Source organism: Bos grunniens, chromosome 6, assembly GCF_055505025.1.
Source record: "Bos grunniens cultivar Pamir isolate PY7600 chromosome 6, Bosgru_T2T1.0, whole genome shotgun sequence".
Taxonomy (NCBI): domain Eukaryota; kingdom Metazoa; phylum Chordata; class Mammalia; order Artiodactyla; family Bovidae; genus Bos; species Bos grunniens.
This window is the reverse complement of record NC_141170.1, coordinates 31,764,467-31,836,555: the sequence shown is the minus strand read 5'-3', so window position 1 is coordinate 31,836,555 and position 72,089 is coordinate 31,764,467. Positions and strand designations below refer to the sequence as shown.

General features: G+C 39.7%; 2 protein-coding genes and 1 pseudogene across 3 annotated transcripts in view; 2 read left to right on the top strand and 1 right to left on the bottom strand.

Moving 5' to 3' along the window:
• MUC7 (mucin 7, secreted) overlaps positions 1-5,675 on the top strand; it is a 6,972-nt gene extending 1,297 nt beyond the window's left edge. The window contains exon 2 of the mRNA XM_086405494.1: positions 4,956-5,675. Coding sequence (XP_086261620.1) covers positions 4,956-5,675 — 720 coding nt within the window. The remainder of the gene's footprint in view (positions 1-4,955) is intronic.
• Positions 5,676-33,729: 28,054 nt separating this feature from the next.
• Positions 33,730-44,515, bottom strand: LOC147370517 (mitotic checkpoint serine/threonine-protein kinase BUB1 pseudogene; annotated as a pseudogene). Its single transcript, XR_015166015.1, has 2 exons — positions 44,373-44,515; positions 33,730-35,163 (listed from the first exon to the last, which is right to left on the bottom strand). The product of XR_015166015.1 is annotated as a mitotic checkpoint serine/threonine-protein kinase BUB1 pseudogene (transcript).
• Positions 44,516-51,499: 6,984 nt separating this feature from the next.
• On the top strand, positions 51,500-64,020 carry AMTN (amelotin). The gene is made up of 7 exons (XM_086407321.1): positions 51,500-51,586; positions 53,996-54,082; positions 55,061-55,126; positions 56,238-56,327; positions 59,744-59,779; positions 61,445-61,471; positions 63,655-64,020. The coding sequence occupies exons 1-7, from the start codon at positions 51,533-51,535 to the stop codon at positions 64,018-64,020; spliced, it is 726 nt and encodes a 241-aa protein (XP_086263447.1). The 5' UTR covers positions 51,500-51,532.
• Positions 64,021-72,089: the final 8,069 nt, after the last annotated feature.

Here is a 72,089-nt window from a genome sequence, read left to right as displayed (position 1 = left end):
CTGATGCTGGGAAAGATTGAGGGCAGGAGGAGAAGGGGATAACAGAGGATGAGATGGTTGGATGGCATCACTGACTCAATGGACATGGGTTTGGGTGGACTCCAGGAGTTAGTGATGGACAGGGAGGCCTGGCATGCTGCGGTTCATGGGGTCGCAAAGAGTCGGACACGACTGAGCTACTGAACAGAGCTGAACTGATGTGGGCTTAACTCATCATCTGAACATCCAGATGAATCTTGAGCTACAGTCTACCTACAGGGTCCCAAATTTCCCATGTGAAAATAGTGATAATGGTATATACCTCACAAGGCTATTGAAGAATAAGAACACATGCATTTATAAATTGTAAAGCATAGTATAGATGTAAAACTCATGACTGTAAGATTGTTATAATTTCATTTTACAAACTACTTGATAAGGATATAAGGTCTGAATATTCATGGTGATATTAAATTTTTAGTCAGTTCAGTTCAATCGCTCAGTCATGTCCGACCTGGGCCTTAGACATTATGGAAACTACCAGACTATGGCACCAACCCAAAGTCAGAAAAGACCAGACCTGGAGTCCTGGAAACAACCTACTCTGCTTTTGTAGAGCAATTTCTGGGAGCAGATAGTCTGGCCTCTATCTTTCAGATGTTCCCTAAAAAGATTAAGGGGATGTATTCAGGAGCCAGATGATTAGCTCTGTTAAATAAACATTATTTAAATATACTATTTCTTTCCTCTTTGGAAAATGATTCACAGGTTTTCAGGCTAGTAACCAAAAATAAAGACATTCAGCATGCGTCCCAATTTCCAAAAAAGAGCCATTTTGACCTTCACTCTTTTAGTGTTCTTCCTTTCTAGTTCTCTATTTCATGGCCTGTTCTTTCCTCCTGTTCCTACTCTCAAAATTTGCCTTTCCTCTAGTTATTTTAGGAATCTTCTGCTTCTTCCAACCCCTCCTTTCTTGCTCCAGGTGTCTGGTGCCTCTCTGGACTTCACCTTCCCTGACTCCATCCTCTCCCCACACTCACCCATTCCACTCCACTCTCCCCTCCCCCTTCCCTGCCTCCACTCCCCTCTCCCCCTTCCCTGCCTCCACTCCACTCTGCCCTCCCCCTTTCCCTGATTCCCATGCACTCCCTCCTTCCTGTCTCAGCCTGCTCTCTCCTTACTGCTCACTTCTCCCTCTCTTCTCCTCTCATGTGTGGTTTCCATATGGAGACATACTCTCCAAAAAGTTACTTAATCTCTCTGGGACTCAGTTTTTCATCTTTATAAGGAGGATAATAATAGTACCCACCTTATGGGGCTTCCCTAGTGGCTCAGATGGTAAAGAATCTACCTACAGGAGACCCAAGTTCAATCCCTGGGTTGGGACGATCCCCTGGAGAAGGGGATGGCTATTCACTCCAGTATTCTTGTCTGGAGAATCCCAGGACAGAGGAGCCTGGAGGGCTACAGTCCATGGGATTGCAAAGAGTCTGACACAACTGAGTGACTAACACTTTCACTATGGTGTTACCAAGGAATTAATAAATGTATAGTTGTAAACCACTTAGAATAGGGCCTGATACAAAATAAGTGCTATAGGATTTTTTTTTCAAATGTAAATAATAGATATGAACAGCCAAATAAGGCTGTTTTTAATTGGCTCTCCTGGCTTTTCTATATTTATTACACATACTTCCATACTTCAATCATGAGGCTCAAACCCTCAGAGGCATTCAGCTCCTCCCAGTCTCAAGCTTCCCTGAGTCCAATTCCAATCAACAGGTTCTATAACTGCCAGTCATAATTTGTCAATACATTTTAAGTAAACTAGTCAAACTGGTCCTTTACTGCATATTGTAGCATGCCACACTATGTTAAACTAACATTAAAATTAATAGGCTTAAATTAATTTGACTTCATATGAAAATGTCATAGAAATTATTTTGGTCACCTAAATTGAAACTTATTGACACCCTGTGTACTGTGCTCAGACGCTCGGTCATGTCCGACTCTTTGCAGTCCCATGAACTGTAGCCCACCAGGCTCCTCTGTCCATGGAATTTTCCAGGCAAGAATACTGGAGTGGACTGCCATTTCCTCCTCCAGGGGATGTTTCCCAACCTAGGAATCAAACCTGCTTCTGTTACATCTCCTGCCTTGGCAGATGGATTCTTTACCAGTAGCGGCACCTGGGAAGCCCTAATAAATACTCTCTAATGTTAAGATTTCATTCAATGAGAAATCTGTTTCTTTATTATCAATTCCATACATTTGTTCATTCAATAAATGTCTAATGGGTGTCTGCTATGTGCCAAGTGTAGTTGTAGGTATCAGGCATACAAAAATTAACAATAACAAAAAAAATCTTTGTCCTCACAAAGTTTATCATCTGATAAAGGAAATAAATAGTATAATTATTTCAAAGCATAGATGTCGTAAAATTAGACTTTGGGTCTGGTATCTAATCTGAATCACTTCATAAGTGAGTAAACTAAGATGCAGGAAAAGTAAGTGATTTTCCCGAAGTCATTCAGTTATTTAATGGTGGACACTAGACAGATGCAAACTTCCACTGATGGTCTGATGTTGTGTATTTCAAACATGTTCCTCCAAGATCTTGGAATTCTTCACAGCAAGCTGAATGTCCATCTGAAAAGAGGAAGAATGAGCTAGTGGGATGAGAGGCCCCTAATCCTGCTTCAAGCAGAGCACTACTGTGATTATCTGGCTCGCATATTGAATCTGCAGGGAAAGAGTTGCTCGAACAATATGGCCTGCTTATTTTATATTAGAAAACCACTGCCCTCTAATGGACCTCCTGAGATATTTCATTGATTGGAGGTACATCCTGGGTTCACAGTTAAAGATTCTGGAATTCTGTGGCCTTCTGAGAAAGATCTATGCAAAAACATCCAAGTTATGTGGATCAGAAGTCATTATTTTAATTTATGGATAGTCTCAGAATTGAAATGCCCTGGATAATTTTTTAAAACAATTAATGGCTTTTCAAAGTTATTTTGAGGGGCTTCCCAGGTGGCTCAGCAGTAAAGAATCTGCCTGCCAATGCAGGAGATGTGAATTCGATCCCTGGGTCAGGAGGATCTCCTGAAGTAAGGAAATGGCACCCCACTCTAGTATTCTTGTCTGGAAAATTCCATGGGTGGAGGAGCCTGGCAGAGTATGGTCCACGGGGTCACAAAGAGTCAGCCACGACTGAGCAATTGAGTACAAAGTTATTTTTGAGGCAGGGTAAATCAGTCTCTAAGGAAGTTATCATAGCCGAACAACTCTGCTAGTCTCTCAGAGTTGTCACTTTACCTGCTCTACACTCTGTCTCTGAAGACAGCTTTGCCATGTGGGACTGGAATGATTTATCTGTTTGGTGGTCTAAACAGGGTTGATGTAGAAATTATAAAGAGGAAAAATGTAGCATAATTTGATTGGATCTCTAGGCTGAAACCCCTTTGTCCTTATGATAGTCCTTACCTCCAATTTAAATTAACATGATTGACAGTTTAAAATTCTAGTATAAGATAGAGATATAGGGATGTAGAAAAAAGAGGAATATAGATAAATTGTAGTATATTTAGAGATAAGAAACTGAAACAGTGATGGCATTCTAATTTAAATAATGTCAACAATGGCTAAAAGAACTAAGGATGTTAATCTTGCAGAATATAAGACCCAGAAAGCAGGATAGATATTTTCCAATTTTGAAGGGTTCCAGGATCTTCTGTTGTTGTTGTTCAGTCACTCAATTGTGCCCAACTCTTTGCAACACCATGGACTGCAGCAGGCCAGGCTCCCCTGTTCATCACCATCTCCCAGAGTTTGCTCATACTCAAGTCTGTTGATTCAGTGATGTCATCCAACCATCTCATCCTCTGTTATCTTCTGCTGCCCCTTTCTCCTCCTGCCCTCAATCTTTCCCAATATCAGGGTCTTTTGCAATGAGCCAGCTCTTCACATCAGGTAGCCAAAGTACATACTGCCAAGCATAGAATTAGGACAAAATGTAAATCTGAAGAAATAAATCTCTTTTTAGTTAAGAATAGAAATTCCAGAAATGTCATTCTGTAACAGGAAGAACTCTCTACCATCTTGGGAGATAGGATAGTGAGTTCCCAATCAGAAGAGGTTGTCAGGCTGGAAAGTGGCTGAAAAGTCATTCATGAGGTGTATTTGGAAAAATATTAAGTGTCAGATGTACAACTGGACTAAATCTGTGTTATTTTCAGATGTGAACACCTTTAATACATCATGAAGGGTACAGGTTCTCTATCCAGGCAAAATGCAAAATTTTTCTACATCATAGGATTCATGAACCCCTTGAGTTTCTATAATTTTAATTTGTTTAATGATAAAGTTAAAAGGTAACAGCCAAAGTCAATTTAAAAGGCTAGAAACTAAAAAAAATAAAATAAAATAAAAGGCTAGAAACTAGGCTTTCTCTGATATCAATGATATGAAGCTGAGATGGGCATTGGTTTGTTATGTTGGTTGTTTGGGTTTTTGCTGTTGTTTGTTTTGTTTTATATATTGAGGATGATGGATGTGAGGGTTGTGATTCATATAGGACTCCTTGATCTCAGTTGAATGTCTTCGACTGAAGTTTCACTAATAGAGTTCAGCAACCCAGTAGCCTTTGTGCTCAAGTGTTGGGCAGTACTTGACCATGTTCTACCAGAGGAAGACGAGAGAAACTGCAAGCACAAAAGGGCAGATCTAGCTAATCTTCCAGGCTTGAGCCCACAGGAGTAAACATCCTAGTTGTATGGGAAATATACGTTTGACAAAATTTCTAATAGCAAGATATTACTGAGATTTAATGAAATTGCAAGGATAATCACTCAAGTCACTACAGTCTGGCTTCCAATCCCAAAAAGTTACAAATACTGCTCATTCTGCATTCAGCAATAATACCCTAGTTGATAAATAAATTGATGTTTTCAGTTCTTGTACTTCCTTTTCTACAGCTCAGCGAAGGCCACAAAAAGCAACAGGAAACACAGCACAGACAGATTGATCTTCGACCATACATAGGATCACCGTCTCATCCCAAATTACCACCTAACTGGAATCCATTCATTCAAAAGCCATACCCTTTTGATCATCCAAGACACCATAAAATTCCAAATCCAAGGAGAAGAATCTTCCCAAGGCCAAAACCTTCCAGCCCACCAAACTGTCCAGTTAAAAGTAACACTGTTAACAAAAATACCTTGGAGGCTACCACGCAGATCCCATCTGTGACTCCCACATCTATCTCCACCAGTACTAGTATCCCTCCAACGGTGACTACTCTTGCTCCTAAGGCTACCACCACATCTGCAACGGCAAACAGTGGCACCACAGGCTCTCCTGCAACTACATCAGCACAGCCCTCTACAGCTCCACTGCAGACCACAGCTGTCGCACCTACCACTTCCCCAACCACAACAGTACCACTCCCCTCCACAGCTCCAGAGACCACAGCTGCCCCAAACACCACACCTGCTCCTTCTCCAACCACTGTCACCCCCGACACTCCCCAAACTACAGCCGCACCCACAACCCAAACTAGTACTGATGCCACTACTCCAAGTACTACTGTTGAAAAAACAACTTCACCTTCTATAGAAAAAACTCTTCTTCAGTTCTTCTCCAGTATTAACCAGCTGCGGGAGCAAATCTGGAATATTATAAAGAGGTACTAGTACCTCATACATTGTGAAGTATTCTGTCATTAGATATGACTTATGAGTACAGAACTACGTCTTTACTTTTATCACCAATCTCAAAGTGAAATCATAATATTACTCAAATTTAAAGCACTGTCACTAATCTTTGAGTCTAATTATTCACCTCATATGACCTATTAACAATAAAAATCATCTCTATCCCACAAATCAGGTGCCTGAACATGATTTAAGATCACTTTGTGGAACCTACAGAGATAGCCCACTGAGGGACAGAAAACCATTAGATAAAGAGAGAAAATTGAACAAGCAAACATTTACTTTTCCCTTTAAATGTTAGAAACTATAAGGTTACTACATTGTACTCCCAATTCAAAACCCACCTGAATTACCTAATCCTACAAATATAAAGGGATAAATAGGTTTCTCCAAATAAACAAAAATACATAAATATTTATAGATAGACCTAGTCCTGTATTGATTATTATAGATAAAGACTCTTTAAATCACCTTAAAACTTTAAATGAAATTTCATCCTACAACATGTGAGCCAAAAAAGAGGGAAACTGATATCAAGTGAAGATCTGCAGTGACTAAAAATGAAATCTCCCAGTCACTCATAAGGACTCTAGCTTTACACTTTTGAGAGCATGTAAAAATGTTTAGATTTCAGGATTGACGTATATTGTATTACATCTTAAGTTCAGATCTGATGTGCTTGATGCGTGCCTCTATGAACCACCAGAACACTTTTTTGTATGTTCACATGGTGCTCAGAGTATTTTACTATTAATTCAACTTACTACTAAATGATTAATTCACATTAATTCAATTTGAAATGTATTCAACAGTGAATATTTTCTAAAACTTTTATCCATATATTTGAAAGTGTTTAGAAGCAAAGCATGTCAAACTACTGTCCTGATGTCAACTTTGCAAAGTTGTCTCTGAAAATAACTCTGATTCTACTCATAGAAGAATTTAAAACCGTCTACTTAACATACAGAGATGATGTTAATCTGGAATGTGAAGGTGTTTTTGTTTTCTGTCACAAATGCTAAGAATTTTGATGATTGTATTTAGATTTTTTTGCCAACTAATAAATACTGCACAAAGCAATCTGTTTTCATTGTATGTGGATTTGGAAGCCTTTTGTTTCTCTTAGATTCCAGGATGGGTGAAATTTTAGGTCTAAATGAAGCTTTGCATTGTGGTCAGCTCTGCCACTAATTAGCTAGTGATTTGGGTCCAGCACTCTATTTCTCTGAACATCAGTTTTTTTCATCCTTCAAATAAAGTAGCTCATTTACTTAGGTTAACTTAATCTTTACTTAATCATATTTATTAATGTGCTAGTCGTTCAGTCGTGTCCAACTCTATGTGGCTCAGTCAGTTCAGTTCAGTCACTCAGTCGTGTCTGACTCTTTGTGACCCCATGAATCGCAGCACACCAGGCCTCCCTGTCCATCACCAACTCCCGGAGTTCACTCAGACTCACGACCATAGAGTCAGTGATGCCATCCAGCCATCTCATCCTCTGTCGTCCCCTTCTCCTCCTGCCCCCAATCCCTCCCAGCATCAGGGTCTTTTCCAATGAGCCAACTCTTCACATGAGGTGGCCAAAGTACTGGAGTTTAAGCTTTAGCATCTTTCCTTCCAAAGAAATCCCAGGGCTGATCTTCTTCAAAATGGACTGGTTGGATCTCCTAGCAGTCCAAGGGACTCTCAAGAGTCTTCTCCAACACCACAGTTCAAAAGCATCAATTCTTCGGCGCTCAGCTTTCTTTGCAGTCCAACTCTCACATCCATACATGACCACTGGAAAAATCATAGCCTTGACTAGACGGACCTTTGTTGGCAAAGTAATGTCTCTGCTTTTCAACATGCTATCTAGGTTGGTCATAACTTTTCTTCCAAGGAGTAAGCATAGCCTGCTAGGTATGACCTAAATCAAATCCCTTATGATTATACAGTGGAAGTGAAAAATAGATTTAAAGAACTAGATCTGATAGACAGAGTGCCTGATGAACTATGGAATGAGGTTCGTGACATTTACAGGAGACAGGGATCAAGACCATCCCCATGGAAAAGAAATGCAAAAAAGCAAAATGGCTGTCTGAGGAGGCCTTACAAATTGCTGTGAAAAGAAGAGAAGTGAAAAATAAAGGAGAAAAGGAAAGATATAAGCATCTGAATGCAGAGTTCCAAAGAATAGCAAGGAGAGATAAGAAAGCCTTCCTCAGCGATCAATGCAAAGAAATAGAGGAAAGCAACAGAATGGGAAAGACTAGAGATCTCTTCAAGAAAATTAGAGATATTAAGGGAACATTTCATGCAAAGATGGGCTCGATAAAGGACAGAAATGGTATGGACCTAACAGAAGCAGAAGATATTCAGAAGAGGTGGCAAGAATACACAGAAGAACTATGCAAAAAAGAGCTTCACGACCCAGATAATCATGAGGATGTGATCACTGACCTAGAGCCAGACATCCTTGAATGTGAAGTGAACTGGGCCTTAGAAAGCATCACTACGAACAAAGCTAGTGGAGGTGATGGAATTCCAGTTGAGCTATTTCAAATCCTGAAAGATGATGCTGTGAAAGTGCTGCACTCAATATGCCAGCAAATTTGGAAAACTCAGCAGTGGCCACAGGACTGGAAAAGATCAGTTTTCATTCCAATCCCACAGAAAGGCAATGCCAAAGAATGCTCAAACTATCACACAATTGCACTCATCTCACACACTAGTAAAGTAATGCTCAAAATTCTCCAAGCCAGGCTTCAGCAGTATGTGAACTGTGAACTTCCAGATGTTCAAACTGGTTTTAGAAAAGGCAGAGGAACCAGAAATCAAACTGCCAACATCTGATGGATCATATAAAAAGCAAAAGAGTTCCACAAAAACATCTATTTCTGCTTTATTGACTATGTCAAAGCCTTTGACTGTGTGGATCACAATAAACTGTGGAAAATTCTGAAAGAGATGGGAATACCAGACCACCTGATATGCCTCTTGAGAAACCTATATGCAGGTCAGGAAGCAACAGTTAGAACTGGACATGGAATAGCAGACTGGTTCCATATAGGAAAAGGAGTATGTCAAGGCTGTATATTGTCACCCTGCTTATTTAACTTCTATGCAGAGTACATCATGAGAAACGCTGGGCTGGAAGAAGCACAAGCTGGAATCAAGTTTGCCAGGAGAAATATCAATAACCTCAGATATGCAGATGACACCACCCTTATGGCAGAAAGTGAAGAGGAACTCAAAAGCCTCTTGATGAAAGTGAAAGAGGAGAGTGAAAAAGTTGGCTTAAAGCTCAACATTCAGAACTAAGATCATGGCATCTGGTCCCATCACTTCATGGGAAATAGATGGGGAAACAGTGGAAACCGTATCAGACTTTATTTTTGGGGGCTCCAAAATCACTGCAGAGGGTGACTGCAGCCATGAAATTAAAAGACGCTTACTTCTTGGAAGGAAAGTTATGACCAACCTAGACAGCATATTCAAAAGCAGAGACATTACTTTGCCAACAAAGGTCCGTCTAGTCAAGGCTATGGTTTTTCCAGTGGTCATGTATGGATGTGAGAGTTGGACTGTGAAGAGAGCTGAGTGCCAAAGAATTGATGCTTTGAAATGTGGTGTTGGAGAAGACTCTTGAGAGTCCTTTGGACTGCAAGGAGATCCAACCAGTCCATCCTAAAGGAGATTAGTCCTGGGTGTTCATTGGAAGGACTGATGCTGAAGCTGAAATGCCAATATTTTGGCCACCTCATGTGAAGAGTTGACTCATTGGAAAAGACCCTGATGCTGGGAGGGATTGGGTGCAGGAGGAGAATGGGACAACAGAGGATGAGATGGCTGGATGGCATCACCAACTTGATGGACATGAGTTTGAGTGAACTCCGGGAGTTGGTGACGGACAGGGAGGCCTGGCGTGCTGTGATTCATGGGATCACAAAGAGTCGGACATGACTGAGCAAGTGAAATGAACTGAACTGAACTGATATATATATATAATTATCACATTGTACACCTCAAATACCTTACAATTTTATTTGACAACTATACCTCAATAAAACAAACAAAAAAAATGAACAAGGAAATCCTGTATGTTTCACATGAAGAGATTCAAGATACATCATTAAATTTAAAAAAAGCAAGTTGCAGAATAATATATATAGTACATTTTATTTCATATAACAGAGAGGAAAAAAATAAATATACAAATTTTCTTTTATGGAAACTAGGCCTCAGTGTTTACACTTTTGTGAATAGTTTTGTATTTTGAACCATGCAAATGTTATTATTTGTTTTAAAATAAATTTTAATTGGAAAAACTGAAAGTAAATAATAAAATAAACATATTAATCATATGGTATGTTATATAACATATTTTAATAGTTCTCTATTTCCTGTATAAAAATTTATCACAGACTTAGTGGCTAAAGTCATGCAAATTTATTCTTTAGGTTAGAAGTCAGACATGGGTCTCACTGGGCTAAAGTCAAGGTGTTGGCAGGACTGAGGTCCTTTCTGGAGGCTCCAGGGAAGAATCACTTCCTTGCCCCATCTGTCCTCACGAGGCCCCCTTTCTCCATCTTCAAAGCCAGCAATGGTGCACTTTCTATCCTTGCCTTTTTACCACTCATAACTCTCTCTGATTCTTTCCTGTCTTCCTCTTCCATCTTCATTTTTTACAGTTTTATTCTCATTTTAAGGACCTTTGTGATTACATTGGACCTACCAGGTAACCGAGGATAATATCCCTATTTGAAAATAACCTAAATTATCTGCAACTTTAATTCCATTTCTGCTATTTTACATAGCACTTATGGGTTCCAGTGTTCAGAATAAGGACCTCTTTAGAGGCCATTGTTCTGCCTACCTACCATGTTTGTCAAAGGGAGTGAGTGTATACAAAAAAAGAGCAAGGAGAACTGAATAAATGCTAGAGAGAGATGTTGCAATTTTAAATAGAGTGTGAAGACAAGCCTCATTGAGAAAAATGACATTTGAACAAAGACAGGAAGGAAGGTTTCCAGAAGTAGAGTCACAGATGTAGAAAATAAACTTATGATTACCAAGGAGGAAAGGCAGGGAGAGAGGGATAAATCGGGAGACTTGGACTGACAAATACATACTACTATATATAAAATAGATAACCAGTAAGAACTTACTGTACAGTACAGGGAACTGTACTCAGTACTGTGTACTCAATACTCCCATAATGGCCCATATGGGAAAAGAATCTAAAAAAGAATGGATACATGGATATGTGTAACTGATTCACTTTGCTGTACAGCAGAAAGTAACATAACATTATAAGTCAACTATACTCCAAGAAAAATTAATTAAAACAAAAAGAAACATCTACAAGAAGGAAACATCTACCACAGTGGTCTCCTTGTTGTTCTCTAACTTCAGGGTGTATGCACAACTGTTCTCTTTGCCTGGAACTCCCCTACCCAGTAGTTGAATCCTTCCCTTCCTTCATATTTTATGCGAAGACAGTGAAAAAGACATTATGGCATATTTTAGTGTTCAAGCTTAGAAGTGACATACATTTCTTCTGCTTGTGTTCCACTGACCAGAACTAGACACAAGGCCCCTAGATACATGTATGATGAGAAACTACATGTAGTTGTGTTTCCAAAAATGAAAATTGAATTCCCTGGAGATTCAGAAGTTAGGATTCAGCATTTTCACTGCAGGGGCCCAGGTTCAATCCCTGGTCTGGGACCCTAAGATTCCATAAGTCATGTGGCAAAAAAATAAAGAATATTAAAATTAAAAAATAAAAATGAGTTTGATAACCTTCTAGCCAATGTCTTTCATGACTTTTCTGTACAATAGGACAGCACATGGGACAATTCTGTGTGCTTTCAAAAGCTTTCGTAAATATTTGCCAGAGTCCTTGATTGTCTGGAAGGTAAACTAAATTTCATGGGTACAAAGCTACCATAAACAATTGAGTATTTAGTACTTAATGGCAATGAAAATACAATGACTCAAAACATTTACAAAGCTTAATCCCAGGATACAAAATTTACTGCAGAATGTGACTCAAAGAAAAATAGTGCTTCCCAGTAATGAATAGACTTATGAAAAGATCTGTTGCCAAACATCACAACCACCATTTCTCTATGTGAAAAAAATTTATCAATCAAGAAGTAACTTTCCCTTTCAACCAAAGTTTCTCCTGTCTCCAATAAATACCGAAGGCTATGAAAAGTAGTATATCTGTGAAAAAGCTCTCTCACTTGATTCAGCTGCCATCCTGAGAGAGCCGTAAGACAGTAATTGGCTACCATAAAATTTCAAATATTTTGACCCATCGTTGAGAAGCATCTGGCTAGGTTATGAGCATCAAGTAGGTACTGAGAATTTGTATCTTTTGAGTTCTACTTTTACCCAGATCATTTGCATACAAATCTTGAAGCATTATAGTGTATCATTTATTAAAAAAAAAAAAAAAAACTGGAAGCTTTATCCTCAAGAAAACGATTTGAAACAGAAACCTAGTTTTCAATTTTTGTAAAGAGCATTGACATTAAAATGCTTTTTCTTTGCAGGGATACAAAGAATTCTGAGAAGGAGACCTGAAAACTGAAGGGGTTAAGGAAGGACCTAGTCCCTTAGCAGGGTTACATGAACAGGAAAGCCTCTGTCGATGGAAAGAATCTGAGGCTGCCCTAAGACAGGACAGTGATAAACATACCTCTGTTACACCTTCGTGATAAGCATATTTCCTTCTGTTTTCACCATAGACAATCTTACACTTGACTCCTATTTTAGACATGGAGCTTCTCACCACAGAAAACTTGCCTTAGATATTTCTGCATCCCCAACTGTGTCTAGCACAGAGACTGGCTTAGAGGAGTCACATAACAAAAGTCTCTAAAATAATCTAAGAAACTGAGTATGGGACTTGAGCTATCTGCAGTGATCATAATCATATAAGGACCATACAACTTTACATCACTTACACCTCTCAAAATGTTTCCACATTATTAGATCCTTGACTTCCATGCTAAGACCATGAGAAAGGTGTCATTTTTCCCTCCAACAAATAAGGAAACATTTTGATCCTCATGTGACTCCCACCCTGGGGAAGATTGTCCTCCAGTGCTTCCATGGGAAACCACACTCTACCGACTCAAGTAACAGATCCTCTCAGAATGTCCACTTCAGTTAGAAGGACCTGCTACAGCTACAGCACCGGGAAGTATAGTCAGTATCTTGTAATGACCTATAATGGAAAAGAATCTGAAAGAACATATATTGCATAATTGTGTCACTTTGCTATACACCTGAAACTAACACAACATTGTGAATTAACTATACTTTAATAAAAAAGATGGCCAAAAATTATGCTTCAATACAAAGTGGCTATAAAAAATATTGTATATGACCATGACTCCACCAGCCTCGAGTCTTGGAACCATAGTCCATGTCATGGTAAAGATACATAAGTTCATTTTCGATATCTGTGAATCTCTTTCAGTTTTGTAAATTCATTTGTATCATTTTGGGAAGGTCGTATACACATTGCTAGATTCAAAATGAATAACCAACAAGGACGTACTGTATAGCACATGGAACTCTATTCAAGGCTATGTGCCAGCCTGGATGAGAGGAGGATTTGAGAATGAATACATGTATGTGTATGGCTGAGTTCCTTCACTGTTCACCTGAAACTACCACAACATTGTTAATCAGCTATCAGTCAGTTCAGTTCAGTCGCTCAGTCGTGTCTGACTCTTTGCAATCCCATGAATCGCAGCACGCCAGGCCTCCCTGTCCATCACCAACTCCCAGAGTTCACTCAAACTCATGTCCATCGAGTCAGTGATGCCATCCAGCCATCTCATCCTCTGTCGTCCCCTTCTCCTCCTGTCCCCAATCCCTCCCAGCATCAGGGTCTTTTCCAATGAGTCAACTCTTCACATGAGGTGGCCAAAGTACTGGAGTTCCACCTTTAGCATCATTCCTTCCAATGAACACCCAGGACTGATCTCCTTTAGGATGGACTGGTTGGATCTCCTTGCAGGCCAAGGGACTCTCAAGAGTCTTCTCCAACACCTCAGTTCAAAAGCATCAATTCTTTGGTGCTCAGCTTTCTTCACAGTCCAAGTCTCACATCCATACATGACCACTGGAAAAACCATAGCCTTGACTACATGAACCTTTGTTGACAAAGTAATGGCTCTGCTTTTTAATATGCTGTCTAGATTGGTCATAACTTTCCTTCCAAGGAGTAAGCGTCTTTTAATTTCATGGCCGCAGTCACCATCTGCAGTGATTTTGGAGCCCCCCAAAATAAAGTCTGACACTGTTTCCACTGTTTCCCCATCTATTTCCCATGAAGTGATGAGACCAGGTGCCATGATCTTAGTTTTCTGAATGTTGAGCTTTAGGCCAACTTTTTCACTCTCCTCTTTCACTTTCATCAAGAGGCTCTTTAGTTCTTCAGTTTCTGTATAAGGGTGGTGTCATCTGCATATCTGATCAGCTATACCTCAATACAAAATTAAAAGTTTGAAGTTTGAAACAAAAGCCACATCTTAAAGGAATACTTTCAATGAGCCTAATCTTTTCATACATGAAAAAGCACTAAAATCATTAACTCATGATGTCTGTTTTTTGTGGTAAGCAGTTGATCATTTGATGTTTGACTATACTTTCTTTTCAACAAAACCTCCTATATATCCTAGCTTCTCCCTTACTTCTTTAGAACTGTTCCTCAAAGATGAGGCTGTCTTTTGTACTATAATCTTCAGTAAGGTTACCTAATAAATCATAACTCTCAACTTTTAGGTTGTTTTTTTTTCCAGTTCAACATCTCCTTAAAAATTACTTTTTTTATTGAAACATATTTTCCTCCCTTTCACTTCTATTTTTCTTATGTATTTCTTTGCTCATGTGTTCATTACATGTAGTCTTTAATTTCCAATTTTCTTCTGAATTCCAAGAGCTCTTTTTTCAAACTTTGGTTCTGTCCAATCATTTTTTCTGAGTTTTCTATTGATTAATGCAGTTCTTTCATAGCTTCTTTTTTCCTCCAAATTTTAAATTTGTTTTGATGTATGGGAACGAATATTCCATTTATTTTGGGGCATGAATTTCTGGCATGGCTTCCTTACCCATAGGATCATTATTCTGATCATTGCTTTTTTTCTCTATTAAAATCATTTTGAGTGGGTTCTGCCATAATTGTTTTTTATAACTAACTTTGGAGCAAGATAGACTCTCTTGTTCTATAAAGAAGAATGTAAAAAATTATTCATTTCCCATTGGTTCTAGGATTTCCCTGTCTACTGTTATCATGAAATGTTAACAAATTATGGCCTTAAAATTTTCGAACTCTACCTTCTTTTTTTTTTTTTTTTTTCAGTGTTACAGCTCAATTTTATTTACAAGATAGCAGGAGAGAGAGAGAGCGCGCGCGCGCCCATACGCACGCGGGAGAGAGAGTCCGAGAGAAAGCGCTTTGGCTCCTCCTTTTACATGTTTTTTTCCTCCACCTGGGCCTGCCCTATGCAAATTGGGCTTAGCCAGGAGTGCTGTTTGTTCTGTTTGAACTCTACCTTCTTTGCTCTCCTCCCCTCCTTTCATCAGAACATTGACTGCTTGTCTCCTTTCTGCTTAATTTTGATACTACTCCCAACAATTTCTCTTAAGCGTAGAGCTTCTTTGTTCTAGAAGAGAGCTTTGGTTGGTTAATTTACAGAATTCACAAGCCTAGATTTCTCCATTTAAAATAGTTAGAACTTTTCCTGATCCTCTTGGCCTTATCAGAAGATTGGAGACTTTTTATGTCATCAAGATGAAGAGGTCAATTATTTTGTTTTAGTTCCTTCCTTAAACTCTAAAAATGTTACTTTTTTATGAAACTGGATAACATTTATTAATACGTTAGTGCAATATACTAGTGACAGCTTAACTAAAACACTAAAACATTAGTCCCTTGCAGATATGGAAAGCTGACTTCTCAGGTGGTTGTTTGGTAGAAAAAGAAAGCTTTCCAAAATCAAATGATACAACATAACTTTATGAATTTATGACAACACACCTACCATGAGGACTAGATGTTGAGATGTCTGGTGCAAAGGACATGATGTCACTAACCCATTCAGTATTATAAATGGTGGAGACGTTTTTTAGATTCAATACAAATGAACACAAATTGTTCATGAATCTTTACAGAGAGGTCTTTTCAGACTTGAAAACCAGAAAAAAAAAGCTTATATTCAAATTATTGAATCAAAATACTTAAGCAAAGAGGGGCAAAGAAAATAAAAACTCCAACCAAATTATTTTATTTCAAAGAAGATTCAGACTGTGGGTTAGCAGTTCTTTGCTAGTGGCACTTTGGCATAATATAAACATTCGAGAGAACTATGAACAACCTGACATTTTTGTTACACTATATCGTATAGAACTGGATGCAGTTTGATTCTAAGAGAGGAGACATGGCATAGTGTCAAACTGGCATCAAAGCAAGACGACATTTTTTTCTTGAACATTAATATCCTTGCTTCTTGTAGAAAGAGAGTGGTCAGGTATACAGAAATTTTACCCAAACAACAACACTGAATAGTGACAAGTGAATGGTCCAATGTGTGGATATAATTCAATTTTGTTAAGTGTGCTACCAAAAATTCTAGCATTTGGAAAACTAAGAGAATATAAACAAGGTTCAGAATTACCACCATGGATTTGCAAAGATGGTCTGAATAAAATAAAACGGATGAAGATTTCAATTGATGGGACTTACCAAGAAGCTAGCAGTCAGAACCCAAAGCCCCAAAATCAGGGATAGTGTTTTCATCCTTTTCTGCTATGCTCTGAAAATGGTCAGATGGTGACCCTCTTAGCCACATTTATGGGCACATTGACTAGGCTCAAGTTATTTAATTGAATAATGTGTAGTTTACATTTTTATGTGTAATATTCAAGACACAAGGCCTTCTGAATAGTGATGATAAGAAAATGTTCAGGAATATTACATAGAGAAATGGACTATTTTTTAAAAAAGAAAGTAACAAAGCCACCGTACAAATAGTTACTGGCATTATTTCTTTGAAAAACATAATAAGAATTTTAGTAAATTTGTGGTTAGAAATGTTTTATTTCTTAAATAATGCACTTTAATCACAATCTTTCCTAGGAACTTATACATGAATAGAAGAAAATCATTACCCCCCTTTTTAGGGTAATATAAGAACTTTTTAAAAAATTTGTTTAGTCTTTCTTAAAAAATTTTTTCTTAGTCCAAAAGAACCTTACTAATTAAGAATTTTTAAAGCATTTTTATATTCTCCATACCTCCCATAGCTCAGAGGAGAATATCTGTGAAATCCCCTCATCAACAAATCAAACTCCTCACACAAGAATCTATTCCATTGCTTCTATATATTTTTTGTAAAATAATTAGATTGTCTTTTGAGGTTGATATAAGAAAAGAGAAAACTTGAAAAAGATACAGCTCATTAAAAATCATTTTTTGAATTGTGATTTTCAACAGTTTTTAAGTACATATTAAATCCATATGGGGTCTCTGCTAAGTATGATCACAGATGACTCTGTTTATATGATACAAACAAGAGAAAATATATCATCATAAAAAATACAAAGTGGACAATTCTAGGTTCACTTTGGTCACCATAAGTTTCTTTTCTATGTCTGTGAATCTATTTCTGTCTTGTAAATAAATTCACTTGCATCATTTTTTTTTTTTTTAGATTCCACATGTAAGTGACATCATATGATATTTGTCTCTCTCTGACTTACTTCGCTTAATACGATAATCACTAGATTCATCCACGTTGCTGCAAATGGTATTATTTCATTCTTTTCATGGCTCAGTAACACTCAGTTGTGTACATATACCACATTTTCTTTATCTGTTCATGTACTGATGCGCTTTAGGTTGCTTTCATATCTTGGCTGTTGTAAATAGTGCTACTAAGAACATTGGAATGCATGTATCTTTTCAAAATACAATTTTCTATGAAAACTCTATTTTTAGTTTATTAAAGAACTGCCATACTGTTTTCCATTGTGGCTATACCAATTCACATTCCCACCAATGTGTAGGAGGGCTCCTTTTTTTCATACCGTTTCTAGCATTTACTATTTGTGGACTTTTTAATGCTGGCTATTCTTACCAATGTGAAATGATACCTCATTGCAGGTTTAATTGTCATTTTTCTAATAATTAACAATATTGATCATCTTTTCATGTGCCTCAGCCTACACTGTATTTTTAATTGGATTTTCAATTGGTAGTCAACATTTAAACAGTATAAGCATCATTATATTTCATTCATAATAATATCTAAACATTCAGATTTCTGTCTTCATGATAAGATCTGACAACACTGGAGCAACATTCCTACAGGACAGCCTTTAGTTGGCTATCAATAGTATCTCATCTCCTTAAACAAACTGTACCCTCTCTCACCTGCCACAATCACCAGCTAGCTCACCATACTAACATACAATCCATATTCACCTATATCCATGCTCTTAACAAGATCACCAACAGTAGAGAGGGCCACAGATCCTCTCCCATCTCTTTTGCTGATCCAATTATACTAACCCCCTTAGAACTGAACAGAGCTAATATTCACAGGTGAAAATTTCTTTACTATCTATTAATACAATGATTAAATCCAGTGATTTTGTTAAAATAAATTTGGGGGGGGGGGAGGTCATTCAGCAAATTTCCTGATTCTCAGACAAAATTGATAACTTTAAGATTGCTTTCAGTAAAATACATACACATACACACAATTTTTGAAAGTACTTCTTAAAAAGATTAGGTGAAATGGAATGGGACAGAGGCAGTTAGGTATAATGAAAGGGAACCATAGGTCAAAACTATTGATACAATGAGGTCCCACCTAGGGTACACTAAATCGAAGATGACAGAGGAATAGGACAGGGAGACCACTTTCTCCCCCACAAATTCGTCAAAAGATCGTTTGAATGCTGAGCAACTTCCACAAAACAACTTCTGAATGCTGGTGGAGGACACCAAGCACCCAGAAAGGCATCTTATTCTCTTCAAAAGGAGGTAGGGTGAAATATAAAAGACAAGAGAGACGAAGAGTTAGGGACGAATACTCATCCCAGGGAGGGAGTCGTGAAGGAGTAGAAGTTTCCAAACACCAGGAAACCCTCTCGCCAGCAGGTCTGTGGGAGTTTTGGAATCTCAGAGGGCAACATAACTGGGAGGGAAAAAAGAAAAAACCCACAGAATATGCAACTCCCAGCAGGGAGGTAGCCCAGACACTCGCATCAGCCACAGGCGAGCAGGGTGGGGGCGGATGGCGGTGAAGGGCGGCTGAGGAGGGAGGCAGGGTTGCATGCTTAGGGTAAGGACAGGCCTAAATGCCCTGAGGACAATCTGAGGGAACTAACATGAGATAGCAACCCAAACTGTGAGATAGCCAGAGAGAGAAAAAAAAGAGACAGAGAGAGAACTTTCCAATGAAAAGCTCTAACCTACCTGGCCTACTCACAGAACAAAGGATTAGGCAAATACCAAATGGCAACCCACTCCAGTACTCTTGCCTAGAAAATCCCATGGACAGAGGAGCCTGGTAGGCTGCAGTCCATGGGTCGCTAAGAGTTGAACACGACTGAGCGACTTCACTTTTATTTTTCATTTTGATGCATTGGAGAAGGAAATGGCAACCCACTCCAGTGTTCTTGCCTGGAGAATCCCAGGGACAGGGGAGCCTGGTGGGCTGCCATCTATGGGGTCGCACAGAGTCGGACACGACTGAAGTGACTTAGCATCAAAGGAGAGCTAGCCAGCTGCCAACTGGCCCCTCCCCCCACCAGAGGCAGAGAGGCAGGCAGGAGACAGCCAGAGCCGGAAGGCAAGGGGCAATTTTGGCCCCAGAGATGGCATTCTCCACCAGACTGTGAGCAGGCTTCCAGTTGCTAACCAAGTCTTGCTGGGATCCTGGATGGTTGACATCTACCAGGAGGGTCACAGCCAGAGATCAGCTCCCCAGAGGAGACACACAGCACACCTGAGATGGTGCTCTCATGGCGCACCTGGAAACCAAACAGCTGGGACCGGGGAGGAGATTAACATGCACAGCCCACCTAGGACAGTGCCCTTGAAAAGCACCTGGTTGCCTGAGCTGCTGGACTTGGGAAGAGCACAAAATGCATACCCAACTGAGTCTGTGCCTTTGTATAGTACCCGAGAACCTGAACCTGAGCAGCTTAGACCTAGAAAGTGCACGAAATCCAGGGCCCACTTTGGACAGTTCCCTTGCAGAGCAACCTGGAGCCTGAGCAGTGTAGACCAGGAAAGCATATGCGCCGTGAGCTGGGGCAAACCCAATGTGGTCCATACACTGCGAGCACTCCCAACACACGCCAGTGATATTTATTTGCAGTGTTCCTCCCTCCCCACAGCACAACTGAACAAATGAGCCTAAATAAGTGTGACCACCTTCGCCCCCTTGTGTCAAGGCAGAAATTAGACACTGAGGAGATCTGCAAACAGAGGAAGCCAAAATAAACAAGAAGAGGGACTGGCTCTGGAAGTGACAGGTGCAACAGATTAAAACCCTGTAGTTATCATTGACTAAGCATTGGACAGGGCCTACAGAACTTGAGAAGTATAAGCTGGAAAAAGGAACCATCTGAAACAGAACTGACCCCACACTGCCCTCAATAGCTCGGGAGAAAATCCTAGATATATTTTTACTATTATCATTTTTTAATTATTTTTATTTTTAAGTTCTTTATTACTACTTTAATTTTCACTTTTATAACCTACTATTGCCCAAAAAAAGACCCTATTTTTAAAGCAAATTTCATATCTTTTTAATAATTTTTGTGATTGATTTTGTTTTGTATTTTTAATATTGTGTTTTTGAGAGTCTAACCTCTAGTATGTCAAGGCTGTATATTGTCACCGTGCTTATTTAACTTATATGCAGAGTACATCATGAGAAATGCTGGACTGGAATAAGCACAAGCTGGAATCAGGATTGCCAGGAGAAATATCAATAACCTCAGATATGCAGATGACACCACCCTTATGGCAGAAAGTGAAGAGGAACTCAAAAGCCTCTTGATGAAAGTGAAAGAGGAGAGTGAAAAAGTTGGCTTAAAGCTCAACATTCAGGAAACAAAGATCATGGCATCTGGTCCTATCACTTCATGGGAAATAGATGGAGAAACAGTGGAAACAGTGTTAGACTTTATCTTTTTGGGCTCCAAAATCACTGCAGATGGTGACTGCAGCCACGAAATTAAAAGACGCTTACTCCTTGGAAGAAAAGTTATGACCAACCTAGATAGCATATTGAAAAGCAGACCTTTTCCTTTGCCAGCAAAGGTCCATCTAGTCAAGGCTATGATTTTTCCAGTGGTCATGTATGGATGTGAGAGTTGGACTGTGAAGAAGGCTGAGTGCCAAAGAATTGATGCTTTTGAACTGTAGTGTTGGAGAAGACTCTTGAGAGTCCCTTGGACTGCAAGGAGATCCAACCAGTCCATTCTGAAGATCAGCCCTGGGTGTTCTTTGGAAGGAATGATGCTAAAGCTGAAACTCCAGTACTTTGGCCACGTCATGCGAAGTTGACTCATTGGAAAAGATTCTGATGCTGGGAGGGATTGGGGGCAGGAGGAAAAGGGGATGACAGAGGATGAGATGGCTGGATGGCATCACTGACTTGATGGACATGAGTTTGAGTGAACTCCGGGAGTTGGTGATGGACAGGGATGCCTGGTGTGCTACGGTTCATGTGGTCACAAAGAGTCAGGCACAACTGAGTGACTGAACTGAACAGAACCTTTCTCCCAGTCACTTTTCCAGTCACTGAAGATTTTACTTCCTTGCTCACTGACATTTTCTCATCATCACTTGCCTATCATTACTTGTTGTGACTCCAACAATCACATAGGAGATTCATGCAAGACTCTGGCCTCTCATTTCTTTCACTGGATGTCTAACGATCCTTTCCTCCACACCAGATCTCCACTCCTTCCCGTGGTCAGGGCCTAGTAACCAATTATTGGGCCTCTGCCAAATTTCCAAGTTTAAGCTTTCTATCCTGTTAACTACCATCTTCTAGCTTTCTAGCTCTAGTTCTTCCAACTCCAGTTCTTTGCTATATCTGGTCTCTAATTAAATCACTTCCACCACCTCCCTCTTGCCCTCCCTTCCCTTATTACTCTTTTACCAAACTTATATCCCATGACCCATTAATATTACTATATATTTTCATACACTCTGAACTCCTTCTGTTATGTATACACATTTTTTCATAAAAACCCAATCTTTGCACCAACATATGATGAACTTCAATGTAACTGCATACACTCTTCTCTTCCAATTAATAAAATTCTGGGTACATATTCATTATAACCAGTTTGATGAAAAGCTAGCATAAAAGACCTGAAAATTAAAATCTATCAGGTTATTCTAGTGTGTCTATAACTCAAAGCTAGTGTTTACACCAGGGTTATTGCTTAATTTCCTTGAAGGCAACAGGTTCACAAATGTTGCTGTCCCATGGATATCAATCAAAAAATAAGTAGATTTTTTAAAGGAGAATGAGGTGAAGAAAATAGAGCTTGGGATTAATAATTCTGCCTTCTGAGTACATTCTATACTTAGGATGCAAAGAGATTAAAATTTTAACCAAACAAGATCAAAAGTGAAGCAAAATTCAGAAGGAGAATCAAAGCACAAAACAAAGTTGAGAACAAGAGAAATATCAGAGGAAATGAGCAAATCTGAAGTCAAAATTAAGGATGGAGAGGAGGGAAAAAAGAAACCTACAACTTTGAGTTAACCAAATACATGGTGTTTCCCTGACTGATACAAATGCTTACACATGGGAGAGTTTACAAAAATACTTTTAGTATTGATGGTATATCCAAAAGAAAATGTTCACAGGAAGTTGGGGAGCTGAAGTTGGGAAAAGAGTGAAGATTTTAGAAATGAAAATGGAGATTTGATATGTAAAGTTCACCAAACCATGAGGATAAATTAACTTCTTGAACATTATTTACAGAGCAAAAAAGAAATTATTTCTTTTTTCAAGTACTATCTCATAGTACTTGTTATTTCTCCACCAGTACTTGTCATTATTATAAACTTTCTTAATAGAATACAAACGTAGTTTTAAATTTTCTTGTTATCTTTATTTGTTCATGTCGTCTCCTCCACCTGTCTATGATTGCCAAGAGGACAGGAAACATGATTGTTTTGCTCTCTAGAAATACCCCCAGTGACTATATGAAGAGCCTGAATCAGATCAGAATTTCAACAAACTTCTGTGGATGGATGGAAGGGTCGGTGGATGACTTGATACACTGATAGGTAAATGAGCAAAATGAGCTCTGTGGGCAACCATTACCAAAAAAAAAAACGCATTTAAGGTTTAAATTTTGCAACGAAAAATCAGCTATCAAGCAAATAATACCTAATCCTACCATCCCTTTCTCTCACGAGAAAACACTGACATAAGAGGCCCTGGGCCCCAACTAGGAAACAAGGATGTGCACGGTGACTCCTTTACTCCCCTACTCTCGGAGTCACCATCCTCTTTGATTATTTCCACAAATACTACATTTCCCTGCCAAAAGCCCAAACTCTCCTTCTCCAGCTGCTCTATCCTCTCCACAGTTATATCCTCAACCCAGATACCTGGAACCCTCTCCGGTTTGGATACAGTTCCAAAGTAACAGGCCCGCCAGAAATAAGTTAGACAAAAAGCCCAAAGCCTCATATTAACGATCTTCCTATGCGACCTTAGATCAATGGATTTCATAGAATCACAGCATGCCAGGATAAAAGAACATTAATATTTAAGATGACCCAGATTTGTTGTTAACTCTAATAGCCTATGTGATATTCGAATCCACTTTACAATTAAGACACTGTTGTAAAAGCAAGAAGGAAATGATGCACTTAAAGGTTTAAATCAAGAAGGCTTTGTCTTTGACCTTCACCAGCTTATCCCAAAGAAATCTGCCACGGGCAAATAAAACTTCTCTCTCCTTCCTGACACTAAAGCAGACTAGTGTCAGTTGAAAGGTTAACAGACTGAAAAGATTGAAAATCATAAATGAGCCATTTACTATAAAGTACGGGGTGCTTGTCTAACCTTTTATTAACAATCTCACAAACTAAAAATGCTAGCATTGTTTAGTCACTCCACTAGCCCTGCTTTACTGAAGATAAGGATTGGTCTTGCTTTACACATCATGGAAACCAGTATCTGTATATATCTTTTTAGCTTTCAATTTCCATTACAATTTGGAAGGTTTTCTCTATCATATAGTTAAGATACACTAGTGAGTGAAGTCACTCAGTCATGTCCGACTCTTGCGATCCCATGGACTATAGCTTACCAGGTTCCTCCATCCATGGCATTTTACAGGCAAGAGTACTGGAGTGGGTTTCCATTTCCTTCTCCAGCAGATCTTCCTTACCCAGGGATCGAACCTGGGTCTCCCACATAGTAGTCTGATGCTTTACCATCTGAGCCACCAGGGAAGTCCAAGATACACTAAGGGAACATCAAATTACTGTGTAATCTTATCAGATTAGTCACCATAAATCTTACTTGTGTAGGGATTGCCAGCACACCTTCTTAAACTTCTTAATTAAGTTATTTAAAATATGTCTTTAAGTAGAAAAGTTCAAAATTTTTTAAAGGAGCTGTTAAATTAAAAAACTCCTATTTCTAGTAAGGAAGCTTTCCTTCAATCCCCAGTGCTTTAACTGGGTGGAAGAAGTGTGTTAGAAATGAAATCCATTTAATGAAGATGTATGGTGGACCCTGGCCTCAGCTGTGTACCTCTCCCCACTGACAGTCCATGTTAACCCTGGGGAGCAACATGATAGGATTTCACAAAACAATAGACTCTCTAACAGAGCTTTAAACAGCTTTGAGTAGATCATGATTATCATTAAGTGACTGTTTAAACAAACCACAATTAAAATAAGTTGCTTGTACTTTTGATGGTTACTTCTTTCTAGTACTTGGCTTTACATTTTAACCAGCCCAACATATCTCAAACCACTTTGAAATATGTAACAGAAGATTAAGGCCTTTTTGATCCTATAGGTTGAAACTGCCACTAGTTGTTTAATTGCTCTGGACAAATTACTTAATTTCCCTGATCTGGAATTTTAATGGTAGGAAAAGTGGATAAAATGAATGTTTCTATCCTTGAACTGGGGCTTCTCACATGGCTCTAGTGGTAAAGAACCCACCTGCCAGTTCAGGAGACCTAAGAGATGTGGGTTCAGTCTCTGGGTTGGAGAGATCCCCTGGAGGAGGGCATAGCAATGCACTCCAGTATTTTTGTCTGGAAAATCCCAACAACAGAGGAGCCTAGCGGGCTACAGCCAATAGGGTTGCAAATAGTCAGACACGACTGAAACAACTCAGTGCACACACACACACATCCTTGAACCACAATCCAATAAGCTCTAGGTTCTCTTATATTTTTTGTCTATCCTATGCATGAAGCAAGTTTATATGTGCTATGAATTGTCAGTATGTATATTGGATGGTAATAAGGAAAATGGTGAGTAAAATGATGATGATTAAAATCAGGAAATAGCTATAAATATTACCATTTTTACCATTTCACTCTTTTGCTGGGTAAGCTCCTTATTCAATGGACTTTTTATCTACAACTTCTGGATACATCTGGAGATTAATGCTTGTTTTGGTTCAATAGCAAGCAACTTGAAAAATATACTTGGACCAGGTTGTGGAGATCTGAGGAGGAGGATGAATGACTGGGTGAGAAGTTCCCTTATTACTGAGGACCTATGTATCATGTTTTAGCAGTCATACTGAGTACTATATAATGCAGAGTATGATGGTCTATACTTGGTCTGGGTAAGATGGACCCCAACAGTTATCTATGCTGGTTTCATGGAGGATGAGTTTAATATTATGAATATGGACATAAATCCAGATCTAGAGAAACAGGATTAAGCTTCCAAAGGTTGATATGATTCTCACTCACCAATATACAATCTTCTGCACATTTTACTCCAGTTATGAGGCTCCAGATGGTATAAATACATGTAAAAGAGTTATGAGCTTAAAATTTTTTAAATGTGATTCATTAAAAATACGAGACTTTCAAGCTTTCAAAGCAAAAAGTGATCAATAGTTGAAAAACTCTAAAACCAAGAATCCTAAGATGTGTCTGAGTGTTAGTTACTTAGTCCTTTCCAACTCTTTGCAACCCCATGGACAGTAGCCCATCAGGCTTCTCTGTCCATGGAATTCCCCAAGCAAGAATACTGGAGTGGGTTGCCATTCATTCTCCAGAGGATCTTCCTGACCCAGGGATCAAACCCAGGTCTCCTGCATTGCGGGCAGATTCTTCATAGTCGGAACCACCTGAGTAACCCATTCTCATAATTTTCAAGTAAGTTGTCTAGTTTAGGCTTTTAGGGCTATGGTTGTCCACTACTGGGACTAAAAATAGTAGAATAATGCATTTAAAATAATAAAGTAAATTTCTAATCAAGGGATTCTAGAAATTTTAATTTGGAGTCAGAAATATTACAGAATATTGGTTTTTAAATGACCAAAGTATATCTTTAAAAGCTATTGTTCTTCAGCATCATTTCTAAGTATGTTGTCCTTTCACTTTTTAAATGAATTTTAATTCTGACTATTGACAGGAAGGGAACAGGTGTTTGTGTCTTTAGCAAAACTATTCACATAAATCTCACAGCCTGGCTTTAACAGCTGCACCCTCTGGTGGCAGCTTTCCTCAAGTGCAGGTTCTGGTGTCGGTGTGGGTTTTGTTTGCTTGCTTGTTTGCTCACTGACTTTGTTTACTTGTTTCTGTAGGGGATAACTAGGTCTCTTTAAAAGGTACAGTCTAAAAATCTGGAAGTTAAAAAGTGACAGTAAACGGCACACTGCATCATGTTTTAAGTAACTGTAATGCAGGATGGATCTGAGAGTTGGACTATGAAGAAAGTTGAGTGCTGAAGAATTGATGCTTTTGAACTGTGGTGCTGGAGAAGACTCTTGAGAGTCCTTTGGACTGCAAGGAGATCCAACCAGTCCATCCTAAATGAAATCAGTCCTGGATGTTCACTGGAAGGACTGATGTTGAAGCTGAATCTCCAATACTTTGGCTACCTGATGCGAAGAACTGATTCATTTGAAAAGACCCCAATGCTGGGAAAGATTGAGGGCAGGAGGAGAAGGGGACGACAGAGGATGAGATGGTTGGGTGGCATCACCGACTCAATGGACATGAGTTTGGGTGAACTCCGGGAGTTGGTGATGGACAGGGAGGCCTGGCATGCTGCAGTCCATGGGTTCGAAAAGAGTCGGACACGACTGAGCGACTGAACAGAACTGAACTGAATGCAGGATGTAATTTAATCTCAATCTTTAATTTGCTAACTATATTACTTATACTCAGCAGCATATACAAAGGATATAAGAATGTGGATATACTTGTAAAAAGTGTGGAAATCATCAGCAAGAGGTTTCAACAAAGACCCATTATCCGGACTTGGTTTCTGAAGATCAACTACCTTAGAAGCAAGGTTCTCTTCTCTAAAGTGAAACCAGTGGGTTGCAGAACACTGTCTTCCAAAACGAGCAGATCTGCCTAGAAGCCACCTAGAGGTATATGGTCCTTTACCTCACTGCACTGAGCAAGGACAGCAAGAAGCATTCTCACGTAGTCCCCCCGAACAAACACCACAGCTCTGTCAGATAATTTCTAAAATAATCCTCAAAGAACACTTAGATATTTTACTGGGTTCCTTCTTGTTTTCTCCACTCTATGTCAGTGTTGGGCATATTTTAGGAACAGTATTCATTAGTAATCTATTAACTTTATTTCTCCACTGAGTTGCAAATGTAGAAGGGGAAAGATATGTTACTTTTAGGACTGTCTGAAGTTTGAGTCTTAGAGAAAGTAGCATTCCTTTTAGAGACAAAACTGTTCCTCCTTTTAACTTTTTTTAATTTGCAAAGATAGAATTGAGGACTACAAGAGTGGAATGTGGGCTTTCCAGGTGGCTCAGTGGTAAAGAATCTGCCTACAGAAGCTGCAGGACATGGGTACAATCCCTGGGTTGGAAAGATCCCCTGAAGGAGTAAATGGCAACCCACTCCAGTATTCTTGCTCCCATGGACAGAGGTGTCTAGTGGGCTACAGTCCATGGGGTCACAGAGTCAGACATGACTGAACATACACACAGCTGGATGTAAGCAAAGAGAGGACAAAATAGTTCTGAATATTAATATGTCAGAAGCATGGGAATATTCTGCTAGTAGTCTGAAAGTGACAGAGGGTAAGATCTTAGAACCAGGTTATCTAAACTGCTCCCTGTAACTCTTATAATCAGTGGATGCTCTCTAGTGAACATCTGTGTGTGTGTTTGTTGCTGAGTTGTGTCTGACTCTTTGCGACCCCCATGGATTATAGCCACCAGACTCCTCTGTCCATGGGATTCTCCAGACAAGAATATGGGAGTGGGTTGCCATTTCCTTCTTCATAGGATCTTCCCAACCCAAGGATCAAACCCTGTCTTTTAGGTCTCCTGCGCTGGCAAAGTTCTTTACTGTTAGTGCCACCTAGGAAGTGAATATCTGAGCCTCAGGCAACAAGAGCATCCTCAGAAAAATTGATCCCCAGTGATACTGACAGTCCATATCCGACACGTGCTTAGAAAACACACACCTCTTATCAAGAAGAGAACCAGCAGTGATGGTGAATGGGGAGAGAGAAGCCCCTCACCTTTTATGAAGAGGTCATCTGTTATTGCTTAAAGCCAGAAGCAAAGGGACTCAACAAACACGTCCTTCCCACCATTACCAATCTGCTGTCAATTTAAATCTTGGCTCTCAGATTCCAAATGAAAATAAATATAAGTATCTACTACCCAGCATACTGCCAGATGTTCATAGCAACAAAAACCTTCAATTCTATAAGGCGAGGACAAAAACTCCTATTTTATAAATGAAGATTTAAAGATTAGCAATATTATTTAATTTGCCTAAGGATACCCAGGCTTCCCTGATGGCTCAGTCAGTAAAGAACCCACCTGCAATGTGGGAGACCTGCATTCGATCCCTGCATTGGGAAGATCCCCTGGAGGAGAGCATGGCAACTCACTCCAGTATTCTTGCCTGGAGAATCCCCATGGACAGAGTAGCCTGGCAGGCTGCAGTCCATGCAGTCGCAAAGAGTCGGACACAACTGAGTGACTAAGCATATACCCAGCCAGTAAATAACAAAGACAGGAGGAGAACAAGATGGCAATGGAGCAGGTGGATGTGGAGTACATCTCTCTCCATGGATACATCAGAAATACACCTTCAGACACAGAAGTGTATGCAGAACACCAGCTGAGAGTGGACAGGAGTACCTGACCAGTGGAAAAGAATATATAGAATCACCCAAAACTCAGTAGGACAAAGGAACTAGGGGGAAAACAGGAGTGTTAGTAGAACTGGACCTGCGGGGGGAACTGAAGCAGGGGTTCGATCCCACATTGGGACAATTGTCTGAGTTAGAGGAGAAACATTTAAGGCTGAGAGTGAAACAGCTGATCTGAGGCAGCCTAAATGGAGTGAGAATCAGTCCTTACCTCAGCCATACATACCCTGGACAGGGACACAGATCCCCTGGAAGGCGCAGCAGATGGGAGCTGAAGTTTAGGGATTGTGGAGCAATCCCATGGCAAAGGCTGCTGTTGACTATGAGGAGATGGATTGAGGGGATGTGAGGGAAGAGATAGTGGTGGGAAATGCCTGTGGTGGAAAGCTGGGCAGCCATGGAAGCAAGGCTATACTGCTGAGTCACACATAGTGGGGGAGCCATCACCATAGCCTCTCTTTCCCCACACGCCAGCAGGGGCAGCTAAACAATAGAGAGTCTGGCCCATCGAACACCTGACTCACTGAACTACAGAGTAGGACTCCACCCAGGGTGCTTCTTTAAGTGCCTAATGTGCTGATCTACAGAGTAGGACCCCAGCCAGGGGGGCCCCCTCTATGTGCCTGACACATTGAACAACAGAGAAGGATCCTAGGCAAGGGAGTCCTCTAAGTGCCTGAATAGGCAAAGCTACAGAGAAAGGCTAACCAAAGAGGCCTTCTGATCGCCACCTACAAGAGGCCCAAAGAAAGACTCTAATAGGGCCATAACTCCTGCAGTGGAGGCAGTCCGTGTCCCTGCACACTTTGTGCCACCAGGGTCCCTGCAAACCAAGCAGCTGTGCCACCTTCACACTCAACTCTCACTGGGGCAGAGCTGCCACAGGCAAAAAAAATCTTGTGTGTATGCACACAGGGTTGCTTTGGTCATGTCCAACTCTTTGCAGCCCTGTAAACTGTGGCCTGCCAGGCTTCTCTGCCAGGGCAGTTCTCCAGGCAAAAGTACTGGAGTGTATTGGCCAATACTGGTTGCCATACCCTTCTAGAGCACTGTATTTCCTGCTGCCCTAGCCACCAACTCCCCTGAGTACCTGGTGCTGCCAGAACTCCTGCGACCCAAGCAGCCGCACCACCTGCAAATCTGGCCCTCACAAGGGCAAACCCAAGTCCTCCAAGGAAGCCTCAGGAGCAAACACCAGTGGGTGATCCACATGCAGAGGTGGAAATAAAACCACAGTTGAAACCCAATGGCAGTGTGGCTAAGGAAGAAGACACAAAATCTTCCCACCAGCTGTATAAACTGCAGATTAAATCCACAATCAAATAGGCAGACTCTGTGTCTATGGACTATATAAAAGGACATTCAGAGCTCCCACAAAAGAAAATGCACTAGTTCTGATAGCAGGGGACATTGGAGGCAAGAACACACAGGAATAGGACCAGATTAGAATCTGAGCTGCCCCCACAACAGATCCAGAGATCAGCACATGCTGGGGGGTATCCTAGGGAAAGATCAACCCCTGAGCCTTTGGAGTAGGAACACTGACTCCAAGACCCTAGACTACCAGAGAACTAACCCTAGGAAGTATCATATATTGAGAACTCACACAAAGGAAGCCATTTGAATACAAGACCCAGCATCACCCAACCACCAGGAGCAACCTGTGCAGAACAACTCATCTAAACAACAAACAAAACAAAAATACACACCCAATCAGCAGCAGACAGGATTACCACCTCACTTAGCCTTGCTGATCAGAGGAAAAACAAACAAACAAACAAAAACTCGGACAAATCTCACCCTATACAAAGCTTACACAAACAATTGGACCAGCCTTAGGATGGCAGAAACCAAAAGGAAGAAAGAATTCAACCTTGAAGCCTGGGAAAAGGAGACTTCAAACACAATAAGTTAAAAAAGAAAAGTAAGAATGAAAGGCAGAGAAATACTACACAAATGAAGGAACAAATTAGAAACACAGAAGTCCAAATAAATGAAGAGGAAATAGGCAAACTACCTGAAAAAAATTCAGAATAATGATAGTAAAGATGATCAAAAACCTTGAAAACAAAATGGAGAAAATGCAAGAATCAATTAACAAAGACCTAGAAAAATTAAAGAATAAACATACAGAGACAAACAACACAATTACTGAAATTTAAATTATTCTGGAAGGAATCAATAGCAGAATATCTGAAGCAGAAGAACAAATTAGTGAGCTGGAAGGTAGAATGGTGGAAATAACTTCTGAAGAGCACAATAAAGTAAAAAGAATGAAAAGAACTGAGGATAGTCTCAGACACCTCTGGGACAATATCAAATGCACCAATTTAAATTATAGGGGTCCCAGAAGAAAAAGAGAAAAAGAAAGGAAATGAGAAAATGTTTGAAACTGATTATAGTTGAAAATTTCCCCAACATGGAAAAGGAAATAATCAATCAAGTTCAAGAGGCACAAAGAGTCTCATACAGGATAAACCCAAGGAGAAACATGCCAAGACACATGTTAATCCAACTGACAAAGACTAAACACAAAGAAAGAATATTAAAAGCACCAAGGGAGAAGCAACAAGTAACATACAAGGGAAACCCCATATTATTCACAGCTGATCTTTCAGCAGAAACTCTGCAGGACAGAAGGAAATGTTAGGATATATTTAAAATACTGAATGGGAAAAATCTACAACCAAGATTACTGTACCAGGCAAGGATCTCATTCAAAATTGATGGAGAAATAAAAAGCTTTTCAGACAAGCAAAAGTTAAGAGAATTCAATACCACCAAACCAGCTTTACAAAAAAATGTTAAAGGGATTTATATAGCCAAGAAATACAAAAGAAGGAAAAAGATCTACAAAATCAATCCCAAACAATTAAGAAAATGGCAATAGGAACATCAGTTGAGTTCAGTAGCTCAGTCATGTCCAACTTTTTGCAACTGCATGGACTGCAGCATGCCAGGATTCCCTGTCCATCACCAACTCCCAGAGCCTACTCAAACTCATGTCCATTGAGTCAGTGATGCCATCCAACCATTTCATCCTCTGTTGTCCCCTTCTCCTCACATCTTCAATCTTTCCCAGCATCAGGGTCTCTTCAAATGACTCAGTACTTCACATCAGGTGGCCAAAGTATTGGAGTTTCAGCTTCACCATCAGTCCTTCCAATGAATAGTCAGGATTGATCTCCTTTACGATGGACTGGTTGGATCTCCTTGCAGTCCAAGGGAATCTCAAGAGTCTTCTCCAACACCATAGTTGAAAAGCATCAATTTTTCGGTGCTCAGCTTTCTTTATAGTCCACCTCTCACACCCATACATGACTACTGGAAAAAACCATAGCTTTAAGTAGATGGACTTTTGCTGGCAAAGTAATGTCTCTGCTTTTTAATATGCTGTCTAGGTTGGTCATCACTTTTCTTCCAAGAAGCAAGTGTCTTTTAATTTCATGGCTGCAGTCACCATCTGCAGTGATTTTGGAGCCCAGAAAATTAAAGTCCGACACTGTTTCCATTGTTTCCCCATCTATCTGCCATGAAATGATGGGACCAGATGCCATGATCTTAGTTTTCTGAATGTTGAGCTTTAAGCTAACTTTTTCACTCTCCTCTTTCACTTTCATCAAGAGGCTTTTTAGTTCTTCTTCACTTTCTGCCATAAGGGTGGTCGTTTGCATATCTGAAGTTATTGATATTTCTCCTAGCAATCTTGATTCCAGTTTGTGCTTCATCCAGCCCAGCGTTTCTCATGATGTACTCTGCATATAAGTTCAATAAACAGGGTGACAATATACAGCCTTGATGTACTCCTTTCCCTATTTGGAACCAGTCTATTGTTCCATGTCCAGTTCTAACTATTGCTTCCTGACCTGCATACAGGTTTCTCAAGAGGCAGGTCAGGTGGTATGGTATTCCCATCTCTTTAGGAATTTTCCACAATTTGTTGGGATCCACACAGTCCAAGTCTTTGGCATAGCCAAGAAAGCATAAGTAGATGTTTTTCTGGAACTCTTTTCCTTTTTCCATGATCCAATGGATGTTGGCAATTTGATCTCTGGTTCCTCTGCCTTTTCTAAATCTGGCTTGAATAACTGGAAGTTCATGGTTCATGTACTGGTGAAGCCTAGCTTAGAGAATTTTAAGCATTGCTTTGCTAGTGTGAGAATTGAGTGCAATTGTGTGGGAGTTTGAGCATTCTTTGGCATTGCCTTTCTTTGGGATTGGAATGAAAACTGACCTTTTCCAGCCCTGTGGCCACTGCTGAGTTTTCCAAATTTGCTGGCATACTGAGGGCAGCACTTTCACAGTATCATCTTTTAGGATTTAAAATAGCTCAACTGGAATTCTATCACCTCCACTAGCTTTGTTCGTAGAGATACTTCTTAAGGCCCACTTGACTTCACATTCCAGGGTGTCTGGCTCTAGGTAAGTGATCACACCATCGTTGTTATCTGAGTCATGAAGATCTTTTTTATATAGTGCTTCTGTGTATTCTTGCCACCTCTTCTTAATAACTTCTGCTTCTGTTGGGTCCATACCATTTCTGTCCTTTACTGTGCCCAACTTTGCATGAAATGTTCCCTTGGTATCTCTAATTTTCTTGAAGAGATCTCTAGTCTTTCCCATTCTACTGTTTTCCTCTATTTTGTGCAATGATCACTGAGGAAGACTTTCTTATCTCTCCTTGATATTCTTTGGAACTCTGCATTCAAATGGATATATCTTTCCTTTTCTCCTTTGCCTTTAGTTTCTCTTCTTTTCACAGCTATTTGTAAGGCCTCCAATTACTCTAAAATGTAAATGGATTAAATTCTCCAACCAAAAGACACAGACTGGTTGAATGGATACAAAAAGAAAGTGAAAGTGAAATCACTCAGTCATGTCTGACTCTTAGCGACCCCATGGACTGCAGCCTACCAGGCTCCTCTGCCCATGGAATTTTCCAGGCAAGAGTACTGGAGTGGGGTGCCATTGCCTTCTCCAAGAAGAGGACTACACCAGCTCAAACTACCTGGATGCCCAAACTCACCTCAAGACTGCGGTGAATGTAATACAGGAAACGTTTCAGATCTCTCTAGTTCTCTACCTGGTAGTTCCATGGCTTGTTACTGAGCATCTCAATACACTGGAACCCAGAAGTTTCACACTTTCCTGTAAATGCAGTTCCTTTAGGAAAAAGTTTCATGTCTATACTCTGACCCAGGTCAGTCAAGACCAAGCTGGCAGATAAGTCATCATCTTTGTTGTCTTGTTCCAAAAATCTGTTTCTGAGTATGAAATTGTCTGGCTTGATGTCTCCGTGGATGATTTTGCAGTCATGGACTTGCTGGATCATGCAGAGCATTCTGATAGCAAAAGCGAGGACTAGTGCCTGAGGCATCACTTTTTCAGGGATATTTTTATAGAGATTAATGGCATTTAATAATGTGCCATAACTGTAGAGGTCTCCTACTAGCATGCTGCCATTCTGGAACAGGTGGGCCAAATAAAATTTGATAAACATGTGTTGCATACTTGGCTTCAGTCTTTCCATAAGCTGGGTCCCAATGTAGAATTCCCAGAGGTTGGGAGCCTTCTGGACCTTCAAAGCAAATTCTCCTTATTTTTGCTGTTGTTCACATCTCCATGGGTAACTTCATAGACTTGGGTGAAAGCCGCTTCTCCAATAAAGTGATCAATGTAGACCAGCAAAGAACCTAATTGGAATTCAGTCTTGGGCTTGATGGCTGGAAGCTTACATGCCCATTCATAAGTATTTGGATAGGAACTCACTGGTTTAGAAAGCCCGGATAAAAGTTTGAGAATCAACTCCTCATCCCAGGGGTTCTCAACAGTGAAGTTTGGAGCGTCGACATTCCCAAGCAAGCCAGCCTGCATCAGTTCAGCCTGGAGCCCAGCGCTGGCTTCTCCCAGATCCTCTGCAGTGGCAAAGTCGGGGTCTGTGACTTTACAGGCCTTGAGACCCTGCTCTGCCTCGCTTGTCAGCACAGCTGCAGCAGGCTGGCCCAGACAGAGCAAAGATGGCCCAAAGGGCCATCTGCGGGGCACACTGGGTCTGGGCTTGTCTCTTCAACTAGACTGAACTTTCTCTCTTTCAAGGGTTCCACCTTGTTTCTTTCACAAGAATCCAAAGCCACATGGGTGTGCTGGTTTGCTACCATATTTTCTTGCACCCACTGGAAGATAAAGAAAATATGCACCCACTGGATACAAAAAGAAGACCCATATATATGCTGTCTACAGGAAACCCACTTCAGACCTAAAGACACATACAGATGTAAGTGGATGGAAAAATATATTCCATGCAAATGGGAAGCAAAAGAAATCTGGAGTAGCAATCCTCATATCAGATAAAATAGACCTTAAATAAAGAAGATTACAAGAGGTAAGGAAGGATGCTGCTGCTGCTGCTAAGTCCCTTCAGTCGTGTCCAAAGTAAAGTCTTGGAGTCTTGTCCGAGTCTTAGCGACCCCATGGACTGCGGCCTACCAGGCTCCTCCGTCTATAGGATTTTCCAGGCAAGAGTGCTGGAGTGGGGTGCCATTGCCTTCTCCAGTAAGGAAGGATACTACATAATGATCAGGGATCAACCCAAGAGGAAGACATAGCAACTGTAAATATCTATGCACCCAACATAGAAGCACCTCAATACATAAGACAAACACTAACAGACATAAAAGGAGAAACTAACAGTAACACAATAGTAATAGGAGACTTAAACAACCCACTCACACCAATGGACAGATCATCAAAACAGAAAATTAATAAGGAAACACAAGTCTTAAATAACACATTAGATGAGATGGACCTCATTGCTATCTTCAGGACATTCCATCCAGATGCAGAAGAATACACCTTCTTCTCAAGTGCACATGGAACATTCTCCAGGATATACCACATCTTGGGTCACAAATCAAACCTCAGTAAATTTAAGAAAATTGAAAATTGTATCAAGCATCTTCTCTGAACACAGCACTATGAGACTAGATATCAATTATAAGAAAAAAAACTGTAAGAAATACAAACACATGGAGATTAAACAATAGGTTTCTAAGTAACCAACAGGTTACTGAAGAAATCAAAAGGGAAATCAAAAAATTTCTAGAAACAAATGACAAAGAAAACATGACAATGCAAAACCTATGGGATGCAGCAAAAGCAGTTCTAAGAGGGAAGTTTATAGCAATACAGTCCTACCTCAAGAAACAAAGACAGTATTCAGATGCAAACAAGTCTGATTTTAACATGCCACTGCTCTCTCCACTATTACAAATTGCATCATTCATTTGTCTAATAAATATTTATCAAGTGTTTATTATGTACCCAGCTGCAAGGTCTCTATAGAAAAGACAATGTCCTCACTTCCGTGAAACTCACTTTCTAGACAGGAGAACACACAACGTGCAAGTAAATAGTACATAAGCAAGGTCACTGGAAGTGGCAGTTGGAACTGAGAAGAAAGCATGCAGTGTGATGTGGTGAAAAGTGATGGAAAGCACTTCCTTGGCACTAGAGCATTCCAGAAAAGTTCTCTCTGAAAATAAAACATTTAAGTCAAGTCTTAAAGATGGAAAAGAAACCACTGAGGCAAACATCTAGGGACCAAGGATTTCAGATGGATGGAAAAGCAAAAACAAAGCCTCGGACATGTTTGAGGAGAATAGGAAGGAATCCGAAGTGCAGGAACTGGTACCAGATGAGATGAACAGAAACCAATTATTTTACGGTTTTTTCAAATTTATAATGTAACAAGTTTTTAAGAAGATTTTGTAGACCATGGTAATAAGTTTGTATTTTACTCAAGATTCAATGAAAAGTCAGTAAGGATGCTAAATAGACCAGGACATTATCTGAATTACATAGAAAATGATCTAGAAAATGAGCTGAAGGAGAATCAGCATGGAAGCAGGGGATTAATGAAAAAGCCATCACAGCCATCGATGTCATGGTACCCAGGACCAGGAAGCAGAGGGTAAGAGGCAAGAGATTAGTTTGGAGTTTACTGCAGCAATTCATGCTAGAGATCATCCTGTCCTAGACTAGGTCAGTGGTTCTTCAGATCAGATCAGATCAGATCAGATCAGTCGCTCAGTCGTGTCCGACTCTTTGAGACCCCATGAATCGCAACACGCCAGGCCTCCCTGTCCATCACCAACTCCCGGAGTTCATAGAGACTCACGTTCATCGAGTCAGTGATGTCATCCAGCCATCTCATCCTCTGTCGTCCCCTTCTCCTCCTGCCCCCAATTCCTCCCAGCATCAGAGTCTTTTCCAATGAGTCAACTCTTCGCATGAGGTGGCCAAAGTACGGGACTTTCAGCTTTAGCATCATTCCTTCCAAAGAAATGCCAGGGCTGATCTCCTTCAGAATGGACTGGTTGGATTTCCTTGCAGACCAAGGGACTCTCAAAAGTCTTCTCCAACACCACAGTTCAAAAGCATCAATTCTTCAGCGCTCAGCCTTCTTCACAGTCCAACTCTTACATCCATACATGACCACAGGAAAAACCATAGCCTTGACTAGAGGAAACTTTCTTGGCAAAGTAATGTCTCTGCTTTTGAATATGCTCTCTAGGTTGGTCATAACCTTCCTTCCAAGGAGTAAGCGTCTTTTAATTTCATGGCTGCAGTCACCATCTGCAGTGATTTTGGAGCCCAGAAAAATAAAGTCTGACAGTGTTTCCACTGTTTCCCCATCTATTTCCCATCAAGTGGTGGGACCGGATGCCATGATCTTCGTTTTCTGAATGTTGAGCTTTAAGCCAACTTTTTCACTCTCCACTTTCACTTTCATCAAGAGGCTTCTGAGTTCCTCTTCACTTTCTGCCATAAGGGTGGTGTCATCTGCATATCTGAGGTTATTGATATTTCTCCCAGCAATCTTGATTCCAGCTTGTGTTTCTTCCAGTCCAGCGTTTCTCATGATGTACTCTGCATATAAGTTAAATAAACAGGGTGACAATATACAGCCTTGATGAACTCCTTTTCCTATTTGGAACCAGTCTGTTGTTCCATGTCCAGTTCTAACTGTTGCTTCCTGACCTGCATACAAATTTCTCAAGAGGCAGATCAGGTGGTCTGGTATTCCCATCTCTTGAAGAATTTTCCACAGTTTATTGTGATCCACACAGTCAAAGGCTTTGGCATAGTCAATAAAGCAGAAATAAATGCTTTTCTGGAACTCTCTTGCTTTTTCGATGATCCAGTGGATGTTGGCAATTTGATCTCTGGTTCCTCTGCCTTTTCTAAAACCAGCTTGAACATCAGGAAGTTCACGGTTCACATATTGCTGAAGCCTGGCTTGGAGAATTTTGAGCATTACTTTACTAGCATGTGAGATGAGTGCAATTGTGCGGTAGTCTGAGCATTCTTTGGCATTGCCTTTCTTTGGGATTGGAATGAAAACGGACCTTTTCCAGTCCTGTGGCCACTGCTGAGTTTTCCAAATTTGCTGGCATATTGAGTGCAGCACTTTCACAGCATCATCTTTCAGGATTTGGAATAGTTCGACTGGAATTCCATCACCTCCACTAGCTTTGTTCATAGTGATGCTTTCTAAGGCCCACTTGACTTCACATTCCAGGATGTCTGGCTCTGGGTCAGTGATCACACCATGGTGATTATCTGGGTCGTAAAGATCTTTTTTGTACAGTTCTTCTGTGTATTCTTGCCATCTCTTCTTAATATCTTCTGCTTCTGTTAGGTCCATACCATTTCTGTCCTTTATTGAGTCCATCTTTGCATGAAATGTTCCTTTGGTATCTCTGATTTTCTTGAAGAGATCTCTAGTCTTTCCCATTCTGTTGTTTTCCTCTATTTCTTTGCATTGATCGCTGAGGAAGGCTTTCTTATCTCTTCTTGCTATTCTTTGGAACTCTGCATTCAGATGCTTATATCTTTCCTTTTCTCCTTTGCTTTTCGCTTCTCTTCTTTTCACAGCTATTTGTAAGGCCTCCCCAGGCAGCCATTTTGCTTTTTTGCATTTCTTTTCTATGGGAATGGTCTTGATCCCTGTCTCCTGTACAATGTCACGAACTTCATTCCATAGTTCATCAGGCACTCTATCTATCAGATCTAGGCCCTCAAATCTATTTCTCACTTCCACTGTATAATCATAATGGATTTGATCTAGGTCATACCTGAATGGTCTAGTGGTTTTCCCTACTTTCTTCAATTTCAGTCTGAATTTGGCAATAAGGAGTTCATGGTCTGAGCCACAGTCAGCTCCTGGTCTTGTTTTTGCTGACTGTATACAGCTTCTCCATCTTTGGCTGCAAAGAATATAATCAATCTGATTTCAGTGTTGACCATCTGGTGATGTTCATGTATAGAGTCTTCTCTTGTGTTGTTGGAAGAGGGTGTTTGTTATGACCAGTGCATTTTCTTGGCAAAACTCTATTAGTCTTTGACTACTTCATTCCATATTCCAAGGCCAAATTTGCCTGTTACTCCAGGTGTTTCTTGACTTCCTACTTTTGCATTCCAGTCCCCTATAATGAAAAGGACATCTTTTTTGGGTGTTCGTTCTAAAAGGTCTTGTAGGTCATAGAACCATTCAACTTCAGCTTCTTCAGCGTTACTGGTTGGGGCATAGACTTGGATTACTGTGATATTGAATGGTTTGCCTTGGAAACGAACAGAGATTATTCTGTCACTTTGAGATTGCATCCAAGTACTGCATTTCGAACTCTTTTGTTGACCATGATGGCCACTCCATTTCTTCTGAGGGATTCCTGCCCACAGTAGTAGATATAATGGTTATCTGAGTTAAATTCACCCATTCCAGTCCATTTCAGTTCACTGATTCCTAGAATGTCAACATTCACTCTTGCCATCTCTTGTTTGACTACTTCCAATTTGCCTTGATTCATGGACCTGACATTCCAGGTTCCTATGCAATATTGCTCGGACCTTGCTTCTATTACCAGTCACATCCACAGCTGGGTATTGTTTTTGCTTTGGCTCCATCCCTTCATTCTTTCTGGAGTTATTTCTCCACTGATCTCCAGTAGCATATTGGGCACCTACTGACCTGGGGAGTTTCTCTTTCAGTATCCTATCATTTTGCCTTTTCATACTGTTCATGGGGTTCTCAAGGCAAGAATACTGAAGTGGGCGCAGGCGGGCCCAGAGGAGCTATCCCACGTTGAAGGTCAGGAAGGGCGGCGGTAAGGAGATACCCCTCGTCCAAGGTAAGGAGCAATGGCTGCGCTTTGCTGGAACAGCCGTGAAGAGATACCCCATGTCCAAGGTAAGAGAAACCCAAGTAAGACGGTAGGTGTTGCAAGAGGGCATCAGAGGACAAACACACTGAAACCATACTCACAGAAAACTAGTCAGTCTAATCACACTAGGACCACAGCCTTGTCTAACTCTGAAACTAAGCCATGCCCGTGGGGCAACCCAAGACGGGCGGGTCATGGTGGAGAGATTTGACAGAACGTGGTCCACTGGAGAAGGGAATGGCAAACCACTTCAGTATTCTTGCCTTGAGAACCCCATGAACAGTGGTTCTTCACTGGGTACAAAGTTGCATCCATCAGGAGACATGGAGCACATCTGGAGACATTTTTTTTTTTTTTTGTCAAAACTGGAGAGACAATACTGACATCTAGTGGGCAGAGACCAAGGATGCTGCTAGACATGCTACAATACAGAAGATTGTGTCACTGAAAAAAATAGACATCTGGTCCATAATGTCAATGGTACCAAGGCTAAAAGACCCACAAAATTGGAGGAAAATAACAAAATTGGAGAAAGAGAAGTTTGAGATATATTTTAGTAAGTATAGACAGGATGCACCAAAAAGGGTTAAATAAAGTATAAAATCTCAATGTTTGATCTGTATAACTGGGAGGGCAAAGGTGCCAATTACCAAGATAATGAAGACCTGAGGAAAAATGAGATTGAGAGGAGTTTAATCAAGTATTCAGTTTGAAGTACACTGTGCTCAAGATGACTATTATTCAGACTGAGACCCCAAGTAGTTAAATTGATATAGAGGTTGAACTCTATAGGAAAACTCTGGACAAAAATACAAATATGAGAGTTACAAGCATTTGAAATTTTACTTAAAGACATGGAATTGAATGAGCTCATATAGGGAGATAGGTGGGAAAGGAGCTGAAAAGGGAAGGGAAGAGAATGAACGAGAAGGCAAGGGAAGAAAGCTCAGGTTTACACCTGAGGCACTCTCACTTTTCTAAAGACAGTTCAGAAAACTAGAAGGAACAATCAGGGAGGTAACAGCAAAACCAGGAGAGTGGTACCATGGAAGCTAGGAGGGGAAAGAAAAGTATTTCAAGAAGGAGGCCATGGTTTATGGTATAAATGCCACCAAAAGGCTGAATAGAATGGAAACCAAATAGTATCCCTTAGCTCTGGCATCTTGGAGATCATTGCTGTTCAGTTGTTAAGTCATATATGACTCTTTTGCAATCTCAAGGACTGTAGCTCTCTATCCATGGGATTTCCGCAGCAAGAATACTGAAATGAGCTGCCATTTCTTCCTCCAGGGGATCTTCCTGACCCAAGGATCGAACTCAAGTCTCTTGCATTGGCAAGTGGATTCTTTACCACTGAGCCACCAGAGTGTTTTTAATGGAGTCATGGGAATGGAAGCTGCTGTGAAATGAGGGAGGTGAAAAAATAGAGAAAATGCAAACAATTCCTATTTTGGGAATTGGAGTCAAAAATAAGGCAGACTGTAGAGTCAAGAGAGTTTGGTTTTGTATTTCTTAATGTGGAGACTGCTGATAGAAATGAACCAAGGAAAATGAGATGGGAAGGGAACTGAAAAGGTGAAGTTCTTAAGAAAGTAGAAAAGAATGGGATCCAGAACAAAAGTAGAAAGTAAGTGAAAGTTCCTGAGTTGTCTGACTCTTTGCAACCCCATGGGCTGTAGCTCATCAGGCTCCTCTATCCATAGGATTCTCCAGGCAATTTCCTTATGGAAAAGTTGCCATTTCCTTCTCCAGGGGTTCTTCCTGACCCAGGGATCAAACCCAGGTCTCCTGCATTGCAGGTGGATTCTTTGCCATCTGAGCAGAGGAGTTGTCCATCAGTAGGAGTAAGGATACTTCTTCCCCTGTAATAAGAAAGATAAGCCCAGATGCAGGTAGGTTGAGAAGATAAGAGAGTTTCCCTATAATGGCTTTTATTTTCTCCATGTTGTTTCAGTTAAAGAAGGAAAAGTGAATGGCTGAAAAGAGCAGGGAGGAGGAAGAGATTTGAAGAGGGATAATCCCAAGTGAGGATCCTTGGTTAGATCCATCCTTGCCCTGAAGTTTTGACTATCCTCAGCACCATGGCTAAGTGTCCATAATAATAAAGACTTCTCACTGAAAACACAGCTATCTGAACCCACACCACTTAACCAAGTCGTTGAGGATTATTGGAAATGATCTCACAGCAGAACAACTGGAATTACTGGACACGCTTGCCCCACACCACCAGTCTCTAGTCAGCATGTTCACTCACACTTCAAAGTATTGTCAAACCCAAGTCCATGTGCTGGATGGACAGTGAATCCAAACAAGCAAAAACTTCAAAGTCTGGAGCAAAGAAAGGTTTAGTAGTCAAGGAGGCACCAACCCCGAAGATGGGAGATGTCGACTGTCTCAAAAGCACCCTGTTTCCTGGCCAGGTTGCAAGGTTTATAAAGGCAAAAATGATAAAGGGGAGTGGGCAGGATTCTTCATGATTTTAGCTTCCTGATAAGACGCAGATGCAGATTTCCTGGAACTGCTTTTATTGCTTGATGTGTCACTGTGGCGATTGTGATTGAACTATGTGTTTCTGTAAAGCAAACTATTAAATCGTGGTCTTGTGATCCCTTAACTTCTTTCCAGGAGAGAGAAAAAGGCGATGGTTGTGGCATTTTATAATTGACTTAGAGCCTTGGTGATGGTTCGGGAGTTTCAGTTCTTAATTGGCCCTCCCTGTGTCATCAATTTTAAGTCGGTTTGGGGCCAGCCGGTTGAAGCCACAGGACATTATCTCAACAGTGTCGGGTCATAAATCAAGGCATTGGTTTAAGCTAACAGTCATGGAAGAGATTATGTTGGGCTTGCTTTTCCCTTGTTTTTGCATTCTCTCACTTTCCCAGGTAGTAACTTTGAATCTGCTTTTTGGAAGTCAGGGAAGGTCTAGGAGATTAAAGCCTTTTTCTATAAACAAAAAATGGGAGACACAGAAAGGCTTCTGACCCTGGGGGAACTCCACAGGGCCCAGTTCAGTTTTAAAAGGATTATGTTATATATTCTTCAGCCTAAAATCTCAGTCTATCGCTCTTCTCCCTCAGCTCTTAGTAAATGAACTTACCTAATATTTAACAATTCCCTCAATGTATTGCCACTACATCTACAAATCTGCCTGCAATTGTTTCCATCTTGCTGCTGCTGCTGCTGCTGCTAAGTCGCCTCAGTCGTGTCCGACTCTGTGCGACCCCAGAGACAGCAGCCCACCAGGCTCTGCCATCCCTGGGATTCTCCAGGCAAGAACACTGGAGTGGGTTGCCATTTCCTTCTCCAATGCATGAAAGTGAAAAGTGAAAGGGAAGTTGCTCAGTCGTGTCCGACTCTTAGCAATCCCATGGACTGCAGCCCACCAGACTTCTCTATCCATGGGATTTTCCAGGCAAGAGTACTGGAGTGGGGAGCCATTGCCTTCTCCGGTTTCCATCTTACTTGTCTTTATTCCTGTTACAGTGGCCCAGCCAAAGATCAAATCCTCTATTTGTGCTCTAGATACAAAATACCCTGCCTTCCCAGCGCCTTTACTCCTTTATTTCTTCACCAAGTCACAGCTAAAGTCTTCAAAAGGCCAAGTTATCTACAGATATCCTATCATCCGGTGTTCACATCTTTACCTTTCACTCACCTCTCAATGTCCTCTGATTCAGCTTTCATCCCAGGATTCCAATTTCTCAGTTCACCAATGATTTCATTGCTGTTGTTCAGTCGCTCAGTCGTGTCCGACTCTTTGTGAACCCCTGGACTGTAGCCCACCAGGCTCCTCTGTTCATGGGATTTCCCAGGCAAGAATACTGGAGTGGGTTGCCATTGCCTTCTCTAGGGGATCTTCTGCACCCAGGGACTAAACCTACATCTCCTGCACTGGCAGGTGGATTCTTTACCACTGAGCCACCAAAGAAGCCCTCACCAATGATTTACTTGCTGCTAATTTAAATGGACTTATTTCAGTAGCTATTACACTTGATCTCTTATCAACTCCCCACACTTTGATCACTTTGTCATTCTTCAAAAATTCTCTTACTTTGCCCTAAAACTGTCCCCTCCAAGTTTTACTCCTGTGGTGCTGCTCCTTTGCAATCTCTTGTACAGACTTCTCCACCTCCATCCAAACTTCAAGATGTTGGCCTTGGGCACGACTGTATATTTGGTGTTGTCTATTCTCATTTTCGGAGATGGCAATGGCACCCCACTCTAGTACTCTTGCCTGAAAAATCCCATGGATGGAGGAGCCTGGTAGGCTGCAGTCCATGGGGTCGCTAGGAGTCAGACACGACTGAGCGACTTCACTTTCACTTTTCACTTTCATGCATTGGAGAAGGAAATGGCAACCCACTCCAGTGTTCTTGCCTGGAGAATCCCAGGGACAGGGGAGCCTGGTGGGCTGCTGTCTTTGGGATCGCACAGAGTCGGACACGACTGAAGCAACTTAGCAGCAGCAGCAGCAGCAGCATTCTCATTTTACATCAAAGACAACAAATTGGCAACCTTCCAGCTCATCACCACTGTATGAAAAATAGTAAATATCCAACAGCTATGTGTTTGAATAATTAGTTATAAGACCAGAACTCAGTTGGGTTTAGGGTAAAGGGAAGAGGACACAATGTAAAACTAGCCACTAAAGTGAGCCTCAAGACAAGAAATTCCTCCCCACCCCAAATCAACAGTTTCTCCTAATAGTTAACATAAATTACCTAGACTAATTGATAACAATTGTCCAACAATAGACACTTAAGGATATCCTTGACATCTGGTGATTTTAAAATATGATCAGGAGGTTGTCTGGAGTATTTAGCCTGGGGTCTACAATCGAGAAAATCATACAGCTTAACTATACAGCCAAATAAAAGCTATATTAGAACGCCCAGTAAAATGAGTGTCAAATAAAGACACTACCACCAATTTACTCGCTTATTTCTCTTCTAAGATACAGTGATCGTTTTTTTGTTTACCTCTCTGATGTGAAGAGCTGACTCATTTGAAAAGACCCTGATGCTGGGAAAGATTGAGGGCAGGAGGAGAAGGGGACAACAGAGGATGAGATGGTTGGATGGAATCACTGACTTAATGGACATGAGTTTGGATAAACTCTGGGAGTTGGTGATGGACAGGGAGGCCTAGCGTGCTGCAGTTCTTGGGGTCACAGAGTCGGACATGACTGAGCGACTGAACTGAATTGAACTGATCAATCTCGTAAGTCAGCAAAGGAAAAGTAGAACCAAGGAAAGAGCACAGTCTGATTCACCTGCTTTCAGGCCAGCTTCATCTCAGTAAATCTCTGATAAAATTCAACTTGTTCTAAAACCAATCTTTAAAAAAAAAAAAAAAAGTCCCAATCTAAACTCATCCAGAAATAACTGGTCAGCCAAGAGTTGGCTTTAAACAAATTCACTGGAGACCAGCTAATCAACAAAGTTTACCATTCACAAACTCATCCCCAAATGTTTATTCAAGTTTATATGAAATCAACTTATCAGAAAAGAGCTTCCTCATCCAAAGCTTATCAAAAGGCAGCTGTTTAACCAGGACCTGGTTCTACACAAATTCACCCAAGACAAGCTGATCTGCAGAGAATTCTTTTGTCCAAAGAAGTTGTTCAGCAATGAGCTACCCCAAACAGACTCACCCAAAACAAGTCAATACTCATCCAAAACAGCTGCCTCTAAACAAACTCTCCAAAAACTATAAAAAACATCAAAAAAGTGTTTCCCTTTCCACAGCTGGTTGGAAAACAGAGATCATCTAAGACCTGTATGTACAAAAAACACTACTCAAGAATAACTAATAAGCAAAGAACCAACCCATCTAAAATGCACCCCAAAATGGCTGTTTAATTAGGTGTTGTCTTACCATACAGTCATCCAAGAGTGGTTTGTTAGGCAAAGAACTGTCCTGACCAAAGCACTTCCTAAAAAAGCTATTCAGTCAGGCACTTGCTCTCCAAAAATTCATATCAAACTCTATAGTCAATCAAACTCTGAGCTCTCAAAGCATTTTCTAAAATCTGGTATTCATGAAACACTTTAAAACCTTAACCTTGCTGAAAGCCACCTCAAAACTGACTATACCAAAAAAAAAAAATCTGATCACACCAAATTTTATCCAAGTGCACAAATCAACAAAAGACCTGGACAAACTCAATCTCATCAAAATGAAATATCTCCTCACCTGCTCCTCTATCAAAACCCACATCCAGATCTAACATTTTCATTTTCAAGCTCTCACCCTCAAACACAAACCTGTACTACCCACAGAAAATTAGGATATATGCCCAAAAACCTTCTGTAGAGCCACTTTTCTATGGAGTGCTTTGATGAATGAATGCCAGAAGGACAGCCTTCTGTGTATCTAAAATTCTACTTCCCAGGTAGCACTAGTGGTAAAGAACATCTCCTGCCATGCAAGAGAAGTGAGTTTGATCCCTGGGTTGGGAAGATCCCCTGGAGTAAGAAAAGGCAATCCACTTCAGTATTCTTGTCTAGAAAATTCCATGGGCAGAGGAGCCTGGTGGGCTACAATCCATGAGTGAGTGACTAAACACAAAAAATTTTATTAGGAAAAAAACTATATAGGTTTATTACTAATCTCATGACGTTTTTTTAGATTGGGTATTGGGAAAATATGTCCAGAATTCTTGGCAGAGTGGTTTGGCCATTGGTTACAGGTGATAAAGTTGGCAAGAAAATCTTAACTTCTTTTTGGAAGTAAACTAATTACCACTTTGAACAGACATAATCTAAGGCATCTCTTTTTCTCTTAATTTCCACCCTGTTGCTCTGCCAAAAATAATCGAAATTCTACCACAGTAGAGTGGATGCTTCCAGGGTGGCTCAGTGGTGAAGAACCACCATCCCCCACCCCGGTCAATATAGGAGATGCAGGTTTGATTCCTGGATCGGGAAGATCCCCTGGAGAAGGAAATGGCAACCCACTCCAGTTTTCCTGCCTAGGAAATCCCATGGACAGATGGGAGCTGGGTGGGCTACAGTCCCGAGGTCACAAAGAGTCAGACACAACTGAGCGACTGAACACAACAAAAGTTCAGTTGTGCACAGTGGGGCTCTCAGGAGATCCATGAAACCCCTGAAGTTGGTGGATACACATTGTGTTCATGGGCATCTGTGCATTTTCCCTGAGGAGACAGTGTCCATAAATCAAAGAAACGTACACTAAAGCCAATAAGAAATACCAAGAAATGTCTAGAACTACAGGGCTAGGTGTTGCCTGTAGTTCACAAAATACTGTGATGAACCCTGATAGCCTAAGCCATTTAAGAAAAATAAATTACCTCTCTGTTTTTGCTGATGTCTCTCAGTTTTCAAAAGATTTAGGAATTTTCCCCTTTTATATTACCTATTTCTTGACTCCCACCTCCATAATTATATTATTGCAAGTATCAGCTTTCAAAGCTAAAATTCCTTGTCTAAGAAAGTACTTTGCTTTCTTTATTTCCCACATTTATTTTGGTCAAAACCTATGGACTGCTCAGTTTACCTCTCTGTTTTTACTGATGTCTCTCAGTTTTCGAAAGATTTAGTAATTTTCTCCTTTTATATTACATATTTCTTGACTCCCACCTCCATAATTATATTATTGCAAGTTATCAGCTTTCGAAGTTAAAATTCCTTATCTAAGAAAGTACTCCACTTTCTTTATTTCCCACGTTTATTTTGGCCAAAAACTAAGAACTGCTCATTTCCAAGCTAGGGCATGTCCCATTATAGCCTGGGGTTGGAGACATGTCTACATCAGGCATCTGATGCACTGTCAGTTCCCTGAATCACCTGATGTCCAGACAGTCACACAGTAATTCAACTGAATCGGCTAACCACTGGCACCAAACTCTAGGCTGGCAACAGAACCCAAGTCTCCTCACCTAAACCCAGGAACAACAGTGGCATAAAATTCAACTCTACTTCTTCCAAAAAGAAAACAAAATTAAGGAAGCCCCTTCCCCTACACATTCGTTGAAAATAATGCTCAGGAAAAAGGATTCCCCAGTGTCATAGCCTCTCTCCCACTCAGTGAGGCTCAAATATTTAATGTCCGCCCACAAAAGGTACGGAGAAGGCAATGGCATCCCACTCCAGTACTCTTGCTTGGAAAATCCCATGGACGGAGGAGCCTGTTAGGCTGCAATCCATGGGGTCGCTAAGAGTTGGACACGACTGAGCGACTTCACTGTCACTTTTCACTTGCATGCATTGGAGAAGGAAATGGCAACCCACTCCAGTGTTCTTGCCTGGAGAATCCCAGGGACGGGGGAGCCTGGTGGGCTGCCGTCTATGGGGTCGCACAGAGTCGAACACGACTGAAGTGACTTAGCATAGCATAGCACAAAAGGCAAGCTCCTTAAGGGCAGGGATTTTTGCCCCTGTTTTATTCCCAGAAACTGAAACAATTTGAGCAGAACATAGAGTGAATGTATGCTAGTTGATGGGTTAGAAGAACAAACTGACAGAATAAAAGAATGAATAAATGTGCCTATGAAAGCCTGTGAGAACATACTGTTTCTTCCCTTGTACATCCCTCAGCCCTTATGTGTCAGTGCCCCTCTTAATATTACCCCATTTACCATGCTCTTCACTGTCCCATCAATTGTATCTATCCTTCAAATCCACTTAAAGCCCCGTCTCTTCTCTGAACTCCACCTCACTCCAGCGCCCTACAGTATGAAAGTGAAAGTGAAGTCGCTCAGTTGAGTCCGACTCTTTGCAACTCCATGGACTGTAACCTAGCAGGCTCTTCTGTCAAAGGGATTTTCCAGGCAGTAGTACTGGAGTAGATAGCCATTTCAGTCTCCAGGGGAATCTTCCCAACCCAGGGATCCAACCCAGGTCTCCCGCATTGTAGACAGACGCTTTACCACCTGAGCCACCAGGGAAGTCCAATCAGACAATATATACCTCTGCAATTTATCCATCAACATGCAGTGACCCATGTGGTGCTCTGCAAAGACATTAACATAGAAGACACTGAAGGATCACAAGACACGGCTCAGGAACTTTCCATCTAGTTCAAGAGAAACATACAATCAGGAAATAATGAAGGAGCTCTGTCTGATTGAGATGAAGGAGACAATGTCGATGGAGAGCCAAAAGAAGTAATATTAAAAGAAACAGACAAAAAAAAAAGAGAGAGAGAGAAACAGACAAACAAAAATACTACAGGTGATTAAAATTAGGTATCTCTCCAACTCTGTCTTTCACCGCTGCCCTCACCTCATTTTGTTCCTGTGATAAGGAGCAATAACATTTGTCCTCCATCTATAAAACTTGTTCTGCCTGGATGCTCTCCTTGCATTCACAATGAATGAATCCTTTTTATTCTTCAAAACCAGCTCAGAAGTCACCTCCTCTAGTAAGCCCTCTCTGCCCTCCTGCCCCCAACAAATTAACCAGGCTCCCCTCCATACCTGTGAATACACTCCTAGGATTACACTTACTGCTTCTCGGGTGGTGCAGTGGTAAAGAATCCATCTGCCAATGCCCAGAGACCCAAGAAAAGCAAGTTTGATCCCTGGGTCGGGAAGATCCCTTGGAGTAAGAAATGACAACCCATTCTAGTATTCATACTTGAAAAAGTCCATGGACAGAGAAACCTGGCGGGCTACAGTCCATGGGGTCACAAAAAGTGTCAGACGCAAGTGAGCACACACACATACATTATTACACTTACCAAGGGTATACTGGTTAACCTTTGTGTGTCCCCTATTCTTACCTGACTGTAATGAAAGTTGACTGTGCAATGAATAGTTATAGAAAAGCTTTGGGAAACAACTCATTGTCTCAGACATTCTATAGTTTGTGAGCATGTGTGCTAAGTCGCTTCAGTCATATCCAACTCTGCGACCCGATGGTCTGAGGCCTGCCAGGCTCCTCTGTCCATGGGATTCTTCAGGCAAGAATATTGGAGTGGGTCGTTTTCATACCCTCCTCCAAGGGATCTTCCCAACCCAGCGATCAAACCCACATCTCCTATGTCTCCTGCATTGGCAAGCACTTTACCAATGTGCTTTACCTCTTTACCACTAGTGCCACCTGGGAAGCCCATTCTATACCCTAAAACTAGCCAACTCTAAGATGGCCTTCCAAGTGAAACCCTAGCATGACACAGATTTACTTTTGATTTGGACTAAGAATTTGCATACCTCCCTCCTTACACATAAGGCTAAAGAAAACTCCCAGTAAAGCCCAGGGCCCTGAAAGCCTATGGTGAGCATTTCATTGTTCTGTTTGTGAAAGAAACCTCAGTGGACCCCTGCATTTTGCCTAGATTACTGTAGCTTTTCCCCCATTTAAAATAAAGTACACCATTCAATGCTTCTGGAGGCAATCTGGCCATTTCCCCCATTATTGAAATTTTAAACATACATATCCTTTAGTACAGTACTTATAAGAAAAATATTTACAAAAAATACTCCCACTTGTGTGAAAAAAAATTTATAAGGATGCTGACTGTGCCACTTTTATAATTACAAACTAAAATGAAAATGGATTAACTGGGCACCAAAAGGAAATGGAATATAATACAGCCATTAAATAAATGAAATAAATCTACACCTACTGACAAATAGGTTGCTGATTATTTATAAAGCAAAACAAAGTAAATTGCAGAGAAATATACATAATAGTTCTCATTTTTTAACATAGGCAGCTATATTTTGATGTTTGATTTATGTGCCCATGTACACATGATAAAACAGGTACTCTGGGAAGTCATTTGGGAAGGAGATGGAAGTGAAGAAAGACTGTAACTTTTTATTGTCTGCACTTTTAATTATACAAGGCATGTCTTCCTGAAATACCCTCTATTCAAATGGCAGACATTGGGTAATATGATGTCTGCAGCTAATAACACACCTAATGAAGTGTTGGGAAATGAAAGAAACCAAATGACTTCACAGACAGCTAAGTCCTGATTGGCCCCTCAGTTGCCAGCCTCCTGGAGTCAAATTTAAATTCTTCCTACACACTCATAGCTCACCTAAGGGTAAAAATTTTCAGCATACAGACTAGAGAAATCACCTCACCTGTATATTTTGCCTAGTGAAGAGAAAGGTAACAGAACTGACCACGTTTCAAAGAGACCACTCATTTTTTTCACGTACCACTTTGTCTCAAAAAAGAAAAAAACGGAGTGAAAGAATAACATTGCTTTGTTGATTCAGGTAGCAATTTGAACATGAAGGCTGCGATTCTACTGTTTTGTCTTCTAGGATCAACGCTGTCATTACCGGTAAGTACACCCTGTTTATTTTATGCACCACCCAACCTTAACTGCATCTCTAACGGTAGACCTCTCTCTCCCTCTCTGCCAAAACTTCTCTGTTTGTGACCCATTCCCTTAGTTTCCTGTTTTTATTTCCCAAGCTGAAAGATGATAAGCTAATGAAGTATTAGTGTATATTCCAACGTACTTACATTGTATCCACTTTATCATGGTAGAATTTTGATTATTTTTGACAGAGCAATAGGGCAGAAATTAAGAGAAAAAGGGACGCGGTGGATTATGTCTGCTCAAATGGCTAATTATTTTACTTCCAAAAAGAAGTTAAGATTTTCTTGCCAACTAATTATTTTTTCATGATTAAAGATGTAAACTACATTTTCTGAGTTTTCTAATTGGAAACACAAAACATCTAAATTATAAAAACTCTAAAAAGTCTACCAAATTGTGCAATAACAAGAGGATATTAGAAGGCAAATAATATTTTTTACTTAGAACATTTCATCACAAAATAAGTTCACATATAACAGGCTTAACAAAAAGAGAACCTAGTATTCAAACGTGTATTCCACTATCCTCCAATATTTTATAGACATAATATGAGTGGTTTGGATTGCTACATAAATTTCCTTTTGTTTGAGATGCTTCAGTGTGGACAATGAGAAAAAAAATTAAGGATATTTACTATGAATTAGCAGAACAAAAATAACATTCTCAATTAGGCTTCAAGCTCACTTAATACTTGCTTACTCATCCATGCAATCAACAAATATTTATTGAAAACTCTCTATATACCAAATAATGTGCTAGTTGTTAAAGATAGAATGGTGAGAGAAAAAAAAAGACATAATCCTTCATGGTGTTTATGAGGACTATTTTTAATGATAAATTATAAATTGTAACCATGATTAGTTCTATGAAGGAGATGAACAGGGTGATCTTCATGGAGGGGATGGAACAAACATAAAAAACAAACCTCCTTCTTATTTCATTCCAAACACACATTGGTCATTCTTTAAAGAAGTCTCCTGTAAAAATTTAATCTTTAAACAAGGTAAATTAGGAAGTTAATTTTTTTAATGTGGATTTTTGCACTTCACTGAATAAATTTGCCAAAAGCTTGTTCTAAGTTGGGTATCTCTTGTGAATTTAAATTACCATATAGTTTGTGAAAACTCAAGACAAAACTTTCTAGAAGCATAGCTATCATTCAAGGTGGACCAAGGAGTAGTGTACAGATTCATGCAGACTGGGACAGCAGCAAGAATCAGAGGTGTAGGAAGTGTGAGAAGTAACATTAAAATGCCTATTAGGTATCATAGTAGGATTTATCAAATAAAAACTCAGGACACACGGGCAAGGTTTTTTTTCAATTACTTGTAAATGAATTTGTTGAATTATCATAAAGGTATATGAAATGAATAGATTTGCAAATGTGAACACTTAATGTAGCCTAGCAATTGTTTCAGTAGATCAAAAGTTTGGGAATATGAGCGTACATTGGAGCTGGGACACTTGGATGTTTGGGAGAGTGGTCAGGGTAAGCCTCAAAAAGAAGGTGAACTCAAGCAGGTGAGGGAGTGAGCCAATGTCTGGGGAAAGAGCGTTCCAGGCAGAGGGAACAGGTGGCAGTGAGGTTCTGAGGTAGCATGGGCCCTACTCACCCTCTGTCCCTCCCCACAGCACCCTTCCTGGTCTGGCACTTTCCTTTTCTACAGCTGCCTCTCCTGTCATGCACAAAATGTTCCAGGGAGTTAAAACTGTTTCAAAACACACAGGGGCTAAAGGCAGATTTTTGCATTTTGGGTAAACTTATTACCTCCTGGAAATAAATGGATACAAGACCTCAAACCATTTTTAAGTTGAAATTATACCTCTACAATATTCATTAAATTTTTTTTTCCTTGCTCCTACCCCTAGGTGGGGGTGAAATATTCTATAAGAGGTTTAAATTTAGTTTTCCTTTAAGATTCAACCTTGGCATGACTTTCAGTCAGGAATGGGTAAAGCTGAAAGTTATATTGTTTCTGTCTTAAAACAGGTCATCCAGGAGAAGAGAATTTTTAAAGTCTCCTTGTTCATTCTCTTTCTAAACCTTAGTCTTCTTTCAGTTTTTTACAGATCACCTGACATAAGTTTCTTTACTCTGAGGTCTGGTGTCTCAAGCCTGAGCTGGAGGAATGCTCCCTACTGGATAACTTCATCCTACCAAATAATTTAATAATTCTTTGTCTTGTTCCCAGTCAATATGGGGGAGGGACAGCTGGGTCATGACAGGTCCAGTGTGTGTATATAAGGTCTCTTCATTTGGTATTCTGCTAGCTTTCTTTAAGTTCAGACTCAAGGCCAACTCAAAAAGACTTGTGAACACACATGAAAAATGGTAGATGCTGCTTCTTCAAATATTTGTTATCACAGATGCAGCTCAACCCTGCTTTGGTGCTTCCTCCTACCAAGCTTGTTCCAGATCAGGCAACACTGCTAAACCCACAGCAGCCAAATCAGGTAAGAGTCCTACAATGCTGAACATACAGAGACCAGCAAAGCGAACATGCTAAGGCTGGTGGATTTAAAGTCAAGATTCACCCAAAGTTTCATGACTGAGCAAGAGAGAGAAAAGCCCTATTTGAGGGGAAATAAAAATAAGAAGCATACCTTTTTTATTAATATTTCTTATTTCATTCTTATTATTTCAACACATATTCATTCCTATTCCTTTTGTCTGAGTAATAATTTGGTTCAGCAACCAAATCTAGTCAATTCTGAAAAGCAATAGCTACACCTATTGAAAAAGCTTGGTCATCTATGCCTTTGAAGAACTGTGAATTAAGCAAATACGGTACTTGCCAGAACCTACAGGGATTAAGAGGTAATCCATAAAAACAGTTGCAGATTTCCTAGTGGTTTTAACTATTATTGTTGATGAACTGATGTGTTACTGTAAAATCTGTCATTGAAGCATATTTAAATACTTTTGAAAACTGAACGGTCTCCTAGCTACCCTCCCCCTTCTTCCCATCCTCCCTCTGTTCAAAAAGACCTCTTCTTACCTACATCTAGACTTTGTGAAAATGGTACAGTAACACTAGAATAAAGTTTTCATTTTGGTCTATGGACATTAGACAATACTCAAGTCACTAGCCAACCTTCTGTCTTAAGGAACTTGAAGCTAGGAGGACTTTCCTTAAAAAAGAATACAAAACTAGATATGCAAAATTAGTTACTAAAGTGAAAAATTCACAATGAGATAATAAATGAGTAAATTACATATTTTTAAGCTGATAAATACCTTAAACTTGACACATTGCTTGGGTACCTCCAAGGGCCATGGAAGGGGCAATGCTGGTGAGAGGCCCTGAAGCTTTAGCTTCATGGTAAATCCACCTGTGATAGAAGTATATGTTACTTGAGGATATAAACCACTGATGGCATTGTAAAACCAGACAACTTTTTGTCTCACATATTAATTTCAATGCCCTGCAGGTCTTCTCTTCTTTAAGTCTAATTCCTTTGACACATATGCTCACACTGGGGTCAAACTTGCAACTGGTAAGTACCTTTTATATCATTTTAATGTCCATTTTTAAATAAAAATAATACCTCATGTTGAGTATATATATGGGGTGGGTATCCACAGATGTACACATACATACATTTCACTGTAGATAAACGGAAAGAGAGGTGACAGAAAAAGTCAAAGAGAGATGAATACTATTCAGTACAACATTAAAATTTTTCTTATCTTTAAGATTATCTCTAAAGGAATTAATCTAATTCTCAAGTCTTTACTTCTTTAGTTCTCACCTCCTCTCTTAGCTCCCCTTCTCATTCCTCCAACATATCTTCCTCACGGGGCTTTCCTGGTGGCTCAGACAGAATCTACCTGCAATGCAGGAGACCTAGGTTTGATTCCTGAGGAAGATCCTCTGGAGAAGGGAACGGATACCCACTGCAGTATTCTTGTCTGGAGAATCCCATGGACATAGGTGCCTGGCAGGCCACAGTCCATGGGATCACAAAGAGTCAGACACAACTGAGTGACTAACACTTTCACTTTTTCACATCTTCCTCACAGCCTATACGACATCCAAACACTATGACTGCTATTATCACCCCAACAACAAGAGCAAATGAGAAGGGATGGGAAAAGCTACATTCTTCTCATAGAATGTCTGTATAGTTTAAGGATAAAATAATTAATAAATTTCTTCCCTGCTTAAAGTGGGTTTTTTCCCCAGTGGTCAGATTTAAATGTAGTAGTAGATCATATTCAAGCTACTTTATTTGGACCCTCACAATTTTCATGGGGATATCTATGAAGGAACTCATTTTCTTCATAAGAAAGCTATCAGGAAAATTCCCAGAACTATTGCTGTCATAGCCAAAAGGGGAAGGCAAGTATGAGATCATCTAAGTAATCCTCAGGAGAATGGGTTAAATGCCAAAGGAAACCTGAGTGTGAGAAAAGTTAGTCCTGGACTTCACGTGTGTACTAGCAGACTAAACAGGTCTCTGAACTTCATTTGTATACTTAATTCCAAATGCAATGTCATCTACTATAGATTTGCAAAGCAAATCCTCCCTTTTACATCTAGTAAATACAGTTTCATATCCTGGATGTTCAAATTGAAACAACACAATCTTCCTCATTGCCCTACAGCTAAATCCTGCAGCAGGGATGCCATCGGGTACACAGACCCTCCCACTGGCCCTGGGGGGACTGAAGGTACAGCAGCAGCTGCAACCACAAGTAAGTTCAAAGCCTTACTCAGTTTAACACTGGCGTTTCCCCTCAGGTGAAAGCCTAAAGGAGGGGAAAGAATATTTTCAAGGTTCTTGAAAATTTTACCCAGACACTTTGCAGAGGGAGGTCCTATTAAACTTATGACCATCTTTGGCAATTTGGTTCTTGCTGAAACTCCATGAAAACACACTCAGAAAACTGAGCATGCTGCCTCATCGCCTCTCAAGAGTACACTTGTAACAGGTAACAGGAAGCGTGAAGAGCTAGGGAAGATTGAGAAGTAAAGAATAAAGCTGGGAATTGAGAGGTATCAGGATTCTTCTCCAGCTTGCTCTGTTTCTATGAAAGACTTTCTGAGTGACCAGAATCATTCCAAAGAAAAGATAAGGGATGGACAAAGCTTATTTCCAGAAAATCTAATCTCCTTTTTGTGCCCCTTTTCCATGCCTCCTTTCAAGTTCCCAAGAATCCTCTAGTTCCTTTTCTTCTCCCGTAATTATTTGCTTTTAGGAAAAAACCCCCCAAAACCTTCTCACACAAAGATTTAAATGACATACTTAGGACACGGCCTCTTTTAGAAATGCTTGCATTTTAACTGCAAAGCCCAAACTTTTCTTCTTGGAATTTCTCTAAATAGTTTAATGACTCTGGAGAAAAATACAGTGATCCTTTATGACTAATTGGTTATTGTTAACTTATTCTCCCTAACACATACCCTCAGTCCCTATCATTCCCACATAGTCTGATTTTTTGTAGAAGCTTTCTTGATTATTACATACATGCTATATGTTAATTACAGAGAATTTAGAAAAAAAGATAAGAAAAGGAAAAACTAAAATTCACTCATAAGCCTACCAGTCAGAATTAAACCCTGTCAGCATTCTAGAGCATGACCTTTCAGTCTTTTTTCTGTGCATATAAGTATAGTTTTTAAAGAAAATATGTTCTTACTATATTTAATGTTCTATAATCTAACTTTTTCACATGATACATTTTGAAAAGACTTTCCTATATTTTGAATATTCACTTATAATATTGTGAATAGCATAATATTGTTTTCAATGACTGCTTAGTATTCCACCATATTGCAAAAATTTGTGTTTTTTCCAAAATTTTTACTTCCATAAATAATACCACAGTGAACATCCTTTAACTAAGTCTTTGACCATATTGGTGATTCTTTCCTTAAGACTAGGAATAGAATTTGTGAGTCCAAAGACATTAAAAAAAGTAAGACTTTTAATATACATTCCCAAAAAGTGAAGCATGACTATATCCTATCTTCCTACCACTATGGACACCCGACTTACAGTAGCAAGCTTGCATTAATTAGTAATTATAATCAAAGCTGAGTTTAATTGACAAAATTACTTTAAGCTGCTCAATTTAAATTCTACATAGTATTCAACCAATGCTTTTCCCTGTACCTTCTTTTGTCCAAGATAACAACACAAAGGACTATACTGCTTAATTTACTCATATTTGTAAAATTCTGTAATGTAACTAACTGTTACGTTTCTTTTTTAATACTGATGTATATATTCGTAGATCAGTCAGTACTTATTTCTTACAGATATATTAGAGCCTTCACTCCAAGTGTTTCCTGTTATTTATATCTTAATAATAAGAGTGATCCTCTGAAAAAGACTAGAGGGAGTTGTTTACTGTGTGACCTTGGTATAGTCCACCTGCCAGCTGCCCCCAGTTTCAGTTTCAATTGCTGCCCTGTTCTAACCTCAAAGTCAGACTTGGTACATCTTCATATTCCCCAAAGAGTATATCCAGTGGAGTCCAGGGCAGTAGTGGGCACTGCAGATGGTCTTAAAGATTCGGTAGAGACATTTGACATGCATGGCCCCTTCATCCCATAATATAATTCAGTCCTCATGCTCTGCGGGGCTTCTTCACAGTCTCTAGGTGATACCACCACCAAGGGTCCTCAGACATGCCTTCTCCTGAGCGGGTGCAGTGGCTCTGACCGTGTCTCTCCCTATGCAGAGTACCTTATATCCCCTGCCGGAAACCTGGGCACATGTCCACAGCTCTCATTAGTGAAGCAAGTCCAGTGCGGCTAAGAATGAACTCTAGAACCACACAACTTCTGGCCAAATCCTGGCTCTCCACTTACTCCCTATGTGGCTAAGTTACTTAACCCTCTGTGACTCATTTTCTTCATCATTTAAAATAGGAATTAATTAGAACTTTACCACTAGAGCTGTTAGAAGGATTAAGTGAGTAAATCTACATAAAACACTTAGAACAGTACCTATCACATGGTAATCATTCAATACATTTAGCTATTATTTCAAACAAATTCTGTACGAAAAACTAACAACTTCTCTCCTTACTGTTACATCGGTATTACATTAGTTAATTATCTTTCATTATAGTTTTTAGACATCTGTGGTTTCCTCTTTGTATCTTTTTGTTCCTTCTAATTTGCCTTTAAAGAAGAACTTCCCATTTTGTTTTCTCCCAAATCCTTTGTCCCTTTCCTTTGATCCATTTTTTCATTGCCACCCTGAAGACTATTTATGGTCAGTAGCCAAGGATCTGACTGAGAGTAAGGCTTTTTCCTAAATGTTTGTAGTTTTTATCTTTGGGCATTATGGGTATTACTGTACAAACTTCTTGAGAAATAATAAAGGTCTTTTTATAAGACTTTCAAATCTTTTAGGTTGGGTTGTATTAAAAGTCCCATTTTGATAAGTTTTATGACACTGGATTTCTATAGAAATAAAAATAAACCTTAAAACCCTAATTCTTTCTAACAAACCTTAAAGTTAGATCTTAGGGTGCTAGAGCATACCAACACCTCACCCAGAGCTTTCCAGCTACAAATTCACTCCATTCACATAGTCATCAGTGACCATTAGAGTGTTTCTCACTTAGTGCTAAGAACTCTGTTAGGACCAGGGATGTTGAACAATATCATCCATAATTTCCTGCTTGTGCCTCTTTTAATAGCAAAATATCCAGGCAACCATTGTGAGACTAACTATATATGCTTTAAGAAATCTTGATTATTTTAAAATATCCACTACATGTTTTCATGTATCTTCTGAGATGCCATGTAAAAGAAACATGCATTTTATCATCATGATTACTTGGAATAATTTTAAGTTTTCAGATACCTTGAGAACAAAATTATTTTCATCCAATTTACTAACTTCTGCCTTTTAAATGTGCCGCCTTAAGCTGGTTTCTAAATCTCTCTGGGCCTAATCTTCTTTTCACAAACTGAATCAGTTCCAATTGCCATCTTTCTCATGAGTCAATATCTATGATTTTAGATGATACATTAAATGGAATATCTATTTAATAAATATTGTGTACTTATTTTGAAAGTTTCAATATTTACTTCATCTGCCAGAATTTAACTTTTAGTATATTTTTACTAAATTTTTCTCTTTTTTTTTCAGATGTTACCAGTTATTGTAGCACACTTTGGAGCCCAGGTAAGATTATTTTATAATATGATTTTATTTTATATCATCTTAGTGTGAAATATTTAATTCTGTATCAATTCACCAGATAGTTGCCAAGCTTCCTATTTACTTTCACTGTATGAACACTACAAATAGGATAATAACAAGAACATTTACTGGGCACTTACTGTGTGCCAGGCACTGTCCCAAACACTTTTTATTGATTATGTGCTATTTCATCTAAGCTTCTAATAATCTTCTATAGTCAAAGTTTTTATTTTCTACGTGAAGATGTTACTAACTAGCTAGTTACTAACTAGCGACACTCACAGTTAGTTGTTCAGCTATATCACACAGTAAATGTCACAGATGAAGCAACCAGTCAATCCTTTAAACCACACTGTCAAGCAAAAAAAAAAAAGAATGAATTAATTAATTAACTGATCTAAAAATTGATGGTGTGGGGGATTTTTTAATCTCAAATTTATTTATTAACTATATGTCTTTTCCCTAAAAATGATAAACTTTCCTCTCTCTCTATTTTTCCTTTGTGAAAGGTAATTCTTGAGATCACTGATACAATTACCAAGAGCCAAGATCAAATATGAGCATCAGATGGCAGGTTTTCCTTCTTCCTTTTTTTAATTGGAAGATAATTGCTTTACAATGCTATATTGGTTTCTGCTGTACAACAGCGTGAATCAGCTATAAGTTTACATACTTCCCCTCCCTCTTGAGTTTTTACTTCTAAAAGCAGAATCAAATGTAAAATTCACACTAACTCTTAATTCCACATCAGGGAACACATCCCAAGGAAATAATCTGAAATACAGCAAAGGTTTATTTATAAATACATTCATCAAAGTATTTTTATAGTAAAGACGAATACTGTGTGTGTGCTCCATCACTTAGTCGCTTCCAACTCTTCACAACCCCATGGATTGTAGCCTGCCAGGCTCCTCTATCCATGGAATTTTCTAGGCAAGAATACTGGAGTGGTTGCCATTTCTTACTCCAGGTGATCTTCCTGACCCAGGGAAAGAACCCACGACTCTTGGGTCTCCTGCTTTGGCAGACAGACTTTTTACCATTGCACATTTGGGAAGCCCCCAGAGAAGTATATTAGATGCAACTTAAATTTAAACAGAAGGGAAATTATTATGTAAACTGTACAGCATAAAAGCAAATACTTGTGACCATTCAAAAGTACATTTGCTAAAATTTGTTGGCAACATGGTTAAAGAATTGCTGTGTAATATTAAAAGAAAAGGTAAGACACAAATTGTGTAAATGATGTGACTTCTATAATATGTAAAAAAGAAATGTTTGAAAAACATCTGGAAGAAAATATATCAACTCTGCATGATGGGATTATTTTTTTTTTCTTTATGGCTGTCTGCATTTTCCAAGTTTCCTCTAATGTGTATATATTATCTAATAATAGAAAATAGGTACTTTTTGAAATGCATAAAACCTCCCATCACTCAGATAAAAAATGTTAGCAGTCCAATACCATGTGCAGACTTGAGTTTTGTAATAAAAGTCTCAAAGTCAGTTTAAATTATTGCTGAAAATTAAAATATATATATCTCTTTAAAACCATTTTAAGCTTTTAAATTATGATATATATATATATATATTGCCTCAAATATATTAAAATCTATCTAGTAATATGTGTTATTATTTTCCTTTTAGGGTACTATCCTAAGCTCAGAGGAACTGGTAAACAAAAAAAATTAACTCCTAGTATTTCAAGTTCTTTTCACTGCTACCACAATGCTGTTTCCTATCCTCATATAACTTTTGACCTCAGCCCCTAAACCTGGTACATGCTGTCATACACTGAACCCTTTTATAGGTCTTCTCATTAGGTTATCTTTTCTCCAGCTAGGGATTCCATCATCCTTCTCCAGCTACTTCTCCACTGATTTGACTTAGCTTTTGTTTTCCACATATTGATGTCAGATTCAGGTCTATCCAGAAAGTCAATGCATATTTTTAAATTTTATTTAAAGTTGATTAAAATCTAGTGTTATAAGTTATTGAAATACATGTAGATTTAGAATCATATACATATTGATCTTTATCTCAGGAAACATTCTTTTTTTTACTTAAATGTTTAATGCTTGTAGAAAAATATATTTTTATTCTAGCATCTTATGATGATAAATGAAATCTGCTCTATACATATGAATAACTAAAAGGATGAACCCAAAAACTCGTAGTACTATGTCTAGGCACTTCTATGCATTTCTCCAGAGTCATTTTTAGAGAAAAATAATTTGAATTAACGGTATCTAAACTTGACACTAAAGTAAAGAGTTGAGGAAATATCTGGGAAGATAGTTTTTAAATTTTTATATTATAAGGAAGGTAGAGATTTGCTTAATTGTTCATAAGTAAAATCAAATAATGGGGCTGTTTTGCCAACACTGATACATGAACACCCATTTCTACCAGTTACGGACCTGATCCTATAAAACAAGCACCTTGGTGGATTTTTCTTTTTACATATATTGACTTTAATACTCACCAGATTACAAATTAGAGATTTTTAACACAAGTTAACAGAAAAAGACACAGAGGCTAGAAAAACTTAAGCAACATAGGTGCCAAGGTCAATAAAACAGTAGATCTAGATTAAAAACCATTTTTCTATCCACTATTCCAGAGGTTTTCAAGGTTTTTTAGTGAAATGCACAGTAACAGTTATATTTTTCATGTTGCTAAAATATACACATTTTATGAAACAATATTTACCCTTATTATAGAGAGTGCACTGGTAATTTATAGTCTATTATTTTTGCCTTGTTTTTTAATGATGTACCATCTTCTTTATTTCAAGTGCATGGATGTCACCACCCCCAGTTTGAAAACTTCTGTACTCTACTTCTGTCTCTCATCCAGCACAAGCCTAATTCTGGTTTCAGTACCTCATAAATCTAAGACAGTGTTTTCCAAACATCAGTCCTGGACCATCAAACCACGACAATTTGGAGTGCTGGTTAAAAATGCATATATCTGCCTTCCAGGTGGTATTTATGTATACTAACAATTGAGAATCATGCTCAAAGAAACAGACCTGTATCTTAATTATAAGTTCTTAGCCCTTTTTATTCTATGAAAATGCTATCAGAACTGGGAGGTCCCAGAGAACTGGTTTCTGCCTGAGCTCTCTCCAAAACCAGCTGATTTCCAGGTATTTCATCTTAGGAAGAACTTTTCATGGTAATTTTTTCCCAGGGGAAGAACAACAGGTCTAAGTACCAACAACATTCAATACCAATGTGCAAATCACTGACAGTCCACCAGAAAGGAGATCCATTGAGTAACCTCAAAGAATACACCAGTGGCTGAATTGCCAAAAGAAATGTTCTTGACTGAATATTCCAATGCCCTTGAAAAAATATATCAAAAGAAAGCATAAAAGTCATGAGATAAGAATTGATTAATCTACTTGACTTCATTTTTCCATTGATTTTTAATCTCTTAAATTACTTTTTGAAAAGTCTGGGCAAAGGCGAGACTGTGGTTTAGGTCAATAAGAGAAATATAGCCTGCTGCAATTGTATGGAGTTTCTGTCTTAGTTCTACTTCCAGATACAATTTATGTGAACAAGTGATGCATTGTTCCTTTTCCTGTGACTGACTTGATTCTTGCTTTCCCTTTCTGGGAAAAATGGAGCATAGCAAGGATCCTTAGTAATGAAACCAGCATCAGACTTGGCTCAGGCTAGGGGGCCATTTTCTCTAAGGAATGCCCAATCTTTACCGTTTTGCTGACTCTACCCTCTTCATCTGTGCATCCTACTCAAACTTGCTGCTCTCAAAGAAGAAAAGGCTAGTTGACCAGCCTTAAAATGTGTTCTTTTGACTTTGTCTTCTATTTCCTTCTCTCATTCCAGCAAGGGACCTCTCAAATCTTAACAGGCCTTATCTTCCATCCCTTGTTCCCTGGAGCCATCCTGCCCACCAGTCAGGCTAATCCAGATGCCCAGAATGGAATCCTTCCTGCAGGACAAGCAGGAGCAAATCCTGCTGCCCAGGGAACCCCAGAGGACCCCTTCTCAACCCCTAGTGGCACAGACGATGACTTTGCATCAACCACACCTGCTGGCATCCAGAGGGGCAGGCCAACCACGGAGGAAACCCCCACAGGATCACCCAAAGGTAGGTTCTCCAAGCCAGGAGGACACCCCAGGGCCATGAACATCATCTGTGGAGTGAGAGAGAAGGGTTCTTTGTCTTGCCTTGACAAATACAGATCCTAATAATATCAGGGAGCCCCTTTATTCACTCATATTTGATTCCAGCAATAAGGGAATATTTTTCCAGGATTACTATCCCTACTGGGGCTTCCCTGATAGCTCAGTTGATAAAGAATCCACCTGCAATGCAGGAGACCCCGGTTTGATTCCTGGGTCGGGAAGATACATTGGAGAAGGGATAGTCTACCAACTCCATTATTCTTGGGCTTCCTATTGAATATACCCCAAAAGAAAACATTTAATTGCTGACATAATATACTTTCCATGTTGGGTCAGGGCTGAAAATATTTGAAACCAGATGGTGCGCTCCCTTTCCCATCCCCCATACACCCCCTCAAACACACACAGGACACAGTTAATCAATCAGGATACTCTTTCCCACTCACTCATCACGGATGAGACCCAGGACCTTCCTAACGTAAGGTGGCAAGCTGCTCTTAGTAATAGACTAGAGTTAGCACAATAGATGAACTCACGTGCCATTCCCTTCAGATGAAACTTAAGAAATGTTGTAAGAAATAAGCTCTCCTAGCATTAACAAACAGATAATCATTTAATCTGTGAGGATGTATAGACCCAAATGTTCCAAATATCCAAAGAGACAAAAGAATGATTTGTTACTGATACTCTCACCCCAAGAAATTTTCATCTCAAGTAAAAATATTTAAATGTAACATGCTTATACCTACATTTAAAAAGAGGTTTTTTTTCTTCCAGGAATTCAGTAAGCTGTCTCAATTTTTTTCAACTGAACCATCTCAAATGTGTTGACACATGAGAATCTTTTTCATTGGTCATATTATTGAATAGATTAAGACATACTGGACAGTATCAGAAGAAATTAATTCTTAGCTTATTTTAACATTTTTCTTGAAATTTCAGAAAATATATACTTCCTGGAGAATACTGACTTCTGAAAAAAATACTAATGAAATGCATAAATGTGTCTTTCAAATATAATATTATGCCACCTTGGACCCAGAAGATATGTATATTAAAAATATACTTTTAAACTGACTCTTTGTCTTCTCTGTGGGAGTGAAAACAAGTCTGACCATTTCAGAAACTGCATTACCTCAGACACTTAGATGATATTCTTGTCTAGACTGTCTTTGGAAGCAGGAAACGCAGCAGTCATGGGAGTGGACACCAAGCCATGTAAGAACAAGTTCTAATCTTCTTAAAATCACCTTATGACTCACTCTTTCCCAGAAGAGCCACAAATTTAATTTTCAATAAGCAAATTAATTGCAAAGCAAAGAAAATTACACGTGCATCTAAAATAGGCAGTGGAAGCCAAGAATTATAAGTCATATTGTCTGTCCTCAAGTTGCTTATAATACAGAGCTAGTGATTATGGCATTTAATGTTTAATTTGTTATGTCTGATATTGAGGAATGACACTGATAAAATATCTGCTAAAGAGCTGGAGGAATCATGCTTCCTGACTTCAGATGATACTACAAAGCTACAGTAATAAAAACAGATGACACTGGAACAAAAACATACATAGATCAATAGAATGGATAGAAAGGCCAGAAATAACCCATACACTTATGGCCAATTAATCTAAAACAAAGGAGGCAGGAATATACAATGAAGAAACATCTCTTCAACAAGCGGTACTGGAGAAACTGGACAGCTACATGTAGAAGAATGAAATTAGAACATTCTCTAACACCATATACAAATATAAACTCAAAATGAATTAAAGACCTAAGTGTAGGGCTTCCCTGGTGGTCCAGAGGTTGAGAGTCTGCCTGCCAATGCAGAGGTCACAGGTTCAATCCCTGGTCTGGGAAGATTCCACATGCCGCAGGGCAACTGAGCCTATGCGCCACAATTACTGAGCCTGTGCTCTAGAGTCTGGGAGCCACAGCTACTGAGCCCACATGCTGCATATATGGAAACCCGTGCTCCCTAGAGCCTGTGCTCCCCAACAAGAGAAGCCACAGCAATGAGAAGCCCAAGCACCGCAGTTAGAGAGTAGCCCACACACAGCAACGAAGACCCAATGCAGCCAAAATAAATAAGTAAATAAAAATAAATATTTTTTTAAAAAGGCCTAAGTGTAAAACCAGATACTATAAAACTTTCAGAGAAAACATAGAACACTCTTTGATATAAATTGCAGAATATCTTTTTTTATCCACCTCGTGCTGCTGCTGCTGCTGCTGCTGCTAAGTCACTTCAGTCATGTCGGACTCTGTGCAACCCCAGAGACAGCAGCCCACGAGGCTCCCCTGTCCCTGGGATTCTCCAGGCAAGAGCACTGGAATGGGTTGCCATTTCCTTCTCCCATCCACCTCCTAGAGTAATGAAAATAAAAACAAAAATAAACAAATGGAATCTAATTAAATTAAAAGTTTTACAAAGTAAAAGAACTCATAAAAAAATAAAAGACATTCCACAAAAAGAGAGAAAATATTTGCAAACAAAGCAACCAAAAAGGGATTAATCTCCAAAATACACAAACAGCTCATACAGCTATCAAAAAAACAAGCTACCCAATCAAAAAACAGGTAGAAGATCTAAGTAGACATTTCTCCAAAGACATACAGATGGTCAAAAAGCACGTGAAAAGATTCTCAACATTGCTAATCATTAGAGAAATGCAAATCAAAATTACAATGAGGTATCACCTCACACCAGTCAGAACTGCCATCTTCAAAAAGTCTACAAATAATAAAGTGCTAGAAAGGATGTGGAGAAAAGGGAAACCTCCTACATTGTTGATGGGAATGTAAATTGGTACAGCCACTATGGAGAACAGTATGGAGGTTGCTTAAAAAACTAAAACTAGAACTACCATATCATCTGGCAATCCTATTCCTGGGCATATATCTGGAGAAGACCATAATCCTAAAAGATGCGTGCACCTAATATTCACTGCAGCACTATTTACAATAGCAATACGTGGAAGCAATTCAAATGTCCATAAACAGATAAAAAAGATGTGGTATGTATAAACAATAGAATACTACTCAGCCATAAAAAGAATAAAATAATGCCATTTGCAACAACATGGACAGACCTAGAAATTATCATATTAAGTGAAGTCAGACAGAAAGACAAATAGATGATATCACTTACATGTGGAATCTTTTTAAACAATGATACAAATGTTTGAAGAAAACAACAAAATTCCATAAAGCAATTACCCTTCAATTAAAAAATAAAAAATTTTTAAAAATACAAATGGGAGGTGGTCCTAAAACGGTGGAGGAATAGGATTGGGAGACCACTTTCTCCCCCACAAATTCATCAAAAGAACATTTAAACGCTGAGTAAAATCCACAAAACAACTTCTGAATGCCAGCAGAGGACACCAGGCACCCAGAAAAGCAGCCCACTGTCTTCTAAAGGAGGTAGGAAAAATATAAAAGACCAAAAAAAGAGACAAAAGAGGTAAGGACAGAGCTCTGTCCCAGGAAGGGAGCATTAAAAAGAGAGGTTTCCAAACACCAGGAAACACTCTTACTGCTGAGTCTGTGCTGAGCCTTAGAAGCACAGAGGGCAACATAATAGGAGGAAAAATAAGTAAATAATTAAAACCTACAGATTAGGAGCCCAACGGTAACTCCCCCAGTGGAGAAGCAGCGCAGACGCCTGCACCAGCCACTAGCAAGCGGGGGCTGGGCAGGGAGGCATGGGCTGTATTGCTTAGAGTAAGGATCAGGCCTGAATGCCCCCGAGAGTAATCAGAGCAAGCTACTTTGGGCTAGCAAACCAGACTGTGGGATAGCTACCACGCGAAAAGCCCTAAGACACCACCAGGCCCGCGCACAGAACAAAGGGCAGAACAGAACTAGCCGGCTGCAGACCACCCCCCTCCTGTGACAGGCAGCCAGAGCCAGAAGAGGGCAATCACAGCCCCAGAGAGACATTATCTACCAAACTGCAAGCAGGCTTCTTTGCTTACTAAGACTTCTTGGGGTTCTGGACAGTCATCCGCCTGAGAAGGTGCACCAGTTGTACACCCAGAAAACCAAGCGGCAGGGACAGGAGAGGCCATAAGTCGCAGTGACTGCGCTCCCCAAACACCTTATCACCTGAGCTGCTCGGAGCTGGGAAGGGCACAAAACGCAGGCCCAACGGAGTCTGCGCCTCTGAGGACTACCTGAGTGCCTGAACCTGAGCGGCTTAGAGGTGCATGCAGCCCAGGGCCGGCCTTGGAGGGTTCCCGGTGGAGCAACCTAGAGCCTGAGCAGTGTGGGCAGGGAGGGTGCACGCACCGTGAGCGTGGGCAGGCCCAGTGTGGCTGAGACACTGCGAGCACACGCCAGTGTTATTTGTTTGCAGCGTCCCTCCCTCCCCACAGCGCGACTGAACAAGTGAGCCTAAAAAAGTGTCCACCACCGCCCCTTTGTGTCAGGGCAGAAATCAGACACTGAAGAGACCAACAAACAGAAGCTAAAACTGAGGAAACTGCCTTGGAAGTGACAGGTGCAATAGATTAAAACCCTGTAGTTAGTACCAACTACATGGGAAGGGGCCTATAGATCTTGAGAAATATAAGCCAGACCAAGAAATGATCAGAAAATGAATTGATCCCACACTGCCAACAACACCAGAGAAAGTCCTAGATATATTTTTACTATTTTTACTATCATTCTTTTCTTTTTTTTCATTCTTTTTTCTTTTCTTTTTTCTTTAATTTTTAATTTTTAAGTCCTCTATTACTCCTTTAATTTTCACTTTTATAACCTACTATTACTTTTCAAAAAAAAAGACTATTTTTTAAAGCAAACTTCATATATATATATTTTAAATAACTTTTGTGACTTTTGGTTTTTTTTCTTCTTCTTTTCTTTAATATTGTATTTTTGAAAATCCAACCTCTACTCTAGAATTTTAATCTTTGCTTTTGGGTATTTGTTATCAATTTTGTACCTTTAAAAACCCACTCTTCAGTATCTATTTTTATTTGGGAGTGAGATTACTGGCTTGACTGCTCTCTCCCCCTTTGGACTCTCCTTTCTTTCCACTAGGTCGCCTCTGTCTCCTCCCTCCCTCTTCTCTTCTCTACCCAACTCTCTGAATCTCTGTGTATTCCAGACGGGTGGAGGACACTTAGGGACCTGGCTGGATCTGTCTCTCTCCTTTTCATTCCCTCCTTTTATCCTCCTGGCCACCTCTGTCTCCTTCCTCCCTCTTCTCTTCTCTGTATAATTCCATGAACATCTCTGAGTGGCCAGACTATGGAGCACACATAAGGAAGTGATTACTGGCTAGCTTGCTCTCTCCTCTTTTGATTCCACCTCATCTCATTCGGGTCACCTCAAACTCCCTCCTCCCTCTTCTCTTCTCCATGTAACTCTGTGAACCTCTCTGGGTGTCCCTCACTGTGGAGAAACTTTTCATCTTTAACCTAGATGTTTTATCAACGGTACTGTATAGAAGGAGAAGTCTTGAGACTACTGTAAAAATAAGACTGAAAACCAGAAGCAGGAGGCTTAAGTCCAAATCCTGAGAACATCATAGAACACCTGACTCCAGGGAACATTAAGTGATAGGAGCTCATCAAATGCCTCCATACCTACACTGAAACCAAGCACCACCCAAGGGCCGACAAGTTCCAGAGCAAGACATAGCACGCAAATTCTCCAGCAACACAGGAACACAGCCCTGAGCTTCAATATACAGGCTGCCCAAAGTTACTCCAAATCCATTGGCATCTCATAACTCATTACCAGACACTTCATTGCACTCCAGAGAGAAGAAATCCAGCTCCACCCACCAGAACACTGACACAAGCTTCCCTAACCAAGAAACCTTGACAAGCTATTGATACAACCCCACCCACAGTGAGGAAAGTCCATAATAAAGAGAACTCCACAAACTGCCAGAATACAGAAAGGCCACCCCAAACTCAGCAATATAAACAAGATGAAGAAACAGAGGAGTACCCAGCAGGTAAAGGAACAGGATAAATGCCCACCAAACCAAACAAAAGAGGAAGAGATAGGGAATCTACCTGATAAAGAATTCCAAATAATGATAGTGAAAATGATCCAAAATCTTGAAATAAAGATGGAATCACAGATAAATAGCCTGGAGGCAAGGATTGAGAAAATGTAAGAAAGGTTTAACAAGGACCTAGAAGAAATAAAAAAGAGTCAATATATAATAAATAATGCAATAAATGAGATCAAAAATACTCTGGAGGCAACAAATAGTAGAATAATGGAGGCAGAAGATAGGATTAGTGAATTAGAAGATAGAATGGTAGAAATAAATGAATCAGAGAGGAAAAAAGAAAAATGAATTAAAAGAAATGAGGACAATCTCAGAGACCTCCAGGACAATATTAAATGCCACAACATTTGATTCATAGGAGTCCCAGAAGAAGACAAAAAGAAAGACCATGAGAAAATACTTGAGGAGATAATAGTTGAAAACTTCCCTAAAATGGGGAAGGAAATAATCACCCAAGTCCAAGAAACCCAGAGAGTCCCAAACAGGATAAACCCAAGGCGAAACACCCCAAGACACATATTAATCAAATTAACAAAGATCAAACACAAAGAACAAATATTAAAAGCAGCAAGGGAAAAACAACAAATAACACACAAGGGAATTCCCATAAGGATAACAGCTGATCTTTCAATAGAAACTCTTCAGGCCAGGAGGGAATGGCAAGACATACTTAAAGTGATGAAACAAAATAACCTACAGCCCAGATTACTGTACCCAGCAAGGATCTCATTCAAATATGAAGGAGAAATCAAAAGCTTCTCAGACAAGCAAAAGCTGAGAGAACTCAGCACCACCAAACCAGCTCTCCAAAAAATGCTAAAGGATATTCTCTAGACAGGAGACACAAAAACGGTGTATAAATTCGAACCCAATACAATAAAGTAAGTGGCAACGGGATCATACTTATCAGTAATTACCTTAAATATAAATGGGTTGAATGCCCCAACCAAAAGACAAAGACTGGCTGAATAGATACAAAAACAAGACCCCTATATTTGTTGTCTACAAGAGACCCACCTCAAAACAAGGGACACATACAGACTGAAAGAGAAGGGCTGGAAAAAGATATTCCATGCAAACAGAGATCAAAAGAAAGCAGGAGTAGCAATACTCATATCAGATAAAATAGACTTTAAGACAAAGGCTGTAAAAAGAGACAAAGAAGGACACTACGTAATGATCAAAGGATCAATCCAAGAAGAAGATATAACAATTATAAATATATATGCACCCAACACGGGAGCAACGCAATATGTAAGACAAATGCTACCAAGTATGAAAGGGGAAATTAACAATAACACAATAATAGCAGGAGACTTTAATATCCCACTCACACCTATGGATAGATCAACTAAACAGAAAATGAACAAAGAAACACAAACTTTAAATGATACAATAGACCAGTTAGACCTAATTGATATCTATAGAACATTTCACCCCAAAACAATGAATTTCACCTTTTTCTCAAGCACACATGGAACCTTCTCCAGGATAGATCACATCCTGGGCCATAAATCTAGCCTTGGTAAATTCAAAACAATTGAAATCATTCCAAGCATCTTTTCTGACCAAAATTCGGTAAGATTAGATCTCAGTTAAAGGAGAAAAAAATATTAAAAATTCCAACATATGGAGGCTGAACAACACGCTGCTGAATAACCAACAAATCACATAAGAAATCAAAAACTAAATCAAAATATGCATAGAAACGAATGAAAATGAAAACACAACAACCCAAAACCTATGGGACACTGTAAAAGCAGTGCTAAGGGGAAAGTTCATAGCAATACAGGCATACCTTAAGAAACAAGAAAAAAGTCAAATAAATAACCTAACTCTACACCTAAAGCAACTAGAAAAGGAAGAAATTAAGAACCCCAGGGTTAGTAGAAGGAAAGAAATATTAAAAATTAGGGCAGAAATAAATGCAAAAGAAATAAATGAGACCATAGCAAAAATCAACAAAGCCAAAAGCTAGTTCTTTGAAAAGATAAATAAAATTGACAAACCATTAGCCAGACTCATCAAGAAACAAAGGGAGAAAAATCAAATCAATAAAATTAGAAATGAAAATGGAGAGATCACAACAGACA

Bases quoted from the DNA above. Each gene is read 5' to 3' on its own strand.
- AMTN (XM_086407321.1), top strand. From the start codon at position 51,533: ATGAAGGCTGCGATTCTACTGTTTTGTCTTCTAGGATCAACGCTGTCA. The intron at 51,587-53,995 runs GTAAGTACACCC...TTGTTATCACAG, and splicing joins GATCAACGCTGTCATTACCG to ATGCAGCTCAACCCTGCTTT. The intron at 56,328-59,743 runs GTAAGTTCAAAG...TTTTTTTTTCAG, and splicing joins AGCAGCAGCTGCAACCACAA to ATGTTACCAGTTATTGTAGC.